General features: G+C 42.1%; 1 protein-coding gene across 5 annotated transcripts; it reads right to left on the bottom strand.

Moving 5' to 3' along the window:
* Positions 1-13,940: 13,940 nt before the first annotated feature.
* Positions 13,941-35,484, bottom strand: b3galt2 (UDP-Gal:betaGlcNAc beta 1,3-galactosyltransferase, polypeptide 2). 5 transcript variants are annotated; one of them, XM_080291278.1, is made up of 2 exons: positions 35,334-35,484; positions 13,941-16,241 (listed from the first exon to the last, which is right to left on the bottom strand). In XM_080291278.1, exon 2 carries the CDS (start codon positions 16,042-16,044, stop codon positions 14,713-14,715), a length of 1,332 nt encoding a protein of 443 aa, XP_080147404.1. In that variant the 5' UTR covers positions 16,045-16,241; positions 35,334-35,484; the 3' UTR covers positions 13,941-14,712. The 5 variants fall into 5 exon arrangements, with proteins under 5 accessions (XP_080147404.1, XP_026003246.1, XP_026003243.1 ...); XM_026147461.2 differs by lacking the exon at positions 35,334-35,484 and adding an exon at positions 27,091-27,230; XM_026147458.2 differs by lacking the exon at positions 35,334-35,484 and adding an exon at positions 26,402-27,229.
* Between the last annotated feature and the right edge of the window lie 36,605 nt (positions 35,485-72,089).

Below are 72,089 nucleotides of genomic sequence, written 5' to 3'. Positions count from 1 at the left end.
ATGCTTAACGTTATTATATATTAAAATAAATGCCTGCATCTTCGAAGACGAAGATGAAAAAAATATTTTTCCCTCTCAAAGTTGGGAAGTTGTCATGTTACAGTAACCAAAAAAGTGAAAAAAAGAAAGCGAATTCAGCTCATTAAAATCTAAATATTACACAATAAGGACCTCACAACAAATATAGGTATTATGGTAGAAATTTGGTAGAAATGTATACGTAACATAACATCTATAGCTGTTAGTGAAAGTGTTTAGCTGCATGCCTGTTATGTGGTGAGGACAGTGGTCAGGATCCATTCATTGTCTACAGAGGTCACAGCACAGTCATTCGGATGGCCTGTGTCAGCTGATGGACGGATCCAAACAGTGTGTTGAACTCAAATGTCAACTGCATGATGAATTCTATCGACAAGGATTATGGACACATTCCACCAGCTAGCAGTTCGATATTCAGTTCACAGAAACACCTCTTTGCTGTGGAATATATGACTTTTCAGTCAGAAGTAAGTCAACTCCTTTCCGCTCATTTCCTGTTAACCCATAAAATTCTTGGAGCCAGGTATGGTCGCGCTGTGGCCCAGGAAGTGCAAATGTGAGACTTCTTGCTGCAGTGCTGCATAAAGTGGGTCAAAGTACACTCACTGTGTTCCCTCTGAGTCTTAATCAGCTCTCTGGGTTTATCCATACTATTGTCCAAACACCCCACATTCGGAGTGATGACTGATTGAACAGCACCAGCGCTAAAATTCCATTGTTCCCTTTGTAGCTCATTCGGGATTACAGACGTCGCTTCTGGCAGTAGAACTGCCACCATGATCAGCTGGTGAAGATTTGTCATGGTATTATGAAGAAACAGCACTATTGGAATTGCAAAACTAGATTTTACGAGAGCTTTGAAACAAAAAGTAATCCTTTAACCTTTGCTTGAACCCCCCCTCACTTTATCAGGTGAAACAAAAGAAACAGAAAAAAAAAACCATAACAAAATAATAAATTAATAATAAAATAATAATAAATTGTGAACAAATACATGTTCCTGTAAAAATTACTTTCTGGTTACGGTACAGACCATAGGAAGAAAAGCTGGTTAGCCCTAGTTTTAGACACATTTTGCATACATGCTATATTTCCTACACAGACTGCTGCTTGGGTATAGCACTGGCCAAGACAAGGATGCCATGGATTTACTGCTTGCATCTTCTGCCGAAGTTAAAGCTTTTATTGATTTCTAGAGTTGTTTAGTTTACCTGCTAGGAAGTCAGGGGTCAGATTGAAATGATCCATGGAGCAGTTCCCAGCCCAAGACTTATTTTTCAAACGCTCTATAAGGACCTTTTTTTTTTATATAAAGAATTAGAACTGGAAAAGAAAGCTTAACAAACCAAACCAAGAAAGACAAATGCCCCAAATTTCACCAGTAACATCTAAGTTTCAGAAACAAATTTGTTATACATTATAGTAAAAAAAAAGCTACAGCTGGTACTGGTAATTAAGTTTCTATTTACTATGGTGTCATGTCCTGCTGCAAAGGATATGACACCATTTTGTTCTTTCTCTGGCAATGTTTTGTTTGCGTGATTTTAGATATTTAGATACCTAAAAATACACGATCTTATGCATTAAAATAAGGGAAGTAATCTGGCAAATCAGGACACTTCTATTGTTTAAACTCTGGGAAAAAAAACCCTCTATTCCCTCTTCAGCATTTTCATGCTGCTCTGCTGCATTGTCCTAAAAAAAGGTCAGAAATCTGTAAATTTGAGCGTCAGCACTTTAACAACATACAGCAAGCATGTGCAGAGGCACAAGATTCAAAGTAAAGGAAAAGTGTCTTAGGATATATGTACTGAAAATAAAGTCCATAACAGCTTTGAAAAGGCTTTTTTAGATTTTAAAGTTTATTGTAATATGTGTATGACCACTTATGACTGGAAGAATTATACCTTACCATATTACATTGCATTAACTGTTCTGCTGCTAGTGATCCTTTCATCCAGTGTGTCCATTATATAACAAGGTGTATACAAAGGCCATACAACAAAAGCTCACATCTACAGAGGGCTCTTCAAAGTGCTAACAGGATTGGATTTGTTTATCTAGGCCCTGGCAGGTTGGATATCCAGCAGTTCTCCTGCTTTGTGGTGTGTCACTGTCAAATTACATTTATAAATAGATTTTGGCTCAATGCTGGCACCACCCCATCATCCTTGAGTTCTGGCTGGAATCTGCGATCTGTCTAAAACTATTAGGGAGAAATAATACAAGTGAATTGTATTGAGATTAATGAAACTAGCTGGCTCTTTGAAATCAGAAGAAGAGTTGTGGGGGTGCGACGCGTGTGTAAACCATGTAGACTACATAAAGTTAATTGTATTATTAGTCAAGCTAAGATAATCAAGCCTCAAGTTATGTGTTATAAAATATCATTTATTTTTTCTTTAATAGAGTTACTATTAAAACATAATACATTGATATACAGTTTTAAAATAGCAGGGGTGTGTAGTGACTTTTTCTGAAAGGCAAAGATGATAATGAATTGATTTTGCGCTAACTAGAACATGCTGGTGGAGCCTGCACCTGCTCACCCTGCCTGTTTTATTAAACCAGACATAGCAGAAGTTAACCTCTCGAGGTTTTGCTTGCTAAAGAGCTAAAGGAGATTTTAAAAATAATCTTCACACTACTCCAATTTCTCTGTATCACACATGTTGGTTGCTGATCACATGGGGGTGAAAGCAGAGCCACTGGCACTTTGTCTGGCACACTAGTCTTACATCACCAAAGATTTAAGACCAGGTGACACAGACAGCTCAGCGTTCAACAGCACAATACCAGACAGCCTCACCACCAAACTGGACCACCTTCAGACCCCCCCTGCCACCTGTTCCTGGATGAAAGACTTCATCATAAACCGGCTTCAATCAGTCCTAATCAGGCCCCACTGTCACTCAGCACCAGATCCCCATGGAGCTGCTTTCTCAGCCCCCTACTTTACACCCTGTACACATATGACTGTACACCAACCCACCCAATCAATGTCATTTCCAAGTATGTCAATGACACCATTGTGGTTGGGCTCATCTATGATGGAGATGAGACAGAGGTAGACAACTTGTTCTGCTGGTGCTCAGAAAACAACCTGATGCAGAATATCTTTAAAACAAAAAGACAGTCTCTACTGTCCCTGTCAAATAAAGCTGACAGAAGAGCCAAAGGTCAGGTTTGAACCCAGGCTACCTGCTAATCTCACTGAGCTGAACCAGTGACCACACTTTCTATTGCCTTTCTATCGTTTTGTACATATTCCTCTAGTTTGCACATATTCTATTTAAACTGTATATATCTCTTTCGTTAGTTTTTTATTTCTGATGTCTTTATTATTTATATCTGTTTTTTTTTTTTTACTTCAGCACAGTTGGTGCGGAGCACCCATAATTTTGTTGTACATGTACAATGACAATATAGAATATTCTATTCTATACTATTCTGCACAATCAACCAGACACATGGGCTGGCCTCAAAGCTTGCCCTTCTGCTGCTGTTAATGTTATGCAGACACAAACATCAAATCCCTGACCCCATACAGATTCCAATGACTCTGAGACAAGCAGACCTAATCCTGCTTCCAGAGATAATACCCAAACTGTGATTATAAAATAAGAGTGGATGGATGGATGTAAATATGTAAAAAGGTTTATAACAGAACTCTGTTTGAGAAGAAAGGAGAGTGATTGCCCTTTGAGAAATTTCAATTGATGTCCATTTTTAGGTTTTGGGAGACAAAAAAAAAATCTAGTGGATGAAAGTTTTGTGATTAAAATGAGCAGAAAATTTTTTTTGTCTTATTTTTGCATTTTTGTTTTGCAAGGCAGTAGTCATCAAAAGACACTGACATTTATTATTTCCTTTGCCAGATTTACATATTGTTCACCCAAAACCTCCATTAGTAGTTATCAGTCATGCCCACAAAGAAGCATTAGTCAGGTTCTGGGCCCGGCTGTCATGGAAAGGTCAGGAGATTTGTCTCTTCCTCGAGTGTATTTTCTCTTCTATGGTTTCAGAGGAACAGTGAGCAGTGATGTTAAAGCCAGGCTCCAGCCTCCACTCCATCATGACAGACATCTCAATCTGTTCCCACTGTTAGTCTTTTTTACCGCGTTTACAGCAGCACAGGTTTTCAATACTGATCAGTCACTGCTCCTTTCGCCTTCATTCATCACTACCTACTTCCTGCTATTTTTCTCTTTCCTCCTCATCCTTTTCTCTTTCACCTGTACTGTCACCTGGCTTCACTCCATGTTTTCCTACTTCATCTTGCAATGCCTCTTCCTCTCTCCAAAAGCAAAGAAGTCTATCTATCTCTGCCTCAGATTTTCTATTACCTCCTTTAGCCTTCTTCTTTTTCTTTTTCCCCACTCCCCTTTCTTTCCCCGCCTTCCACCATTTTCATCATTTGTAGAAGGGCTGAGTGCCGCCGGATGCTGGTAATCTGGTGCTGTGATTGCATAGGGCATGCATGAATGATACCCAACCTTACTCCCAATATCCTCTTGCTTTGAGTCATGAGTTTAATCATTCCTAATGGAGGGTGATGAATACCTGAGACCAGCTGAGTATTTCATGATTTGCTCTATGATGGAATAACAAGGGCTTCCAAGAGGACTTCTCCTGCTCCTTGTTTTTGTTGTTGATGACCACAGCACTGCGTTTAATGCGCAATCTAAATGCTGGTTGTCGTACTGTTTCTGGCACATGGCTGCTTTCCTTTACAAGTAATAAAACATCTTTTTACAGCTCTGTTATAGTGTGGTATAAACCTTTATTACTGCTCATAAAGTAGGGCATCATGTTGAGGATGTGGAAATGAGACAGGAGGTTTGCTGTGAAAGAGCTGCCTATTTGAGTATTCTGAATCTGCACCGCTGTCCTTTTCTAAAATGTATTAGTGTGGACTGGCAAACGTAAGCAAACATTTGTGTTTACGACTTCTCCAAAAGCAGCTAGAAAGAAGTGTTCTAGTTAAGTAGAAGTGAAACCCCCCTATGATGTCTTGGAGTCCAGCAAATTTGTACATGTGCTGTACAAAAAGAAAGAAAGAAAAAACCCCATTATCATTAAAATGGTGTTAAGGAAAGCACTGCCCTACAAAAAATACTGTGGCATGTGTCACGTTTGAAACTAGGAACAGCGCCTCAGAGGGAACACATCGGATTGGGTACCAATCTGTTGTGGTAAAGTGAGAACAGAGCATAAAAGAAGAAAATGTTCCTACTCTCAACTATGGTCACCAGCTCTGGGTAGAGACCAAAAGAATGACAATACTAGTTACAGAAATTAGTTTCCTTCTAAGGGTCGCTGCTGAGATAGCACGAGCAGGTCGGTCCTTTGAGAGGAGAGTTGGAGTAGAGCCACTGCTCCTCCACATCCAAAGGAGCCAGTTGAGGTAGTTCTTTGTATCTGAAGGCTCCTGGACACCTTCTGAATGAGGTATTCTGGGTATATCCTATCGTGAGAAGGCCCTGAGACAGACCCAGCACTTGCCAGAGAGAATACATCTCTCAGCTGGCCTGGGAACAACTTGGTGTCACTCGAGGTGAGCTGAAAGAGGTGAGGGAAATTTAGGCTTTTCTGCTCGGACTGCTTCTCCAGTGGCCCAAACTCAGATAAGCTGTAGAAAATGGATAGATGGGTGAGACTTTGACCAAATCTTACAATCAGCTACAGCCAGCATCTGACAGAGGTTCCCTTTTTATCCAATTGGACTGTGAATTATTTCGAATGATTCAATGAAATATTAAAAGCACAAGTCTGCTGGATAAGGATTAGACGGAAACCAACTTTGACACGGGGATATGTGGCTCACCTCACTTTGCTGTTTCATGAAAGAAATCAACTATGACAGAGAGGTGTACGGTCATACTATCACTTCTGTACACTGATGTCCTTACACTCGCACATTTCCACAAAACAGAGGTTTTAAACTTACATGCAGAGCAGGAAACTTGTTAGATTTACATTTAACCCAGTACTACAAGAGGCAGCCCTAATTATTATATATACATCAGTACCGTAATTGTCGGGCTATAAGCCACTACTTTTTGCACAAGCTTTGAACCCTGCGGCTTTTAGTCAGGTGCGGCTTTTCTATGGATTGTCCATGATTTTTGTGATATCGTAAGAGGATTTGTTTTGTTTGTTCCGCTGTTGTACGGCACTACGTTGCCTGGCGGAAGGATCGGGGTTCAAGAGTGGTATGTTGGTCACATGTCCATCCGCCAGGCAACATAGTGCCGTACAAGTAGCGCGAAAAACAAACTTCAAAGTAGCGCTACGCGTTCAGCGGGAGTCGTGGATATGACCAGCGGCGATAAACTTGCGAAAAGCAAGTTATGCTCAACACCACCAGTGGATTCTGACAGCGTGGAAAAGTGTGAAAACATCCACGATCACCAACGGATTTTGAAGGGCTGGACTGCTGCATGATGGACAGGAGGACACCGCCACGGCCCTTCTGAGGGTGTTCGACTCTGACACTGACAATGAGGATTTCTTTGGTTTCGAAAGTGACAACGAAGGAAAGAAGCTGAGAGTGGATGACGAAGCCATCCTGAGCCTGTTCGTTTCCGACACTGGAGAAGAGGACTTTGGTGGTTTTAGTGCGCAGGAAGATGGTGGTGAATGACTGACTTTTCTTCTTGTTAAAGCCGTGTCACTGCACCTGAGCCTAAAAGGTAGTCCGAATCTATTTTTCTGGTGTGCTGTAGGTTACTGTTATGCAGAGGTGTGGACTCGAGTCACATGACTTGGACTCGAGTCAGACTCGAGTCATTAATTTTATGACTTTAGACTTGACTTGAAAAAATGTTCTAAGACTTGTGACTTGACTTGGACTTTTACACCAATGACTTGGGACTTGAATTGGACTTGAACCGGTTTACTTGAAAAGACTTGATATTTTACCCCAAATATAAAATTTAACATGCATATTATATAGAGATTGAAAATGTGACGTCATTCACGGGTAGAACCGCAAAGGATTCTGGGAACTCGTGGCAAGCGGTACTAACGCACGCAGGCTTTCAATTGAAATCAGTCACAAAGCGATAAAAAGAAACACAAAAATGTCAAGAAGCTGTTGTATTATTAACTGCAATAGCCGGTCGCATGACAGCCACGGGAAGCCGACGGGTAAAGAGATCGGTTGGTCGTTGAAGAGAAATTGTTCGAGCCATGTTTCCAAAGTAACAAAGACGCGACGGATGGCCTGGATTGCAGCCATTCAAAGATCAAATATAACGTCCCAGAACCCTCCAGCTCACAGGTTAGTCTGCTCCAAGCATTTACACAAAGGTCAGTGTCTTTTAGTAGTTAATACGTCATTTTCATAACATAATTGGTGATATAGGTTACAAGCAAGTCTGGCACTGAACAGAAATTGTCGCGCTATGCTCCTTTATTTATTGTGCATAAATAGTGAATTGTCCTGACACAATATTGCGTTTCGCTTCTGTTATTATGGTACATTGACAAAAACATATACTTTTATTCACAGGATAAAACAGGTTTTTTGTATCACTAATTGCCCAGTACGATTACAGCATACAATATTATTGTCACTGCTACATTTCTGTGATGCTACCAGAAATTATTTCCACTACTAATTAATTACCGTTGAGCTCAAAGGTCCTATTAATAAACGGTTAACGAATGTGTATTTATGACGACGATTTGTGAGACTGGTAAACTTATGATACGTACGATGGTCTTTCGTTCTACACGGTGCATTTCAAGGTCCTGTACCCATCCGTCGGTAAACTGTACCTGGGCTTGTTGCAGTGACCTGAAGTTACTAAACTTCATGAGTGTATGCACTCACTCCAAGAACCGTATAATTATAAATATGCATATAAATATGCTACAATGAGATAGCTGACTTTATCTAACTAGCAAATGTTTTCCAGGCTACGTTGGTGATTCAGTTTTTTTTAATGTGTATGATATTTTTGTCATGCGATTTTAAAGTCGGTCCTACAAGCGCATCCAAGAATAACATGCAGCTTATCTCAGAACTGTCGGTGAAAATTATTCTTGGAGCTAAGTTTAATTGAGCTGCATTTTATAGAGGTGCAATTTCACAATTTGTGTATATTTTCTAAGTTCACTATTTTGTCATGTGTTGAGAAAAACACAGATTTTAAAATTACATGGTCTAATATTTACATTTAGCATAACTGCAACATTATTTTTTCGTTTTTTTTTTTTTAAAGACTCGAAAGGACTTGAAATTCAAAGTTTCAGACTTGTGACTTGACTCGGACTTTTACACCAGTGACTTGAGACTCGACTCTGACTTGCCTGACATTACTTGAGACTTGACTTGAGACTTGAGGATAAAGACTTGAGACTTACTTGAGACTTGCAAAACAATGACTTGGTCCCACCTCTGCTGTTATGTACTACATGTGCAAATATGTACCCATAACTTGTTTTTCAAAATATTAATAAAAGGGGTGTGTCTCCAAACAGCCATCTCTTTCCTGACAATTCGCTTTGTGCATATTCTCTTACATATGATAAGTCAACATTGAAACACCTGCGGCTTTTGGTCAGGTGCGGCTAATGTATGTACAAAACAGGATTTTCCCCTGATTTTAGCTTGTGCGGCTAATATTCAGGTGCGCTTTGTAGTCCGGGAAATACGGTACTTTTAAACCGCCTGATTTTAACCACATCTTTGCTTCAGGCTCTGCAGACTAACAAAGGAGAAGCAGAAGGCGGAGGTCTGTGTCCTGAGCAATGTGTTTTCAATATTTTGATCATTGTGAAATAAATGTTGATCACTGTTGCTATTTCGACTGGTTGTGTGTGTGTCTAATTTTTGAGGTTTTACAAGAACAGGCAAAGTTTAGTGAATTTACTTTGGAAAATTAGGTTTGGTGCTCAGAGATTTCAGAACGAAAGGGCAGAATATTTAAAAAAAAGTGTCTGAACAACTGTAAGTAACTTACCGCATCACACACTGGGGCATTTTGAGCAGCTGGCTTTGAGTGCAGAATCTCTTCAACACATTCCCATTTGTGTTTTACTCTTTCAAGTAAGATCATGCTTTAAAACAAGCTGCACATGGCGATGTGTTTCCTATTTTTAGTTCCAAAGATACATGAGCAATACTTCCCGAGCCCTGACTTGCCCATCCACTCCAAAATCATTAGAGTAGATGTCAATCTCCATCAGCTGCTCAGCCCCAATGGGGTCAGTGTCCTCCTCAGTTATGCTAATTACCTCTAACACCGCACTTAGCTTCTGTGAGCGGAATCATTAGCCACTGCCATTGTGGGTGTTTAATTCTTTCATTACTGAGCTGTATGACATAATTTTACATATAATTGTAATGGTATGTCAATGGAATTCAACTGAGGGGGCACGTTTTGGGATAGATTAAGAACACCGAGGCCCACTTACAAGCTGAAGTCTATCCCAGCTGTTATAGGTCAGGATGTGGGGTATTCTCTGAGCAGAGCTAACACAACAATGGACAACCATTCACACTCACATGCAGTCAATTTAGAATCACTAATTAAACCTACTCATGTTTTGAAATGTGGAAGCTGGAGTACTTGTAGTGAATCCACACACATGGGGAGAACATTATATAACCAAAGTAGGTATTAGTGATCAGCTAGGTATAAATCTGAATGCATGTGCAGGGACTATCAGCCCCACTATGAATGACTGAGAAGGTATAGGATCTGAGTCTGTGACCCCCCTGGAGCAACTGACCTACAACTGTAACAATGTTTTCACCTATCTGGCTGTTGCAAGTATGGATGAGGTGATCCAGGGTTTAAGTTCTTCCCTCAAAATTAAGTTTTCAAACAGTTGTGTGTGTGTGTGTGTGTGTGTCAGTGTGTCTGTGTGCTTCTGTACAGGATTATCATTAAAATGGCAGGATGCCACAAAGATTGTGTCTTGCAGCGCAGAAACCCACGAAAAAAGTGACGTGGAGCACATAAAAACTGCCTTAGACAGCTAGCCCTCACCGAGAGCGTGCATATTTGTACCTCAGATTTTACATGCGAAATTATCTAATAGTTGCTACGGTCATTTTCTTTAAGTTACTCCCTTTAGAGATCGGCACAGTCACCCAATCTCTACCATGCTCCTCTGTCTCGTAGACCCTCTGCATGTATTTCACTACATCCATGAACCTCCTCTTAGGTCTTAATCTCAGCATTCCTGGCAGTTTCAGTTTTAGGAAAGAAATCCAAGATTTCTTTACTTTAAAAAAATCTTTATGAATAAAAACAAATGTAGATTACTCACTTACCACTCACTGAGAGGTAAAGCTGACGGAGAAAAAACAACTGCTGTTTGCATGATTTGCATATATATCTCCGATGTCATATTTGCATTGTGGAGCAGACTGTTGAAATGCAGCCTTAACAGACTCACTCTGTGTAACTGCTGTGATAACTGTTAAACCAAAGTTGATACGATGGCATAACCCTTTACACGAATGTGTATAGAGCAACAAATAGAGCTGTTGTGTCTTTGCCTGCGGCTCCAGCATCAAATAATTCCTCACTGCTGTGCAGTTTATCTGAGATGAACATCTTGATATTCTCTCCCTCTGCCGTCTTCACCCATTTCAGTTTCCTCCTCCCTAAAGACACTTCAGCTCAGTGATTAGCGGCTTAAAAATATACCATTGTGTGATCTTTCCTCCTTTTTTTTCTTTTACATCACTCTAAACAGAGTCACTCAAATGTGCAGGTGATTAAAACGAGACTGACAGGCGTGCAGAGCAGTCTGTGGAAAGAGAGCAGGAGCTCCAGCTCTCCATTAGTTTAATTAAATTACCTTAATCTGATATAGGCTATTTCAAGTCATCACCCAATTATATATGCTCTTTTTGTTGGTGGCCCTGAGCACTGAAGTGTGTATTTATTTATTGCCTCCCTCCAGCCCAACACACACACACACCCATAAACACACTCATTTGTGCAAGTCGAAAAGTTCAGTTACATATGGAGTAGCTCTGACAGCCTTCCACTATCATATGCATTCATTTTTAATTAAAATCTACACTTAGGTGTTTCGCTGCAGAATATTTTATGCTCCCCGGAGACACTGAGTATTTCAGGGCTTAATTCATTTCTCCTCGTCACTCAGCCTCGATATTGGATGATGTTTCTACCTTTGCCGAACTTCTGTGAATGTTTTACTTTTCTATTTGGGAGTTAATGCATTTCTCCAAGGTCCACCAAATACAGTATTACCTTTAATGATCATTGATTTTGTGAGTTAAAAAAAAGAAGAAAGGAAGAAAGGAAAGGAGAAAAAAAGCACCCTTTTTGTGTGGTTTAGGATTAGGTTTGTGGATGTGGGATTTTTACGTAACTGTGCAAACACTGGTGGCCATAGATGAGAGCCGGAGCTCCTAAAGTAATAGACATGCAAAAGTGACAGCAAGCACTACTTAGCAGTCATGTTAATGACACAACAGTTAAATATTAAAGTTCATTCTAATGTCTATATAAGAGGAGCTTTCATTTATTCTACCTGCAAGCTTGTTTCAGAAGATGCCAGTTTGATACTTTTATGATGTATGTAAGAGTCTGCTCAGGTACGAGTGATGCAAATTTATGTAAATAGAAAGCTAGCTGCTGGATTACAAGGACACAAACTATGCATTTGTCCTTAACCGGAATAGAAAACACACTGCTCTGAAATGGTATCATGCCACTAGCAGTAATGAGCAAAAAGCAAAACTAGAGAGAAGCCAAGCGTGAGGGGAAAAGGAAGAGCTACCATCTATGGCCAACACCTACAACAACAAAAAAAACCACTTCCTTTTTGTGGGTTGCTTTTCTGCTTCGTCTCCTGTGCAGCTGTTGTCATTGGCATCAAAGCAGGTGAAATGGATTCACAATACTTTTTGCTTCCGAGCTGAGCAAATTGTCCCTGAACTTTAATTGGAATTGTGTTATACTGTGATGACCGAGTGCTCCCTTAATTCTTTTGATCGGTGCAGTATAGGAAAAATTGTCTGTCCGTTTGTGCATCCGCTTGGAAGTACTAACCCAACTTTAACCCAAAGTTAGTTCATTTTACTTTTCTCCAAAAATCTAACAGGGCTAGCACCTACAGCCTATGCCTCAGAGGGTTAACACCATCTTTGAATGTGAATGTGTGCGTGAATGGGTGGATGACTGGATGTGTAAAGCGCTTTGGGGTCCTTAGGGACTAGTAAAGCGCTATACAAATACAGGCCATTTACCATTTACCATTTCTTTGTACATTTTCACGTAAAATGTTTAAGTGAATACTGCACCCATAAATTCACTCATATATTTTGAACATGTCTTAAAGGAAGCATTTTCTAAGAAGTGAGACTGAAGTTAACATCATCACACGGTCATCAAAAAGTTAATATTAATAGTGTTTTAGTTCTAGAAATCGCAGTTAAGATTTTCATTAGGAGTGACCAGGATCGACAAGATTAGGTTTGGACACAGGGAGGAGGGGGCAGAGGATATATTGGAAAAAAGCTGTTGACGATGAAGCTGGCAGCTAGAGATGGATGCAGATAATCCACTGTGGTGACCTCTAATGGGAGCAGCTGAAAGAAGTTCGAGCAGTTGCATTTACCCTCAGAAAATTTTGTGAATTGTGTATATTTGTGAAGATTACCTTGCTCCACAAAACATGAAACTACTGTGAACTTTTTTTTATCCCTTTCGTGATTCCTGCAGCAGTCTATTAGCAAGTTCATCATCATCTCCTGTTGTTTTCAGCTAATTAGTTAGCTGTTCTCTATAGCAATTTGTTTATTGCGGTGACAAACCGGTGACAATGCCTATGTTTTAACACTTCCATATTAGTGTTAATAACTATACTCTTTGGCTGCTAGCTAGCTGTTGTAGCTAGCTCCTGGTTTCAAAATGATATCAGTCAGATCAGCAAAACAGTTATTAATGTATGCATTACATCGTATATTGATCCTTGTGATTGATTTAACACTGAAATGCAACCAGTCCACTTTTAATACTTAATATTTTCTAAATGAAAATTCAGATGAGCTGAATAGCAGTAAACTGTAATGCTAAATGATTTCTCTACATATCATTTGCTTCTAAGAGCAGGCATAAACAGATGGTGACAACCTGAATCATTGTTCCCTATGACATATGATGCAATATTTCTATTCTGATGAAATCTGAAAATACCCCCCCATCCAGAAGTGTGGTGGCTGTGAAAGATCAAATGCACTGCAGCTTAAGAAAGCATTTTTGGGAAGACATTAATGGGATGGAACGGCTGCAGTAGTAACTGTGCACTGAGACTCTTCAAAAAAAATAAAGGATTCATTGCTGTGAGGAAGAAAAAGATGCAACCTAATGTACATTTTAATCTCAAGATTCACACATACATGTTTGCTATTAGCCATTTACTGTCGCTTGTGATTTCCAAAACAGTTTCATCACGTTATTGTCTCCCCAGAAACACGTTCCTTGGGTTTGGTGAAGTTTTTTTTCTCGTAAGCTTTTGTGGCATTTCATTAATTTCGCTTGTGTGTTTTTTTCCATATGGTTTTCTTTGCTTTTAACTATTTTTCATGTGGTGTTTTGAGTTGCTGTGCATTTGAACAACTTTCACCGCCACTGTACATAAGGTACAGGGCTTATTGCATGGTTTGTGTGGACAAAGTGTGAAGCACAGGACATTGCAGTGAATAGATGTCCGCCCGATTGGATACATATGAGGGAAATTTAGTTATTTCTATTAGCAGAAATGTGTTCCATCCATTCGGTACTCTTTTTGATGCCAAGGCTCAGTGTAGCTTCTCTGCTAACGTCCGGTGGTCCACACCACTTTACGTTCGACAGCTTAGGAAGAACCCCCGACAAAACAGACACACACTGCTGCACACAAAGTGATTTTGGAACGTTTATTCGTTAACAGATTCATTGCACATTTGCTGAAGTGCAGAGTCATAGTCAATGTAAAGCTTTAAAAAATACAATCTCAGTCATCTCTGATGTGATTCTGGGTGCGTTCATGTCGATCGTTTTAAATAAAATACAGTATATGACAGATAAACCTTCTCTTTAGGGTGGTAGTCATCGATAGATCTGGAAAGTAAACACTGAGAAACAGGGCAGCATAACTGGTCAACGTCAAAGGTTCATATCATTCATTCATATTTAGGTAGTATAACTTTTTGACATAGTACATGTACATTTCCCTTTGTCTTTGTAAACACACTTGTGTCTTAATGTTTTTCTTTTTTTTCCTTTTGTTTTTTTTGTGTATTCGTAGAATGTGACATACAGTACTACCCTTTAGAGAAGAGCATAAATTACCACCTTTCTGTTGGCACCTGAATTATCATAAACACCGCTCTTGAGCTGCAGCTTTTTTTTCTTTTTCTTTTGTTTTAGCACGCTCCATTTCACACAGAAATGTCCCCCATTCTCCCTTTTGGAAATAGCTCAATAGATTTACAATACATATTTTTTTCATTTTTTGATTAAAAAAATAGTTTGAATCAACTGTACACAATACCAAAAACAATGTGCTTATCCCCATAAGGTATAGTGCTGAGAGTTCAACATGCCCTTCACCATCTGTAGTTACACTGAACTCTTCTATCCTTCCCACCTTTCTTCTTTTTTTTTTTAAGATGGGGTGTAATCGCAGGATCCATCACGGAGGCCTCTCTCCGTGGAACTTCCGGTGTCTGTGCCTGCCGCTCTTTTCCTTGGCCATGTTGATACAGGCGTTGTGCTTGTTGCTTTGCAAGTGGTTCCAATACTTGATGAGTTCATTGGGTTGGAACTGATGGGATGTGATGAGGTGGCTGTATTTACAACTGGAGTAAGACACACGCCAGTGGTTGAAAAGGAACTCGTTGGGAGGGGGTGCTGGTTCAATGCGCAGCTTCGCCAGGCAGATTCCCACGTAAACATCCTCCAGGTGCAGCCTGCGTATGCTGAGCGAGGCCTGGTAGATCAGCTCGGCCATGTCCCCTGAGAACACGTACCCCGTGCCTGAGCAGAATATCGGGTAGCGCTCGCTTGGATACACCTCTGGTGGCATGTACCACTTGCTGTCTTTGTTTCGGTTTGGTGCATAGCCCCTCATCAGGTAGCCAGTGAAATACCTCTGCCTCGGAGGCATCTCAGGTTTCAGCAGCTTCTGGATGAGATATTCTGTATTGACAAACATGTCACTATCTGTCTTCATCACGTAGGAAGCATGTGGGCAATAGGTAGCTACCCAGTTCATGCCCATCAGAGTTTTGATGGTCAGGTTGTAGTAAGTGTCCTGATAGTCCTGTTGAATGATATCGTGGTAAACACGGCTCTCTTCCTCGATTCTGCTCTGAAGGAGGGTGTCCGAACTCTTTCCTGTGCCGAGCAGGAAAAGACAGACAAACCCCAGGCCCATCGCCACGCTCTCGTTTCCCCATGTCTGGCGGATTGCATTGCGGGCATTGGCCTGTCCTGGCTCAGCAGCTATGAGCAGGATGAGAAAGGGTGTGCTGTCTCTGCACTTGAAGGGCTCGTTCAGGATGTATCGATAGGGCTGGGCGCTAAGCCTCCCGCCAACACCCATCTCCTTCTCTAGCGTGTTGTTAGTACTCATCGAGTCCCCGAGCCCCATTACACCCATTCTGGCTCCTCCACCTCCTCCTCCCCCCACGACTGCTGCCTCTCCTGCTGCCCCCTCACCCTGCTGAGAGCTGAGGTTGAGGAGAGGTTTTGGTGCAACATTCCCTGTTTCCCTCCAAAGGCCCCTCAGGGAGTTGCTCTGGTTCGCCTCTCCCTTGGGGCTTCGAAGGCCCCTGACAGTGTAGGCAAGCGGGTTTTCGCGAGGCCCGCTGTGCCCTGGCAGCCAGTCTTGGTGGCTGAAAAATAAGAAAACGGCGAAGAGCAGGGCCAGTGAGACGAGCCCGGCCACGTGGGTCCGAAAGAGGGAGCGCTTGACGGTCCAGGTCATCTTGATGGGACAGCAGTGCCGCCGTCTCCACTGCATGATGCAGGTCGGGGTCGCAGGAGGCTGTTGCTGCTGCTCGAGAATGGGCGGCGGCGGTCACATACAGTCACCGTAAACATGTGGTTGTCAACAATCAGAGGGTTATCTGAGCTGACAGACAGGTTGGAGTTAGCCTCCTGGTGGAGTCAGGGGAATGTCTGAACCCCCTCCGATGCAGCTTAGAGCAGGGTTAAAATCTGAAAAGAGAAAAAAAGGAGACTGAGAAAACAGCTTTGGAAGCAGCCCAAAAGCACCTCCTATTCACTGGCACAGAGCCACATGTTAGTTGTCTGAATTGCAGGTGTGGTTTTTATTGTGGGAAAGAACTGAACCTAATTATTAATTGTGCTTTGTTTTTCTCATGGCTTGTTTTGACACGCTCGAGTGACTTTGACTAAAAAACCCTCAGTTAGAGCTTTCTGTGGATGGAGGGTCCAATATGGCAAATGGCTCTCTCGGTAAGCTGACTTAACAGTTCAAAAGGAAGTAGCTGATTCACCGTGAGCACTGTTGTATCTTTGATTGGACAGGGACGAACAACACGGCAGGGCCTGGATGCTGCTCTGAAAATTATGCATACAGTGCATCTGTATGGTTGAAAAACAAGCACTCCCAGTTGTGTCTAGTTGCTGATATACAGAACACATCCCGAATAATTCTATCTCATGGTTTACACAACTGACGGCCATAAATTTGCACAGTGACAGAAAATAAAGGGAATCAGGAATTCATCTCATGGTTAAACCCAGTTAAAATAGTCAAGACTGGTGGAAGCTACATTTTGGGCTGGCAGATTGGTGGTAGGCATGGTGAGATGGTGGTTTCTTTTTTTCTTTGCATGTCATTACTCAGTTTAATGCCTGGGGCAAACTATAAATTGCAGGTTTGGCCCAACGCGGTGCCAGCAAACGCTACCCTGAGCCGCATGGGCAAGCAAGTGTCATCAGCCCCCCGCAGCGCGTCAACAGCTAGGGAGGAGATGCATCTGTCAAAGTGAGTTTTCAGGGTCCAGCAGGCAGCGGTGCCTAAGCCTGAGCCAGCCTCTGGTGATAACAGCCATCACCAGCCATTCACCTTCTACCTCCAGCTTATCAATGCTGCCTACTGTCTAGCTGCGATCACCCAGGCTGCTTGAGGTTGGAACATGGAGACGTACAGTATAAGGAGAGGACAGATAAGGAAACAGGCAAACAGTGTGGACAAAAATCTACGTGATTATGTGTGCTGTCCAACAGGACGTTGTGCACAAAGAGAGACATAATGGTGAATGCGCAGAATGCAACTGACAGACAAGCCACTTAGAAAACTCTATGCCAGGGGTGACAAATTCAAGGTCCGCTGGCCAGAATCGGCCTGGGAAAGCCTCAAATCTGACTGTTTTGTTAATCCTGTGAATTAACAAAAAGTTTAAAGTATTTGTAATTACAGGAAAGTCTAGGCAAGGACAACCCAGAACTACTTCTGTTATTTTTACACATTTATTTCCAATACTGACATATTGTTCATTTACTACAGCAGCCTTTCTTTGTCATATACAAAAAACCAAGACATAAAGTTGAAAATGTCCATCTTTTTTCCCTATATTAAGATATTTCACAGATTAAATGTGTAATTAAAGGGCTTTACACTGACTGACACTTAAGATCAGAGTACGCTGTATGTGGTTCATGATCTAAAATGAGCCTGGCTCTGTAAACGCACTGTTCTGAAGCAGGATTTACCTAAAAAGATTGTGGTATACACGCACCAGCTCAGCGAGTCACCAAGGCAAACAGTCATCTTGCACAAAAAAAGCATTTACTATGCAATATAGTCAATCACATGGATAGCAAACAGCACACATGCAATCATTTTTGTTGGGATCACTGACAGACAAACCCAGAATATAATGCCGACAAGATTTAATGATACACACAGCAAATACGCTACACACATAATCAGATCTGTGTACACACACAGACAAAAGATGCATGTGCACATCACACATAATTATATTCACACTTGACGCAAACATCATCACTGCTGTCCACGTTGACTAACACACACACACACACTCATGCTGGCAGTACACATCACTAGAGAAAACAGAATATGCCAGCAGAAACTTGGAGGTTGTACTAGACTCTGGCGAATATTAATGTAGCAGCAGTGTAGCAGTCTAGAATCCCCTTTTGCTTCCTGTGTGTGTTAATTTACTGCCTGCCTGCATTGCCTTTCTTGCTTGTTTGCTTGCTTTTTAATAATTTGAGATACGAAACAATGGAGCAATAATTTTTGCAAATGCAACATGCCAGCTTGCTATGAGAGAGTGTTTTTTTTCTAAATCTAAACTTGCAATTTTCAGTTTCCTGCTATGTTTGCTCATTCATCATGACAACTGACAAGGAACACGATAACCTTTTCAGGCGAGTGTGCTTACCCAGCGCAAGCAATTACAGGAGAATGAGAGAGGCCAGGGCCGGCTTTGTTTTAAAGGTTAACGTACTTTACATCGAAGCACATCCAGCGCTTGAGAGATTTCTGCTGTCAGCTAAATGAGCATGTAGTTCCATGAGCTCTGATGAAGAGTCCACACACAGAGGCGCATACACATAAATATAAACATGTACGCACGGGTACACACGCGAAATCTGACATCTATCCCACCCACGCGCTTACAACCCTCAATGGATTTCTGACGTTGTTTTGGATCTAAATGCCAATTTCACCAGGAGATCAGGCATCCATTTTTAATTTTTACCAGTGCAATTTAATCTGCCAATGCCTTTCCTCATTAATTCATTTTCTTCGCTCCCATCAATGTCCCTTCTATATAAGCCAATTAGTTACACTAGTGCTAATTAAAGCCCCAGCGTTTCAGCAGCGGTCAATAGTCAGAATGACGCCTCGGGGAGTGGCACTTTGGTAACATACTAAGCATACATTGTAGTGCCTTTTCTCTCAGCCTTAAAATCAGCAGGAAGAAACTCCCAATATTCACACACCAATCACCACGGTTTGCTTTCTTTCTTTCTATGCCTGCATAAGCAGCCTAGACTGCTTTTGCCTGAACATGTTGTGAGACGCATGCAAAACAAGCTTTGCCGATGTCAATGAAGATATGACCTTCATTTGATGAAAAAAAATGCACTTTGTGATAGTGACACATTTTCTTGAGGAAAACGGCTCACAGAGCGGCTGCTCACTGAAGTTAGAGGTTAAATTCTGCTTCACTGGAACCGGTCCGACTGATTATGTGGTTCATTTGACATTCCTGTTTCCTCCAATAACACCAGCCTTGAAGCAACCACTACATTTATGATTTATTTTAATGCTAAACTAGTGTTACGCCATACTGCCTTCATTGGAGTAACGAAAGCTCAGGCATCTCTAAAAAGAACCATCAAAGGCTAAACAACATCGACAAACAAATCCTGAGTGTTGTGGTTGAATGAGATATAACTTGTATGGAAAAACTAGTCTTGTGAAACAATGTTCTTTGGACAGAGAAGACCAAACTAGAGATGTCTGGGCATAATGCACAGGGCTGCGTTTGGCAAAAACCAAAAACAACAAATCGGCACAAACACCTCATTCCAACTTGCAAGCACAGTGGTGGAGGGGTGACATGGCTTATTTTGAAGGCACGGGAACTGGGCACCTTACATTCAATGAATCTAACACGAACTAGTCTGTAGACGAAAGTAGATCAGCTACAGCTTGACTGAAACTGGTTCATGCAACAAGACAGTGGTCCCAAGCATACCAGCAAGCCTATAACAGAATGGCTGAAAAATAGCCCCCCCTCCGAGTTGCAATACCCAGAAAAAGTCCACAAATGATATGGCAAGAGCTTAGGTCACCTGTGCATTTAGAATGCCTGTAAACATAAGTGAACTGAACCTAAATTGTAAAGAAGAACGGGTTGTACAGAAAATGACAACTTCAAGTTATTGCTAGTAAAGGTGCTTCTAAAAGCTACTGAATCATGAGGTGTACTTAGTTTTCACAGGGCTGCAGAGTCCAGTGAAAACGTTTTTCACAACACTATATATACATCATAAAGCTGTGAAATTTATGGTTTTCAGGGTCTTTATCATTAACTCGGTTTCCCTGGGTCTTTTCCCGTGTTGTAGTTGTGTGTCTTATTTTGAAAGAAATATTTGCACGTTATTCTATATATTCTCCTTCCTTCCTTGTCTTTCCCCTCCTTCCCCAATCAGTCGAAGCAGGTTACTAAAACCCCTCACTTAACCTTTTTCTACCAGAAGTCTTTTCCTGTTAACTTCCTCTCAACTGTGACCAAGAGTTATCATTCTCACATTCTTTGTTCTGTTTAATACCATAGGGTGATGACTGCGACTGTACAAATGAGTGCTACTGTATACACATAAACTGAGGGTAACTGCAACTGAGTAACTTATTCTAAAACATTTGAAAATTGAAGTGGCAAAAATGTTGAAATACTTTTGTCTTACTTAGTTTCAGTAATGCTCAATTGTACCTGAATGGCAAAAGACACTCAAAATAATTAATCCTCAAATTACTTCCATTTCCTGTCCTGTAACTGAATTGCCTCATCGCTTAAGCTTTAACTCCATAAAGTCAGTACTATTTTAACTGCAGTTCTTTTTGACTGAACTAAATTAGACGAATCAAACGTCAGGTAGATATGCAAATTACATAGATGTTTTTTCACAGCTCTTACCTTATTGCTGAAGTAACAGCTGTTAGAAAAAATTTGAAATCATAAAAAATATGTTGAGGAAATAACGTGTCCGGCAGCTATGACTTCTGTTTTCAATTTTCGTGGAGAACGGTCTATTAATGTCTATTGTCTATTCAACATCCAATCCAGGCTCATTTTGGTCTATTTAACCTAAGTTATGTAGAACAGCTTAGAGCAATGCACTCCATGGAAACATAACTAAATATAGCCAGGTTGACAGTGACTACCTATTTTGTATATCTGAGGTGGAGTCAAAAACCATACCTGCTCAACAAACAAGGAATGCAGCTTTGCAACGCTCACTGTGTTTTAGCTGTCGGGCAAACTGACTACTCATGGATGTTCTTCATAACAACTGAGTCACACATGGCAAATCCACCTCAGCTTTTAATACTTTTTTCTCCTTTTTAAATTTATTTTCTAATGAAGTCACCATTTAAAATGCTGACACGTAATATGATCTCCTCAATCATGGACCTTCATCTATAAAGCCCTCCTTTTGGCATCAAGTTTGAAAATACCTTCAGTAAAGTATCCAGCACATTCAGGTCTCCTTTGCATAACTGGTTTTCCCTGCGTCAGTAGCACGCACTGGGCTCTCCAAATCACAGACAAACAGTATCCCACAGTTGTTTATGTTTTTGAACCCATTTTGCACAGAGAGGCATTTTTTGAAAATTGTATTGATAGCAATGTTGAATATTATTACACAGGAAACAAACAACTACACGTAAAATAATTACACCGTGGCGCCTCTGCCTTTCTAAATGGAGGGACGGTAGCTGTGTGTGTGTATGTAAGTGTGTAAAAGTTTGGGAACCACTGTGACATAATCCATTCCTCACTTCTGTTCAGCAGCACTCCACTTCAAGAACCTGTCATTTCATTCTCAGCCTTTTGTTTACCATCTGATTGCAGTGAATAGTTCAACATGTAAATCCAAGAATACTAGTAACTTGAGATCAGGGGTGGTGGTCATCCCTATTCTAATTTCCACACTGTTGTTCTATTTCTGAATGGCCAGCTGGCAGCTTTACTTTGGTTATATTTACTAAAGTGAAAAGCAGGGTTTTCACAATCTTAAGAAAACTGCATTTCTTTAAATAAAAATTATTAAAATAAATTGCGTCTTAACTAGTGATGAACCAAAAACTAGTTTCAAGCTCAAACTTTTCTTTACAAAAAAACCCTGACGGCCAAGATCTTTTTGTTGTTGTCTTTTTTCACATTTTTGCCAAGAAAACAAATTAATCTATCCATCTAGTAGATTTTAGGTTGCTTTGATCAACTTCAAATTATTTTAATTCATCCTTTACTTTATACTATGGCAGGCATTGATCTATCCCTTTGTTAAATCTGATGTCATTAGCCATTTCCCAGTCCAATGCTGCTTCAGTTTTCCAAATCAATCAAACTCTGAGCCACCACTCAGAGAGAAAGATCTTTTCAGCCATAATAAAATGATCACTGCGGCTGTTCTCCCAGATATTACAGTTAAGTTTACATTCAAGGGTTCAGCCGAGTTGGACGTTAACAGGAAGCTATCTCACTGGTTTCTAACTAAAGATGAGATACCAGGTTCTGACCAAAGTATGTCTAAAATACTAAACAGAAAACACATTAGCTGTGACATTTAAAGGGTTAGTCAAGCTGGGCCAACTTACATACAATGATGTGCCACATGGTGGCTAGCTACATAGCTATGTTTAGGCTAATATAAATACATTAGCACAGGGATGATAAGAAGTTTTTTCCCAAAAGCTTATATCAGCTGTCTCTAATGGGCCATCATGTGGAAAACTTCAGCCAAGAGATGAACCAACCTCAACACCAGGCTGATCACTAATATGTTTCTATGGTGGGCTGTGCAGCAAATGAAAAGCAAGTGAATAAAAAACCTGAAGAGACTAAGAATTCAATCCAGTTCAGTTAAGGTTTATTTAGGTAGCACGAAATCAGAATAGCACTCCCGTCAAGGTACGTTCTACTGTGAGGTAAAAACCCTGCAGTTCTGGAGAAAAATGGCAACAATCAATGTCTCTCCTATGAGCAAGCACTTTGCAATAGTGGTGAGGAAAAACTCCCTTTTAACAAGAAGACACGTCCTGTAGAAGCAGGCTCTGAGAGGGGAAGCCACCTGCCACCATCAGTTGGTGGTTAGGGGAAGGAGAAAAGAAATAAAGAGAAGAGAAAAATGACAGAATAGCAAAACCTCGAAAAATAGACTTAACCTCCTAAGACCCGAACTCTTCCACGGCATGCATTTTTAATTATTCTTTGATATTTGGGCTGATTGGGACCTGATGAATGTAAAAACAAACAATTACCAGATTTTTTTTAACCTAATTTTTGTTTCTAATCAAAATAAGAGCCACAAATGAGGATATTCGTTTAAAATTTTGATAGAACAGTAGCAGTATAATGTCCTCGTAAGTGGATATCAGGCCCTTGTAGAGCAAAATTTAGTATTTTGGTCTAAATAACCCAAAATGCGATGTCCACATATGTGGACGCCAGGTCCTAGGAGGTTAAGAAGCAAAAAGACACTTTCACTTACTCTGCAGTAACAGCTGTTACGTGGAATATCTGGAAAGGAAGAATCTCCACCAACTGACTTGTTGCGCCAGTGGCATCCTGTTACAGTAACACACTCAAATTCAGTGAGTACTTTAGAACAACAATTTATTTGTAGAAGGCAAGAGTGCATGTTGTAGAACTGAATCTAGATGTGCAAATACATTTATGAATTCTATTCAAATTCCATTTGTTTGACAGTCTACCAAAAAATCTTTCCAAGGACTATCAGTCAACTGCACATCTACAGTAACCTTGGATGGAAATCACAGTGTCACCAAAATAAAGGTCAGAGAAAGATTAAAAACAGACACACACACACAGAGAGAGAGAGAGACACACACACACACACACACACACACACACAATAAAATAAACTAAAACAGAATAAAATAAAAGTGCTATATGGACTATCCTTCAGCTATAGAACAAAGTTTAATATACTGAAACAGACACTGAAATAAAAAATAGTTTGAGTTTTAAATGAAACCATCTTCAGGTTACTGCTTTTCATATCCCCTTTAATATGCTGCTTCTTCTCAACACATCTGTCTGAGTCTAATCTGCTAGTATACTAATAAAAAAATAATAATAATAATTTGTAAAATTCATGTAATTCATGTGATACAATTTTTTAATTTCGACACTGGATTAAAGAGCCGGCACACAGTGTATGCTGCTCCTTGATTTCACTGTTTTCTTTTGTCTCTGTCTATAAATCCAAGTGTCCTCTGTCAGTAACGCTTTACTCAAAAACAAACGTTCCTGTGATATATTTAGTTACGTGGACGAGTCGTTTTATCTGTAGAATATTGATAAGGTCAAAACCCAAATACAAAAGAAGGAAATTTGGCATTTGTTGTACTTTTACAGGTTTAAAAATAAAACCGCCTTGTATCTTTACCCCCGCCAAAAGTAAAAGATTGTCATGATGTTTTAAATAATCCACAGACTTGCCGTCCAAGAACTAAAGAAAAAGGATAATTTTCAGACCCTTTGAAAACGTTGTTTGCTGTCTGACTCAGCCTGGAAAGGGCCGGCAGGATAGGGAGGGTTGAGTTCTTGCTAAGTGTTGAACAGACGAGACACTCTGGATGGCCAGCTGCGTTTTATTTTTTTTAATATCCTTCATGACTAGAGCCTGGTCAAATGTGGGCCAGGCCACTTGAGCCCTTCCAACACACGACATAGCCATATCTGATCCTTATCAGGTCAGCTGACCCAAATTACAAACTTTTCTGGTATCTAATCAAGAAGTGTTATTCATATTCTGGTTTTAAGATAGCCATTTCTTTAAACTGACTTTGATTAATCAAATAACTGATAAATACTGTAATATAAATGTTTTTTGTTGCAAAAAAATGTTTCATAACAAGATAAATTGTTAATGTTTACAACTTCCCCCAAACTGCTGGTAGTTCTCTCAGGCAAACAACTGAAAATAAAACACTGTGCTGTTAGGAAGTGGTGCAAATAATTCACTGAAAATGACTCGCTAGCACACGAATCTTTACCTGACATATTTTACCATGCAAACAAAAGTAGGGGCAACAAACAAATATCAGATGTTACTTACGTCATTTTCTAGTAAATGTATAAATTCAGCAGAAAGCAGGACCTCAGACTCTGCTCTCTCTTTCAATCATCTCCATCATTTTCCCCATAACTGCCTTGATCCTTTGCTCATACCGAGGCTGCTGGTTTGTGGTTGGCTCTGAGCTCTGGGTTTGCTTTAGTCATTTTTCCTTTGTTAGCTTTTTTTTAAAACAACCATGTTTAAGCGTCTGTTTGTTGCTACAGACGGTTTACTTTTATGAATCTTTGTCTTTTGCTCACAGTGAGGAACTTCCACACTAACGTAACCTCAGCTTGTGGCTGCGAGTGTGGAAATCGGCCGATTCTGACCAATGCATCACATTAAACAGATTCTCTTTAGATGTTTCAAAGCTGATTGGATTAAAAAAAAAAGTGATTTAAAAAAATGGATTATTTTCAAACATACATCAGCGTTCTGAACTCCACAGATGTAATCCAATTTCGTGTAAACTGAACCTTTACCACATACACTGTAGACAGTAAACATTTAGACTCGCTTGGTCTTTAAATAGCTTTAGGTCTGAGTAATGGCAGTGACAACAGAAAGTGTTGAGCAGCCTTTGGACTTTGACTTGGACTCCCGACCTTTTAGGAAATCAAGCTTTGGCATCCAGGACCCACCGCAGCTGTAAATATTATGCTACAGCATCGCACTTCTCTAAGCGAGTGACAGACACAGAAAGTGTTATCCACTTCCGTTAATTGTGCTATCTGAAAACTATTACTGCTGTATTTACCTCTCACAGTCCTAACACCCTGCACATGTTCTCTTCCCTTGGACTCTTTTTGAGGACTCGGTTCAGACGCCACTGTAATAAATTATAAGGGGGTTTGAAAATTAGACCCTATTAAAGTTTCATAGTCTGGTGGTCAGAGTGAACACCCTGACGGGGGAGGTTAGCCTTTTTTTCCCTCTCCGTCGCAGCATTTAGCAGATATCCCCCAACTATGCACGGTCTTTAGTGCCCAAAAACACTCAGGCAGCTCGACATGATGAAGTGGATAAAAAAACCCCTGTTAATTGAACTGGATCGATGGAAAGTCCCTGGCCTTGCATCTTGGCAGGTTTACAGAGGGATTTCCTAAACTTGATTTTTATGGAGACTAATACAGCATGCACTACTGACCCCTTTTGCTGACACTGTGCCTCCAGGAATGTCACACAAAAACCAGGCAAGTGGACAACATTCATTTTTAGGGGAAGAAATAATAGTGGAATTTAAATAAGTGGTCCTCTAGTACACCTTCCCCGTGGTATTGGGGGGGGGAGAGGGGAAGAGGGGCTTCTGGAAAGTATCTGAGACAAGATGCATGATGTTGGGACAAAGGTGTGTGGAGAAATTGATTGATGGCTAGATTGGTACTCGTCAAGGCTGCTGGGGAAGAAAGGTGGATGTAATGGAGGGGAGAGGAGGGCGGGGAAGGCTAAATGAATAATGAGGATGTGGGGGGACCGATGAGACGTGCAGGGCTGCCTACCTCCTCCTCCTCATGCTGCTGCCGCTGCGGTAGCTGATGGGGCTGCGGTCGGCTGAGGGAGAGCAGGGACCCCGGTGCCTGCACTCGCCATCACCGTCTCTCAGGACTGGAAACAATCTGGGCTTTAGTTCCCTTCCCCCTGTTTTTCTAATCGCACTGACACCTTCAATGCGTAAGGTCCCTCCTCCTCGTTCTCATCCCCACAAGCTCAACAAACCTGCGGGTTTTGGTTCTCCTCCTGCTGCGACTCCCCCTCTCCTTCCTCTCCTGTCTTGCGCCTTGTGCCCGCTCTACACTGCTGCCCTCTACTTCATTTACGCATCCCCTCACCTTTCTGTTTCTGCGTTGTTTTCTGATTTTATCCAAGTTTGGCCCGCTGCTCAGATGTGTTATTTCATGTCAGAATGAAAGCAAGAACACCACAGCATCCCCGCCCCGCAAGGCTATCGGGGAGCCCGCTGAAAAGCGACAGAGCAGCAGGAGTACGGCTGGTACTTCACGATGCTCGGAAAGCTGGTGTTAGGCAGAAGGGGAGTAATAAAAATGAGCAGAATAGGAAAAAATATATATATAATCTTCCATATATAAGTCCAATCACAGCCAAAACATGTTCCCCGAGTCCTGGAGTGGGAAACGGAAACAACAACTCATCTACCTTCACCTCCCTGCTTCGGGTTTTCAGTCCGCACCTTCTTGTTTTTTCCTTCTCCTGTGCTCCGTCTCAGAGCGACCCCGGTCGGATTCCTCAGCCGGGCGAGGTACCTACTGGCCCGGGGAAGCTGGCTGTCAGACACCGCTACACTGACAGAACTCTCCCACGTCACCGCATTCTTAGCGGAGCATCTCACGTGACCCACTTCAGTCACTCATGCTACCTTCAAGGATCGTGGGTGAAAAAATGTCCTCCCTGTATTCTCCCTCTCCCTCTCTCTCTCTCTCTCTCTCTCTTTTTCTCTCACACACACACACACACACACACACACACACACACACACACACACACACACACACACACACACACACACACTCTGCGTTCCAGCAAACACTCTTACAATTAAAACTTAATCAAGCCATGCTGCATTCATATTGTTATTTGACAATTTAGGGGACAGTTTTCTTCATCTTTCAGTTTGAGGGTATAATCAAACTGATAACTGAAGATTTTAGAAACTTTATTTTCATCTTGCCACACAGTGGAAATGCTGTAGACATGTTATGGCAATAATGTTTTATCTTTTAATGAGGCAGGTGTTTTGGCTGTAATTAAATGGCTGAACTAAGCCATTGTTTGCTGAAGCCCCAATCGTGATGCCTCAAGGCCATTATTATGGCCTTTGTTATCTTTGTGTTTTGAAATAGATTGTGATAAGTGATATGGGTTGAAGAATGATTGTAACAGATGTGCTATGGAGCCGATGGTCCTAAACTCATAAACTGATGATCATAAAATATAGAGGTAGACAAATTAACCCCATTGGTTGGTGAAGTCCATTGTTGAGCGTAAAGAGGAGCATTTTCGCTTGTCCTTTGAAACTGGACATGCTGATGACTGATAATCCAAGAGACAGAGCAGACTTGGTGTGTTGTGATGTACTTGGTAGGATCTTTCTAAAAGCATGCCTTCCTTTTTTGACCTTTTAACTCAAATATTTTATACAAAAAGACTTAAGAGTAGGGAAAGAGTGAATAAAATCTGTTTACAGAGGCCACAGATTAATGGAGCTTAGGCCCACTTTAGTTTGATTTAGAAAATAAATTTACAACACGCAAGACATAACCAGCAATGCCTTTTAATCCTACGCTGCAGCCTTCCAAGGCATTCAGCCATAGCTGACTGCATCGACCTGCCATAGTTACATTTCTTGGGGGATGCACATCAGATTACATGAAAGGATAGGGCACAGAGTTTTAAAAAAAAAAAAGGATTTCCTGTTATGTCATAAATTATGACAGATTTCCTACAGAAGTCTAACTCGGGCCTTTCTCATAGCCTTCTAGTTAGCCAGACTGGCTTTTAGGTTTACAACAGAGAAGAAGCGAAAAGAGACTACAACATCTCAATTGTGCCTCAGACCTACATTCTCAGCAAAAAACTAAAAAGAAAAAAGAAAAAAAAGAAACCAATGCAGAAGGGTCTTAACCCTGCATTTTATTTGGCTGCCAGAAGACTCTGGTCCTATAGAAATCTGTGGAAAAATGGTTTTCTGACTTGACCTCTGTAAACATTTTCTTGACAAGTTTATGGGCTCAGACACTTATGCTGTGTCATAAAAAATTGAAAAATTAAGTTTATTTTGTAAGCCTCGGTCATATGTTTCACAATGGATATTTATCCATAGTATCCTAATTAATTAATTACCTCTGGTTTTTCTGGTTTCAAAAGGAATGCAGTTGTACAGTCTTCAGGAAAACACCCCTCTGCTCCTTTTCATTTTGACATCAGTAAACTCTTTATTGATGAGTAATGTGTCTCAATCTCTAGTTTGAAGTCTTATTTCAGGACATTCATTTCATTGAGTAGGATTTAGGGTATGCCTGCCTTGGTGTCTTGGGAAGTCACCACAATATGAAGATGCAATATTTCTCAGCAAAACACCAAAGAAAACTTTCTACTGGACCCTGAACAATGAGACTTTAGCAACCAATGAGTGATGTCACTTTGACCACATCCATCTTTTACTATCATTTTATGACATTAACATTAAATACGATTATTTTTGTGGAATGGCATGTAATGGGAAATCATTTATATTTGGACTAAATTCTCAAGGAGTCTGTATATATTTTTTTCTACCTGTAGTGCAGCAGTTATGCATTTCATTAAAGCTGCAATCCAATTACAAAAACAATACCTCATGTAAAAAGTGGAAGTCACATAAAGAAATCTGACAAAGAACAGGAAATCAAATACGATGTATCTGAGACGGGAATGTGCAGTTGTTGGGTTTTTTTTTTTCCGCAAGTTTTCTCTTTGTTTAGATCCATCTGGGTGACAAGGTGCACATTTGATTATCAAGGCAAAGAAAATCATGGTTTCTTCTTGCTTTATTCTGATCCATTTATCATCCTTACAATGTTTGAGAAATCAAGAATGATTCCAAGAATCCAGTGAATTGGTGACAGATGTAGTTTAAAAACCAAAAAAGACCTCTCAACAACCCAAAGCTTAGTTCTTCCATTTTTCCCACATCCGCTTGAATGCAACATCACTCCCTTCTCTCATTTCGCTCCCCCTCCTTCACAACCCACCACCCTGCTCCCGCTCTGTGGGCGGAAAAAAGGGGGATTTAACTCGGTAAGAGCATGGTGGCCAGCGGTTGTCTGGTAACAGCTGGATTTGCCTCCATTGTGCTCTTTGTTTGACTCTGCCTGCAATGGTCCTCCCTGGACAGCGCCCTTCTCATTCCAACTGTAAATTAAAAAGGCATCTTTTGCCCCGTCTGCTACATTAGTAATGCATTATGCACACATGATTACCAACTAAATTTAGCATGCTTTTCACATCTAGACTAAGAACAAAACACACATACACATTCGCACGAAAACAAAACAACATGTGCTCCCCTGCAGATTACAGCACAGACTTCCTGCCTCCACTTCATGAGTCTGAAACCCTACCTGCCTCATTAATGACCTAAAGACAATGCAAGACCCTTCATCAACCCTCAGTCCTGTTTACACTCATCCACCTCAAAGGACCAGTGTGTTTCCTGATAAGGGATGAAAGCAAGCTCGCCTCTCTCCCTCTCTCAGTGGAAGTGGACCAGATGGAATTATAGCTCGTGCGAAAAGCAGCTCACCACCGCTCACCAGAGGGAGAGCGGCCTCTCGCAAGCACTGTAAATATTGTAAGGTACACTGCAGCACAGGAGCACCGGTGACTGAATAATTAATAGGAGCTGTGTCTTTGACAGAAATATTTTGGAGGCCGTTAGCTCTGCTACCTGGCCAGTGAGAACATATTTGTCAAACGAAAGCAATGTCGAGGTGGTGATTGATTTCCGGTGGCTGCCAGGTTAGAGGCAGCGTGCCTTCGTACATTAATATCATGTGGCATCTATCACAGGTCACTTCCTCAACTCATCTAGTCTTGGCTGCCCTGCAGAGACTAGCGTTTCAAAATGTAAATTGTCGTCATTAATTGCCAGGTACCCCCGGGGCGTCTTGGAATGCCTGCTCGGGTGTGTTACACGCAGATATACACTCACCCAAATGCATGCTTTTATGGTGTTTCTACATTTCTTAGAAATGTCTCGTAGTCATTTCTTTATAAACCATTCATATCCGTCCCATTCACTATATATATATATATATATATATATATATATATATATATATATATATATATATATATAACCTGTGCACTGCCTGGATTGATTACAAGAAGGCCTATGACTCAATGCCCCACAGCTGGATACTGGAATGCCTAGAATTGTACAAGATCAATGGGACCCTAAGAGCCTTCATCAGGAACTCAATGGGGATGTGGCGTACAACACTAGAGGCCAACTCCAAGCCCATAGCACAAGTTACCATCAAGTGCGGGATCTACCAAGGAGATGCTCTGTCCCCACTGCTGTTCTGCATAGGCCTGAACCCCCTCAGTGAGATCATTAACAAGACTGGCTACGGATACCGACTACGGAACGGAGCAGTTGTCAGCCACCTCCTGTACATGGATGACATCAAGCTGTATGCCAAGAGTGAACGAGACATCGATTCACTGATCCACACTACCAGGCTATACAGCAATGACATTGGAATGTCGTTCGGACTGGAGAAGTGTAGTCGGATGGTAACAAAGAGAGGGAAGGTAGTCAGAACTGAGGGGATTGAACTACCAGAAGGCAACATTGCAGACATAGAGGACAGTTACAAGTACCTGGGGATCCCGCAGGCAAATGGGAACCATGAAGAGGCCGCTAGAAAGGCTGCAACCACCAAGTACCTGCAGAGGGTCAGGCAAGTCCTGAGGAGTCAGCTGAATGGTAAGAACAAGATCCGGGCCATCAACACATACGCCCTGCCCGTGATCAGGTACCCTGCTGGGGTAATAAGCTGGCCAAAGGAGGAGATAGAAGCCACTGACATAAAGACAAGAAAGCTCCTGACCATGCATGGAGGGTTTCACCCCAAGTCCAGCACCCTGAGGCTGTACGCTAAGCGGAAGGAAGGGGGCCGGGGACTGGTGAGTGTCAGCACCACAGTCCAGGATGAGACAACGAACATCCAAGAATACATTGGGAAGATGGCCCCAACTGACCGAGTGCTCAGTGAATACCTCAGGCAGCAGAAACCCAAGAAAGAGGAGGGAGACGAGGAACCATCATGGAAGGACAGGCCCCTGCACGGTATGTACCACCGGCAGATAGAGGAGGTGGCTGATATCCAGAAATCCTACCAGTGGCTGGACAAAGCTGGACTGAAAGACAGCACAGAGGCACTAATCATGGCAGCACAAGAACAAGCTCTGAGTACAAGATCCATAGAGGCTGGGGTCTATCACACCAGGCAAGACCCCAGGTGCAGGCTGTGTAAAGATGCCCCAGAAACAATCCAGCACATAACAGCAGGGTGCAAGATGCTAGCAGGCAAGGCATACATGGAACGCCATAACCAAGTGGCCGGCATAGTGTACAGGAACATCTGTGCCGAGTATAACCTGGAAGTCCCGAGGTCAAAATGGGAGATGCCCCCAAGGGTGGTGGAGAATGACCAAGCTAAGATCCTGTGGGACTTCCAGATACAGACGGACAAAATGGTGGTGGCTAACCAACCGGACATAGTGGTGGTAGACAAACAGAAGAAGACGGCCGTAGTGATCGATGTAGCGGTTCCGAATGACAGCAATATCAGGAAGAAGGAACACGAGAAGCTGGAGAAATACCAAGGGCTCAGAGAAGAGCTCGAGAGGATGTGGAGGGTGAAGGTAACGGTGGTCCCCGTGGTAATCGGAGCACTAGGTGCGGTGACTCCCAAGCTAGGCGAGTGGCTCCAGCAGATCCCGGGAACAACATCGGAGATCTCTGTCCAGAAGAGCGCAGTCCTGGGAACAGCTAAGATACTGCGCAGGACCCTCAAGCTCCCAGGCCTCTGGTAGAGGACCCGAGCTTGAAGGATAAACCGCCCGCAGGGGCGTGCTGGGTGTTTTTTTTTATATATATATATATATATATATATATATATATATATATATATATATATATATATATTTATATATATATATATATTAAAAAGCAGATAACGAGACAAACCATTTTTAACTTATCAATTAATTAATTACACACACAAAAAAAACCCCACTGCTATAAAACAACAACAACAACAAAAGTGAAGCCAACTTTCTTTTCTGTGCAAAAACCCCAAGTTCAAACACAAACGACCAAACATTTTACTAGCGGCCTGGGAACCCTTTCACATTTGAATAATTTCTCATTTCTATGCTTTGAGTCATGGTCAGTTCGCCATAATGGCTAGTTCTGGAAGGAAATGCTAAATGACATGGAAAATAATGCAGCTATATCTACCTTTTCCCTCTGCGAGTTTACTCATTTGATGAATCAATTGGTTTTTTTTTTTTCTTTGTTCTAAAGCGTTTTTAAGTGCGTTTGCCTCGTGCTGCCCCGTACTTTACATTCTGTCTCTCTTTTTTCCCCCTTTTCTGTCTGACACTGCTGGGAGAAGAACGGGTTGGTTATCTTGAAGCGACGCCTTTGACGAAATGCAGTCTCAGATGAAATGCGAGCTGTTATTGCTTCTCTTAAAGAGTGCAGTCGCAATATCCTGTGGCAGAGCCTCAAGTACAGGCAGGGCTGTCAGGGAATATTTTCGCCTTGAGTCAGACTCAAGTCTCTTGTTCACAGTACAGATCCTGGGGGTCAGCTCTGTTACAGAAGAGGGCACATTACAAAGACTGAATTGCTTCGATTTCATATTATCTCAGAAAGTTTGAAATTACACTATTAAAATGTGACTTTTTTCATTTAAATCATTAGGACAAAGTGACTAAAATATCTGCTTCCATTGCACATGAAATCCATAAATGTTAATTTTAGTTTAAATCGAGTAAATTCTTTATACAAATCCCACATATGGCACAAAGAGGAGGAAAAAGGGGGAAAAAGAATTCCTGAAATGTCGCAACAGATGCATTTGGCCACATTGATGACAAAGGCAAAATGTGTAATGTCTATCACATCCATATGAAAATTCACAGAGTGAATTAGAAATGCATGGGAGGCACACAGCTGGCATGCAGTCTGAATAGTAGCATGCCTGTCAGACTGGATTGTCTGGATTCTTGCAGGCTGGCGACAAAAGAGCAGTGCTTACTGCCAATATAGAGAAATAAATTAATGAGAGCCAGCGTGCATGGCTATCAATGACAAATCTTTTATCAGTTTGTGTACAGGTAATTTATTTTAATTCAGTGTATAAATCCACTGCCTGCACAAATGTGCACATAAGATGCTTGGCTTCTTGGCTCAAGAAACCCAGGGCTGTCTGACCGTCAGAGCCAGATATAGATGCGGTCAGACAGTCTGAGATCCAGCCAAAGTGTACAAATAAACCATCTACGCAAGAGGAGCTGGAGGCAAGAGCAGGAAGCCATGAATAGACAGTTACAAGGCAAACATGACATTTATTTTATGGCGGGAGAATATTATGAAGGGATCTCATAATTACCAGCCTTTACAGTGAAATATAACAACCACAGAAAAATGACAAATGGATGTGGAAGGCTAGAATTTTTAATATATGTGTTTGCTAAACTTGGTTACACAATACAATACAAAAATAACACTATAATTGTACTCACAAAAACTGGACCACTGACATCTTGGATGGATTGTAGTATAGATATTACACAGGAAGATGGCAAGTACTGTGCAAAAGGCTGAGGTGTGCCAAATTATCCAGGCAACACACAAATCAGTGGCAGCGGGAGTGATGAATGCAAATTTAAAAGATCGGTCCAGCAGCGAGTGCCTATTTGTTAAACACGGCAGAGGCTCTGTCATGTTGTGGGGCTGCATTTTAGTGTGTGGTGATGGGGATTTTGTCAAAATGGAAGTATGCACTGTCAAATTTTGGTCCAGCTGAGCTTGTGGGTAAAACCTTGTCGTGAATGGGCTGCCTATAGGATTAGCCTACATTCTTATTAGCTGTTCAAATATTATTATTTTTATTTTTATCTAATTCTTTCCTGCTATTTAGTCTTTCTATAAGCAATTTTTACATAGTTTATTTTGATTTTTTTTTAAATTCTCATTAATATATATATATATATATATATATATATATATATATATATATATATATATATATATATATATGGATGCTGATAAGATGTGTTTGGTTTCCTCCAAACGTAGCACTGTGCATTATGACCAAACATCTCTATCCAAATGATATTGATCCAGAAGTCATGTAATTTATTTAGATGCAACATTGCAAACCTGAGCTGTGATGCTTTGTTCTCTTTAGACAGAAGAGGCTTTCTCTTGGCAACCCTTCCAAACAAACCATACGTGTTCAGTCTTTTTTTAAAATCGTACTGTCATGAACTTTATGCTAACCGAGGCCTCCAGAATCTGAGATGTATGTCTTGGGTTTTTCACAAGTCCACTGAGCAAAAGAAACCAAATCCAGCTTGGATTTGCTGGGATGTCCACTCCTGCATTGTGTTAACATATAGCTGAATGTTCTCTATCAAAACAGTGCCACAACATGCTGTTGCCAATACCGTTAACACCAAACTGTATGCATACTACTTACTATCACTGAACTGAAACCACAACATGGAAGCAAAAATTAACCACTATTCAAATGAAACCAACAGAATTTGCAAGGTTGACAGATTTCAATATGAGAATGTTAAAATGTGAAGTCAGTGATGCAGAACAAAGGCTAGAACAAAGATTGTGATTACCGTTTCACTAGGTAGTCCTTGTTACGAAATCAGTTTCACCCCGGTTCTTTTTATTCCTCGAGGCATCAGAGACGGCACCGGAACTCAGTAGTCATTTTCACAAAACCTTTATTCATCTTCATTTAAGCATGCATCATCTAGAAGGGGAGACGTGCAAGGCCGGTGTCCCTCTGCAGATCTTCCACTCTTTTGTTTGTTACAGTTAGCTTTATAGAAGCGACCCCATCATAAAACCCCCATGGTGTACTGCAAACTCTGTGTTTGTGTGTGTATGCTCGAGCACGTGAGTGCCTATGTGTGCGCGTACCCATATGTCTATGTAAGTGCACGTAAGTGAATGTGTGCGCGTACCTGTGTGTATGTGCACGTGAGTGAGTGTGCATGTAGGTGTGGGTGTGTCATAACAGTCAAAGCACTGTGTGTGTGTCTCTGTGTACGTGACTTCCTGCCAGTCATAAAAGTAGTCTCCACTCAACATTAACTTCTCTTTGTCTTACTTTCACAGTTCAAAGTGGGGGAGGGCCTCCTAGAAATCTACTCCTAAATTCATGACGCACTCAGGCCTTTATTGCATCCAAGGCAGTGTCAGTGTCTCTACAATAACTCTACATCCTACCTAGCACATTTCTAAACTCTCAAATAAGCTACGCATATCTTCATCCTCCATGATTAAAAGAAAAAAAAAGATGATTAAATATTTCAAAAGGTGTGAGAGCTTTTCATCATACTCAGTATTATGCAAGAAAGCTATAGTGTATAACAAATCATTCAGTTTTTTCTGTAAGAAAACCTGGTTTGGCTTACAGATCTCAACACTATAGAAGCAGTGACAGAGAACAGAACAAACAGAACCAAAGATGATATCCAAAGAAGAGCTTTGGATACTGAAGCCTGGAGAACTGTTGCTGAAGACTGCTGAAAGAAATGACACAAAACCTTGCCTAAGAGAGTTCTGAATAGGTTGAATCCAGGGGCGATTTTAGGCCATTTTGGAAACACCCCCAAAGATTTCTTACTTTTTTGACAATATTTGCTGTTTGTGTGACACACTACTAAAAATATAAAAAGCATATGGTACTTGGTTGAGACGTAACATTTTCACAACAAAAGTATAGGTACCCCCCCATAATGGTTTGTTCCAGCTCCTCTCCCCTACTCTGGCTCTAGAGCCGTTGCTGCTTGAGCGATGGTGGCTCAGCGGAGCGGAGGTTTAAGTGCGTGGCTTAAAACAGGGCATATTAGCTGCATTTAACCTTGAGTTACTCTTTATATAGTTAGGTAGTTATCAGACCATGTTTCTTTTTAGCTGAAAAACATTACACCCAGGTAACCTGCAGTGTTAAAAATGTGTTTTCTGACGATGTTTGCTACCCTACAATCCATCCTGCTCTGTAGTAAAATCAGCGACATTTCACCGTCCTGTTGCTCCCATAGAAATGTATACAGCCTATTTAAAATCTAAAACTTAAAATTGTCCGTAGCCTACTGTTGTTACCACTGTCCTGTTTTAAATGGATACTAACTAACTAACTGACTGAATGCCCATTAACCTTATAACTCCTGTTGTGTGTGTTTGTGTACAGAGAGACAGCCAGGTTCATAATGGATATAAGGAAGTTTTTTCAAAAAAAGCAGCGACATTCAGGTAAAAGTGTAAAATCAAATGATCCGTGAATCAAGAATAATGTTGGATCAGTGTTTCAATGTGTATCTTTTATTAGATGTTCATGTGGTTTGGTTGTTTGCCTTTTGGTTGAAAGTAGACTGAGAGAGGACTTTTTGTTAGTGATCTTAATAGTATTTTTTTCATATTAATGTAATTTTTCATCTAATTGAATATAATCTATTTGTGTATGATTGTTAGTCCAAAGAGGCAGAGAGGAAAGAGGGAACGTGAGGAGAAAGTACAAGGTCAGGAAGAACCAGGTAAGAAAACAGACAGGGAATACAGAGAGCGCAGAATTATTAGGCAAGTTGTATTTTTGAGGAATAATTTTATTATTGAACAACAACCATGTTCTCAATGAATCCAAAAAACTCATTAATACCAAAGCTGAATGTTTTTGGAAGTAGTTTTTAGTTTGTTTTTAGTTTTAACTATTTTAGGGGGATATCTGTGTGTGCAGGTGACTATTACTGTGCATAATTATTAGGCAACTTAACAAAAAACAAATATATACCCATTTCAATTATTTATTTTTACCAGTGAAACCAATATAACATCTCCACATTCACAAATATACATTTCTGACATTCAAAAACAAAACAAAAACAAATCAGTGACCAATATAGCCACCTTTCTTTGCAAGGACACTCAAAAGCCTGCCATCCATGGATTCTGTCAGTGTTTTGATCTGTTCACCATCAACATTGTGTGCAGCAGCAACCACAGCCTCCCAGACACTGTTCAGAGAGGTGTACTGTTTTCCCTCCTTGTAAATCTCACATTTGATGATGGACCACAGGTTCTCAATGGGGTTCAGATCAGGTGAACAAGGTGGCCATGTCATTAGTTTTTCTTCTTTTATACCCTTTCTTGCCAGCCACGCTGTGGAGTACTTGGACGTGTGTGATGGAGCATTGTCCTGCATGAAAATCATGTTTTTCTTGAAGGATGCAGACTTCTTCCTGTACCACTGCTTGAAGAAGGTGTCTTCCAGAAACTGGCAGTAGGACTGGGAGTTGAGCTTGACTCCATCCTCAACCCAAAAAGGCCCCACAAGCTCATCTTTGATGATACCAGCCCAAACCAGTACTCCACCTCCACCTTGCTGGGCAGTTATTTTGCGCCTTGGTTTTTCCACACGCTTCTTGCGACCCTGTTGACTATTTTGAATGAAACGCTTGATTGTTCGATGATCACGCTTCAGAAGCTTTGCAATTTTGAGACTGCTGCATCCCTCTGCAAGATATCTCACTATTTTTGACTTTTCTGAGCCTGTCAAGTCCTTCTTTTGACCCATTTTGCCAAAGGAAAGGACGTTGCCTAATAATTATGCACACCTGATATAGGGTGTTGATGTCATTAGACCACACCCCTTCTCATTACAGAGATGCACATCACCTAATATGCTTAATTGGTAGTAGGCTTTCGAGCCTATACAGCTTGGAGTAAGACAACATGCATGAAGAGGATGATGTGGACAAAATACTAATTTGCCTAATAATTCTGCACTCCCTGTAGTGACAGGCAAAACAGAAAATATTAAACTGACAAAGAGAAAAAAACAAATTTTACTCACACAATCTGGAAGTTGTGTTCTCCCTATATTAAAGCTGCTATACAGAATCTGCAAAACGAACTGGGTTGAAACATTTTTGACCCTCTTTAACAACATTCCAACATAACATTATAATTGATTAGGGAGATTAAAATTAATGATATATTTTTGTGGTTCAGCCACAACTCTACTAAAACCTCAGCCAGTAATAGGTAGGCCAACTTTTGGACTGTCCAGTTGTCTGTATGACTGCCGCAGTACGTACATCACATCAGAAAGTGCCAAACAGCCCTGGTGGAGTGAGGAGCTGTAAAGAGAATCAGATGCTCTGTTTATATTCTAAAAATGTTTTAAGCTTGTTTCAAAATTCTATACTGCAGCTTTAAATGTTTTCCAAAAGCACACATATACTTATCATTGTTTCTCAAACTTTTTACAGTGTGTACCACCTGATAAAAATGTCAAGCTCTCCTAAGTACCACTATGAAAGCATGAAAGTCATAAATCTTACAACACAAAATTAGCATTATTAAATTAGTAAAATTAACATCTGCAGTAAAGATTTTTTCATGCATGGTATACATTCTACCACAGGCAAAGTTGCCTCCATTTTTTTATATATATATTTTTTATATTTTGTAATAATTTATTTGTTATAATTTATTCTGTTTTGGGAGTGTTTTTTTATGCATCTGTATTATATTATACATACACATTAAAAGTGAATCTCTGTCCAAAAAAATGCACTCAGTTTACTTTTCACTCACTATAAGCATCATTCATAATTCCCCCCCAGTAATTAAGGAACTATATGTATTTTTTAAAATTCCAATCCATTCTTCTTTTGCAGCATTTAAATAACCTTGATCAGATTTGATGGTTTTGTTACAGACTTTTCAAAAAAGTGTTTTGCTTTTCTTACACAAATGTGGGGGGTTAAATTGTTAAAATGCACAAAACAGTGATGTCATGTTTTGTGACGAGGGAACAGGGAGACTTGATGAATTTAAGAATCTTATGATTTAATAAAGAAATTTGCAGACTTGCACAGAGATGGTCAAATTATGATGACTGATAATGGAGACGAAGACAACAGACGACGAGGACAGGGAGGATGCAGTCTAAGCGGTTAGCAAGTTCTCTGAGTAACTCAGAAACGGACTTGTTTCCTGCAGCCATGCCCTTCACAAGAATTGATACACCTGTAACGTTATTCGCGCCCAGTGTTTTGCATTTGTCGGTGCCTTAAGTTTATTTTGAGCTGCATACTGCCGCCAGCTGCATAGGAGACGCATTGCACCATTAAACCTAAATCGACAATTCATGTGCTATTACTTATGTCTGAGTAAAGGAGCAACCAATCACACAACTGGCTCCGCCCTGTCTCTCTTGATTGACAGACAAAGTCATTCTGCTGAAAAGTCGCATTATGAAATAAATAGACCATTGGGAAAAACGGGATTTTGAAATAAAGACTGACTTTGAAAAAAAGACATTTTGGAATATAAACGGCTGGAAATAAATAAAATGCCTCAGGAATAATCTCTGTTATTGTGAAAAATAATGACCATGAAATAATATTTCACAATAATAAGTAAATTTATATAGCAGAATGCAATATATTTCACAATAATGAGCATTTTTTTCAAAATGTGTTCCATGATTTCACAATATCATTCTCACATTACATATCTGTGTCTTATTTATTCACATAGTTATTTATTTCATCTTGACCTATTTATTTATTTAATTTTGAACACTTTGGAGTTCCATACGCCTAGGCTACACTGTCGAGCGCAGATCCACTGAGCGCTCAACACAGACAGCATCGTCAGAAGGAAGAGCGCAGGGCAAGCTAGCGAGACAGAAGTTAAGCTCTCCTTGCAACATGGCAAATTGAACCTCCCCGACCCTCATTCAGATGTGGCGTTTGGAATTATTTTGGTTTTCATGTGATGTATGACCCTGAAGGTAAGCGCGTCATGGACTAAAGTAAAACAGTATGTTGGATGTGCCACGCAATGCTCAATTACATGGGTGGGAACTAGTGTGTTAGCGCAGTTAGCTCGTTAACGTGTTGGCCGTCTAGCCCCATGCACGGGGCGATCAGGGGTAGCTCGTTAACGGAGATTTGCCGTGTTGTGGCGTTAACGTCATTTCAACGAGATTAACCTGAAAGCACTAGTGGGAACACAACGAATATGACTGCACATTTACATCATTCTAGTGCAAAAACAACAAGCATGCATGCTACAAACTTTAGCCGAGTCATTTAGACAGCCGTTAGCACATGAGTCTCCTTATGGGGACCTGATATGTTTAATATGCTGCTGAGAATATAGCCCAGAAGAAGCGTATAGTATAGCTTTTATTTTGGAAAGAGCCATTTCTCTGTAATAAACTCTCTTTTCCAAAGATGAGTGATTCCTCAATCAGATACAGGGCTCGCAATATCGCTAGCCCGACGTCCAGGGGCTAGCGATTTTTCCAGTCAGGCTACCAAAATCTATCTCTGCCCTGCCCGTCGGGCTATTGTAGGAAGGAAAAATATATGTCAATGCTTTTGCATTCTTTCGGAAATGTAGCTGGGTAATTATGTTATTGGCATCGGTGAGCCACTGTCAATATGTGACATATTGAAATCGCGTTTGAATTTGTGCTTGTTTTTTGCTTTCACTTTGCAATCGCTCGGACAGCACTGATTGGTGCGTGATGATAATTTGCGCACCAATTCCTCTGACATCGTCTTATTAATCATTAGCTTACTACACAAACATGACAAGTGAAATCTCCCGCAGCAAGCTTAAACATGTGAGAGGTTGATCGCGCAGAGAATCGCTGAGCTTATGTGAGTGAGTGTGTAAAAGCAGCAGGATATATATTTCAGTTCTGCTGAGCCAAATAAGACAGGTCAGGGTGAAGAAGTGACAGCCAAAGAAAAGCTTACCACAAAACGGAGAAGTTATAACAAATCAGACTATAAGGCAAAAAGAAAGTGCAGCTTTATGGTTTCATGGACAAAATAATTTCTGTGGCTGCAATATGATGAGCTATATAACCAGGGCTGCACATAAGTGGTCCGCAGGTGCGCATTCGCTGTCAAAATAAAAAACACACACAAGGGTTAGGGTTAAATTTAAAAACTGTACTTTTGAGTTAAAATATATATTTACAATTTTAATAAATGACAAATTAAAAAGGCATGAACATTTTTTTGTATCGAAAAAATATCGAACCGTGACACCAAAGTATCGAACCGAACCGTGAATTTTGTGTATCGTTGCACCCCTAATAAACAGTTAACTATATATAAAGAGATGCTTGACTGGTCCCTATTAGTGAGTGATTATCTAATCCATCATTTTTTATTATGCAGTATACAATTATCTAATTAGTTTAATATTAACATACTTTAATGTGATATAGAGCGTAGGAGTTAGGCAGTGAGGTAGAGTGGTTAGAGTGGCTGTCCATCAACTGTACTGAAGGCTCTGTGTGGGCCTCCAGACATGCTGCATAAAATGGCCTGAGCCATGAGACTGAGTATAAACCAGCTGCTGTATAATGATCTCTAACACTGATGTAAAAAAACGTAATTGAGACTGTGAAAAAAAAGTCACATATCACCATCTGTATGCTCATTTTGAACAGCATTTGTTTCTGTAAATATTAGAAAATTTTTCAGTGTAGATTGGTGCTACAGTGTTAGTGGTTTGTCGATTTGGTTAAAAAAAAAAGTAATGAAAGAACATTAAAAATATCAAAAATGACTAAAAGATAAGTCAAAACTGAACACAGAGCTTGTGGTGCTGTGATAAATTAGACAAAAAACTATAAATGTACATTTTCACGAGGAAGTGAGAGGTTTTTCTATCTTAGCACCAATTCAGAAAGCTGGAGCAAAGAACCTATCCATCCATCCATCCATCCATCCATCCATCCATCCATCCATTCGCTTCCGCTTATCCTTTTCAGGGTTGCGAGGGGCGCTGGAGCCTATCCCAGCTGTCATAGGGCGAGAGGCAGGGTACAGCCTGGACAGGTCGCCAGTCTGTCGCAGGGCCAACTCACAGAGACAGACAACCATTCGCACTCACATTCACTCCTGCATTTACACAATTGAGATTGATAAATTAACCTATCCCCACTAGCAAACAACCTAGTTATGTCCAACAACTTAAATAGTTTTGTATACTGTTTTTCTTATTTAAAGTTTGGCAGAACAACACTTGACTGCAATTTCATTCACTGAAATTCAAAGAGACACGAGTCTAAAACTTGAAAACGAATCATAAGAAGGAGCAGTCCAAGAGCGTAAACCTCCGCCAAGGCAACTCACTCTCAGGGAAGAGTACTGCACATATGTACATGTATATAGTTATTTTGCTTTCTTTGTTCTTTTTAAATGTACTTCAAGTTTGCAGTGCAGGAAAACTCAAACAAGTGAAGCATGACAGATGTTTACTTTGATTCAACAAACATGTAGGAGTAGGCAATGAATAGCTATTGAATTGTAAATAACTGGATGTCTAAGGAGCTGGAAAGAAAAGCATCTGGACTTCTTTAAGTTTCCTTGAGGACGTTTCTCCTCTCATCTGAGAAGGTTCTTCGATTATAAGAGCAAATTGGTAGAGAGTCCCAAACCCTATTGGGAATGTCCCTAAAAGGGTCGTTGATGTGCTATTAATCATCTGCCTAATCTCATGAGCCAAGGTGTAAAAACCGGTGTGGGTTACTATCAGCCAAGGTTTTGGATGAGCCCATTGTGGGACCTTGCCCCGCTTCATCATGTGATTCACTGAGGTCAAATGGCCCAGGATGTGAGTGGGCATTAAGGCGTTGTATGATGCCAATACAAAAAGTATTAGAATTGTAAGCATCATTTTAAAAATATGTGATGGCCCTCTGCCTTGGCCAGGTGTTGCTATTTTTCTGTTTGTCCCTTTGTGTTGTCTTGCAGGTTCCTAGTAGGCGGGGCTAATCAGTGCAACTGATTAATCAGTTGTTTTCACCATACAACACTATGCATCCTTAGCATTCAATCACACATCCAACTACTGACACACTAATAACACTAATGAAGGTTTTTTAACTTGTTTTTTAATAAACTTGTAAATTTTGGTTTTAGTGGCATCTTCCCCATTGTTTTTCATGGCCCCCGAGCCGGACTTTGACAAACTAAAGAGATTTTATGAAGTTTGATCTCATTTGAAATTAAAGAAGAGGTCCAACGTACTGAGATATTTAGAATCCCCGTGTATTATTCTTGGTATGCCTATATGTTGTCAATACAAACGATGGCAGTAAGAAACATAGTTTTAAATAACTCTATATAGCATTATTTGACCCTCAGATCTATTGAGCTTGAAGGAGAGATCAGAGGTCAAATGTGACATGATATTTGAAATCTTTATACAGTACTTTGTATGTGTTGACAATACACACCACACTTGTAAAAATCATAGTTTTTAAGTAATAAGGCTTTTTGTTCATTTTTGACCAATAAATCATTAAGTCGATCTTGAGGCTAGTTCATATGATGACATTTTTTCACAATTCACAAAATGTATAAACTAAGGAGTGTGAAGTCCCAGTAGAAAATAGTTCTTTTAATGTGTCAATCATGAAGCCACTCAAGCAGATTGCAAGAATGAAAATGTGGTGTTGGAAAAAACATTCGTCCTTAAAAAATATTGTCATTAAAAAAGGAATACAAATTTACTTGTAATAAATCTTGCAGTAAAGATAATAGTATAACAAAAAGAAGGGGACATGCATTTGAGTGTTCTGCATGTGACAAGTTCTTGGTGTGCAGCTGTGTAGTGAATAAAATCTGCATTCAAACTTTAGCATATAGGAAAGTTCAATTAGGGGTCCAATGAAAGACAGCAAGGGAGTTAAAAACAGTCAGGGCCAATAAAAAAAGAAAAAACAAAAGCCTGGGTCAATCATGTATATGTGTATTGGCATTTAGCTCACCATGAAAAGTATTATCACTGGCTGTTTATCACAAAACTACCAACTTCATAATGATGTCAGAACTGTGGGAAGTCATGCTACCAGCTGTTCATAACATTAAAGGTTTTACGAGGGAGAGTGGGTGTGCTCTGATTAAAGCGCACCTGTTCTGCACAATACCCTCTTCTGCTACGGATTCCTGCTGTTTTATATACACGGATTTAAGATGGTGGATAAACTGCTGACAGGAAGTATATTTAAAGCGACTTGTCAACCAAGTTTAATGGAACTGCCAGCTAAACCAGACTCTAATATTTCCCGTAGCTGTAATATAACAGGGTATTGCTGTCAGACATACAGTAAGATAAAGAACATTTTAAACTGAAACTTCTGGGGCATGGTGCACACAAAATTGTGGCAGAATTCAGTTGAGATGCTAGGCAGGTAAGAGAACTATCTATTGCCATTTTATTGAGGTCACTACAACTTTACTCAAATGTTTATGTTACCAAAAGGCGCTCAGCTGACAGAGCTGGGCTGATGAGGGGAGATAGCCCTCATATAGATCTTCATGGATGGTAGCATCAAGCAAGATGGACTGAACACGTGTATATTTCTGATAGTGTAAGTGCAACTGGAGGTAACGCTTTGTGCTCTCACCTTTCTCATTTCAATCTACCTTTTCTAGAGGTATTCTAAAATTCCACTGTAAATTGTGAGCATATTTTAGGAGTGGAACCCAAAAAACAGAAGAATTAAATGAAAATTCTTATACAGTACACATAATTGGGGGGTGTCTTTGGTCTTTATGTGGCGATCGAGAAGTCTTTCCAGTGCCAGACTCCTGCTAAAGTAAAAAAACAGAAAAAACAGCCGAGGACACTGAAACAATAGTGTCCAAAGAGGAAGTCCGAAAAGGTGCACCACTGTCAGCCCTAAGATGAGAAACTTACTAGTATTACTGAAAAAAAATCTGTCACTTGCATAAATTGCATAAATTAGACTGTGATGCTCAGACAGGATGCAGGCAGATTTTAATGAATGTGGATATATTATGCTAACCCTTTAAATTGATCTATAATCACATTGTGCATAAATTGTCTGGCTGACTAATAAAATATGTTCCAGAACAAAGCCTATAGCTGTTCAAGTAATATTTTGTGTTATTTTTATAAGGACATAAGTTAAAATTCAAAGTCACTGGGTCAAGAGTTAAAAGTTTCTTTGTTTGCTAGGCAACCATGATTAAGACAAAAGGTGCCAAGGTCCGGGGGCCACAAAACAAGCCCATATCATTACGCTTCCACCACTGTGCTTGACAGATGCTATGAGGTGTGGATGCTGATAAGATGCGTTTGGTTTCCTCCAAACGTGGCACTGTGCATTTTGGTCAAACATCTCTATCCGAATTATATTGATCCAGAAGTCATGCAATTTATTTAGATGCAATATTGCAAACCTGAGCTGTGATGCTCTCTTTAGACAGAAGAGGCTTTCTCCTGGCAACCCTTCCAAACAAGCCATACGTGTTCAGTCTATTTTTAAATTGTACTGTCATGAACTTTATGCTAACCGAGGCCTTCAGAATCTGAGATGTATTTTTTCACTCTGATTTTCAGGGTGTCTCGTTGATCATATTCAATTCCAGCAAATGATGTGGCATCCTTTTATTCCTAACACATTACCCAGTCTATATCAGTATAGATGTCCAGCATGATTTTTTTCCCCCCATTGAAATCTGATGGGCTTTTAAAGTGGCCCTTAAATTTTTTTGAGCAGTGTATGTTACAATGACAGAAAATAAAGAAACGCATTAGTTGGTTTTCAGAGAGCTTTCTGAAAGCTGTTGATGACGCCGAATGTGATGACGTACAGTCTCCTGCCTGGCCTTGAAGTCGCCCTACTCATACAAGGCTGGATATATGGCTATGGCATGTGCCAGTCTGATTTACCACATATTGTTTTCAATATCAAGTACCAGACAGAGAATCTCATTTCACTAACAGGTTCACTTCACAACATGACTCTACAGCACCATGCGTTCGTCTATATGCAGCAGGATACTTATTGTTTCAGTTTAACTGCATCTCCGGGCTGATTGCGAAAGGCGATTGTATTTGCTTTGCTCATTGCTTGTTCTGTAAAATTAACATCCCTGGAGTTTGTTCAAAGGACACACGGGCTGTTCTTTTCTTGTGGAGGATACATGATAACTGTTAATCATAAGATGCAGCCACCAAACTGTTTGTGAGACTAGCCTGAGGTTAATTCATGCTATCACCTCAATGCTTTGTTTCTGATATCTTGTCCGGCACTTCCCCTTTCTCCCTGTTCCTCATCCTTCAGAGGAAACATGATAAAGTCTTCATTTGGTTAGTACTTCATCATGGCCTCCAAAGCAGCATAAGGAGACTCGGCTCTTTGCTGAGCCCAGTTGGAAGCCAATGACAGAAGTTTATGTGAGAGTTATTTGAGAGTCAGATTAACTTCTTCCCCAGAGCATTTATCAATAAACATCAGATTGCTTTACTCGGGTGACAAAGATCCCTTTGATATTTAATTGGCTGGGGTCCAGACATGGTGCACGCTGCTTGTTTTAAATACTTGCAAATAAAAATTTCCAGTAGTTGCCAAACTAAACTCACAAGGGGAGGACGATGAATTGATACAGTATGTGGGTTGTGTGGTCTGTTTTGAATATGCTGTGACACAGTCTGTGTGGCTCTCTTTCAACATTCTTCATTTGAATCTTTTTGCTAATGCGTGAGAGCAGGAGTTGGTGTGCCTGTGTTTGGCCTCAGAGTGTGCATCTGTGTGTGTGTGTTGGTGGTGGGATGGGTAAAACGCAGAGGTCAGCTATCACTTTGAAACATGCTGGTCCTTATCTCTGTCACAAGGCCTAATAGAGTAATGAATCAACATAAAGCCTGGGTCTCTCATGAATGGACCGCTGCTTCCTGCAGTAACACTCGTGCTTTACTTCAACTACACTTACTGCCTCTGTAAGCATCTTTTGCCCTCCTCCGTTGTTTATGGGCGGTTTTCAGAAGTGCCTGACTTGTGACTACAGAGGTGTATTCACACATGAGCAAGTCCTACCACCTCGTCCTACACTCAGCTGCTATGAAATAACCACAGCCATGGTATAAACGGGGTGGAGGGGCTTTGTGAAGGGAAGGAAATTGGGCACAAAAAGGAAAGCAGCATATCTGCGATCACCTTCTGATCTTGTCTCATGACCGGTGCCAAATCACTGACTGCATTCATTACGAGCTGTGGGAGCTATCAGGAGGGAGAAAGCATAATTCAAAGCATAAGGAGTAACAGAAGAAAAGCATTTTAAAAAATGAGGTGCCAGGTTTCTACAAAGAATGGATGAAGTTTGTTCGATGCGTTCAATTGGCAGAAAGAAAATGACTTGTGTGAGACTTATTAGGTGTTCAAAGCCTCCAATAGCTGCTATTTAGCAAGCAGCACAAAGAAATAGACATTTTTTTTTCACTGTCACTTTTAGTGAATATGTGTCTCACAGTTTCATTCATTAGCTCATTTATTATGATTGTTGACTCAAAGTAGGCAATTTCCTCCATTACTGAGAGCTGCAGCAAACCTAGCATTGATTATTCACAAAGCGTATAACGTTTTATACAAAGATCTGTAAAAGCTTGTTTGTCTAACACAATATTGGAAACTTCTAAAAACAGCTTGTTCCTATACCTATACATCAGACATGAATTTTACACCAGCACTGAATGTGTAGAGGCTTTTCTTCCATACCACTTTCACAATAAGGCTGCAGTGTTGGCAGGCTGTATTTGGAAAAATTCAATTTTTGAATTTGGGTATTTGCATTCCTTTTCCAGTCACGTTCAGTATTTAAAAAGCAAATGGACTGTAAAGAGAAACCAAAATCTGGGTTTCCCGAAATAGACTGTTTCCAAGCTGACACCATCATGTGTGCAGTTGTTTCAGGATACTACAGGTCATCCAAACCACTGACACACTCTGGCATGCTAGTGCTTGATCAGAACTGCAGGCTTGTCATCCCTTTTAATTTTCTGGGATAAAGGAAATCGCTCTTGAATAACTTTGCATCACAGTAAAGGGAAACAAGCAGCAGAAACCTGCAGATGGTAATGTTTGGCCTCTGTGTTCACACTCTGACTTTTTCTGAAAAAACAAAAACAAAACACACACATGAGCAAAATTGGCACAAATATAATGATAGTCCGCTACCCTAGCATCTAATCACTAGCATTACTGCCAAATGACCATACAAACTTAGGACAGTATTCACTACATTTCTTACCATTTTTATCTTAATACTAGTATATGATTGTGTTCAGTATAACAAACAGAGAAAATAGAAAGGAGCCTTTACAGAATCAGAATCAGAATCAGAAACTTTATTGTCATTGTCATGAGAACAACGAAATTAAGAATGGTCCCCGATCATTGCATCATCCCTAGCAATATCAAAATATAAATAAAACAATAAAATTCAATAAATAAAATAGATAGAATACTTAAAATACTAATAAGATATAACAGTAAAACATTCACATACATTCCCACACACATGCTTCAGACCGTGCATAGATTAACACAAGAGTGGCGTGATGGACATTTTTTTGTAGTATTCAGATGTGTTATTGCAGTTGGATAACAGCTGTGTTTGAGTCTATTAGTCCTTGCTCTGATTGCCCTGTACCGTCTGCCTGAGGGCAACAGTTCGAACAGGGAGTGGCCAGGATGTGAGGTGTCTTTTATGATGTTTTGGGCCTTTTTAAAACAGTGGGCGTTGTGTAGAACTTCCAGTGTGGGGAGAGGGCAGCCAGTGATCTTTTGGGCGGTGTTAATGATCCCTTGGAGTGCTTTCCTCTGAGCCCCTGTGCAGCTAGTGTACCAGATGCATATGCAGTAAGTTAGAACACTCTCAATGGTGGCTCTGTAGAAGGACACCAGCAGTCTCTGTGTGATGTTATTCCTCCTGAGAATTCTCAGGAAGTACAGTCTCTGTTGGGCCTTTTTCAGCAGCTCGGAGGTGTTCACACTCCAGGAAAGGTTCTCCTCTATATTGACTCCCAGGAAGCGGAAGCTTGCCACCCTTTCTACACAGTCCCCATTTATGAATAGTGGTTGGATCTCTGCCTTTTTCCTTCTGAAGTCTATTATGAGTTCTTTGGTTTTTGAAGTGTTGAGGAGGAGGTTATTGGCCTTACACCATGACGTCAGCTGCTCCACCTCGTCTCTGTACGTAGACTCGTCTCCCTTGGAAATGAGCCCCACCACTGTGGTGTCATCTGCAAATTTCACAAAGATGTTGCTGTGGTGGCGAGGAGTGCAGTCGTGTGTGTAGAGAGAGTAGAGCAGTGGACTGAGCACACAGCCCTGGGGTGAGCCAGTGCTGAGACTCAGGGCTGAGGATGTGTGATGGCCAACTCTGACTCTCTGTCTACGGCCCGAGAGGAAGCTATTGATCCACATGCAGGTGCTGTATGGAAGTCCCAGGTCTTGTAGCTTGGCCACCAGTTTGTGTGGAAGGATGGTGTTAAAAGCTGAGCAGTAATCCACGAAGAGCATCCGCACATAGCTACCATGCTCTTCCAGGTGAGTTAATGCAGCATGGAGTGCTGTGGCTACAGCGTCTTCCGTGGATCGGTTTGCTCTGTAGGCAAACTGGTGTGGATCCAGGCTGCGGGGCAGGGCTGCTGTGTGTGAAGCCGAGAGATGTCACCAGAAATCAAGAGAATAAGTCATTATATTATAAGTTGATTTTTATACAACAATTTTAAGTGACATTGTAAGTGCTGAAACTCATCTAAGCATAATATTCAACGGAGCCCTGACTGAACCTTCAACCTTAAGCTTGCTGCACATGTGGTCATATTGACTGCATGTTAAATAGCCCGTGTAATGAATGGACTTCAATCATGACCCATGGCCATGATGGCAGTGAAGACTTAAGATTGTGCCGTGTTCTTATTAGTCAAGATTAACTAGAGTGAAAAGGTAAATGTCTATAAGACACAAAGGAGGTCACTGGGGAACGTAGGTTTCATATATGATATGTTATTCATTCTTTAACCCTTTAAGACCTACCACAGAACCAAGTCTGCCAGAGCTTATATTATATTTTTACATGCTGTAGTGCCATTTTTGGGAGCATTTCAAGTTGCTATACATCAATACAACTGTTATAGCCCATATTTTAATAATATATATGCATTAAGTCCATAGTAACTACATTAATTGCAAAAAGGGCAATAAACAACAAAAAAATTGAAAATAGTTTTTGGTTTTTTTTACATATATTTCTACTTGAAGAAATTTAAGAGGCTTATCCCTCAAAACTTTAAATACAAAAAAGTTGGAAAAAATAGTTTACAACAACAGGAAATTTATTTTGAGTGTCTTCATAGTTTTATTTTTGAGATACAGCAATTTTTATATACAGCAGGAAAAACGAAAAACAATCGTATGATGCAAATTTGCAAAGAAAACAGCAGGTGCAACAAAATAAACTATTTTAAGCAGTGTAATTCGAGTTTTAAGCATCCCAGAAACTATTCAGGAATGTATAAAGTCAAACATGACTTATCAAAACACCAATATAGGCTTTTAAGGCCTACAAGTAAAAAACTACATTTTCCGCGAAAATGACGTCACTTCCGGTTTTGGGCAGGAAATGGCGGACATGTGATCGTTCGCGCTGACGTCTGTTTCAATGTGGGAAGAGTTATGAACAGCTGATTGGATCGGCAAAGCCTGTTTCTGGAATATTATGTTTTTGTTGCTGCAAGCGCTTTTTATGCAATTTTTGCAAAGCTATATGTGGAAGGAAACCGTGACCTAGGACAAGCTGATGGCATGAGATGTAAGGACAACTCGTCTGGTTTCATATGCAAAAAAAATTATTGCGCTAGCTTACGCAGTTCGGTTCTACAGGGATTTAAAAATATTTACGCAAAACGGAGCGTGCTGCTCTGACCGGCTTTAAAGGGTTAAATACTTCCCTTTCGTATGAATCTACTAAACCATAATCTAATTTCTATATCACATTCCATTACTACCTATACTGCTCCTTTCTTAGGAAGGTATTTTCAGCCTGCACGCATATGTTTCATTCTTGCACTCCCATCATATTAGATGTCATTGCATATGCTGAGCAAGTCCTTGCTCATTCAGTCTGCATGATGATGCTTTTATGATACAGGCTTGTAAACCTTGGCACAAATTGGCCATATACCAGCCTTCAAAGGGAATACATTAATCAATTTCCATTGGCTTTGAAATGCTGGTTCTACGTTTGAATTCTGTGGGTGCTCATAGACTGAACTTTTTTTCTTAAATATCAAAAGAAATGGTTGTCCTCAAAAAGAACATACACTCTAATGCCATTCTCTTTCTTCTTTCCCTTTTATCCCCATTGTGTATCTTTTATTTTACCGCAGTTGAATAAGGTCAGCATTTTTTACTAGTTCTGAACTGTACCGTAGATGTCATAATATATGAACATACTGTATCATCTTCAAATATATTGCAGTTTATTGCATGGAGGTTATTATACATAGTGTTTGCACAGACATGCTTGAGGCCCCAGGCCAGCAAGGGACCCTTGAGGGCTGGCAAACTTGACAGTGCGCAACGTTTAACAGTCCGAGAGGTTGACCTCTCTAATGTGGCCCCACCTGACCCAACACGCCCATCCATCCATCCATCCATCCATCTTCATCCGCTTTATCCAGGTCCGGGTCGCGGGGGCAGAAGCCTAAGCAGAGAAGCCCAGACCTCCCTCTCCCCAGCGAACTTCCTCCAGCTTATCCGGGGGAACACCAAGGCGTTCCCAGGCCAGCCGAGAGATATAATCTCTCCAGCGTGTCCTGGGTCTGCCCCGGGGCCTCCTCCAAGTGGGACATGCCCGGAACACCAACCCCAGGAGGCACCCAGGAGGCATCCTTGTCAGATGCCCGAACCACCTCAGCTGGCTCCTTTCGACAACACGCCCATTGAAAGTGTTTTTTAGTTTTGATGTTTTATTTACTCAAAATAAAGGGGCGTTATCCTTCTATGACTAAAAAAGGGACAAGATGAGAGGGAAAAAAGCAAGATAGTAGAGACTGGAGCAGATAAAAACAACCTCCAATGCTAAATAAAGTAACTTCCACAAGCATTACATTATTTTTTTTGTTCCACGTTGACCTTTAGCACTACCTAGCTAAGCTAGCAGAGCATCAAGGTATGTTCATCTCTGCTGGATGTCATGTGACTATATTGAATACAGGAGGTGCAGAATTATTAGGCAAGTTGTATTTTTGAGGAATAATTTTATTATTTGCTTAGACTGCTGCCCCCGCGACCCGGTCCCGGATAAAGCGGATGAAGATGGATGGATGGATGGATGGATGGAATTTTATTATTGAACAACAACCATGTTCTCAATGAACCCAAAAAACTCATTAATATCAAAGCTGAATGTTTTTGGAAGTAGTTTTTAGTTTGTTTTTAGTTTTAGCTATTTTAGGGGGATATCTGTCTGTGCAGGTGACTATTACTGTGCATAATTATTAGGCAACTAAACAAAAAACAAATATATACCCATTTCAATTATTTATTTTTACCAGTGAAACCAATATAATATCTCCACATTCACAAATATACATTTCTGACATTCAAAAACAAAACAAAAACAAATCAGCGACCAATATAGCCAACTTTCTTTGCAAGGACACTCAAAAGCCTGCCATCCATGGTGTTTTGATCTGTTCACCATCAACATTGCGTGCAGCAGCAACCACAGCCTCCCAGACACTGTTCAGAGAGGTGTACTGTTTTCCCTCCTTGTAAATCTCACATTTGATGATGGACCACAGGTTCTCAATGGGGTTCAGATCAGGTGAACAAGGTGGCCATGTCATTAGTTTTTCTTCTTTTATACCCTTTCTTGCCAGCCACGCTGTGGAGTACTTGGACGCGTGTGATGGAGCATTGTCCTGCATGAAAATCATGTTTTTCTTGAATGATGCAGACTTCTTCCTGTACCACTGCTTGAAGAAGGTGTCTTCCAGAAACTGGCAGTAGGACTGGGAGTTGAGCTTGACTCCATCCTCAACCCGAAAAGGCCCCACAAGCTCATCTTTGATGATACCAGCCCAAACCAGTACTCCACCTCCACCTTGCTGGCGTCTGAGTCGGACTGGAGCTCTCTGCCCTTTACCAATCCAGCCACGGGCCCATCCATCTGGCCCATCAAGACTCACTCTCATTTCATCAGTCCATAAAACCTTAGAAAAATCAGTCTTGAGATATTTCTTGGCCCAGTCTTGACGTTTCAGCTTGTGTGTCTTGTTCAGTGGTGGTCGTCTTTCAGCCTTTCTTACCTTGGCCATGTCTCTGAGTATTGCACACCTTGTGCTTTTGGGCACTCCAGTGATGTTGCAGCTCTGAAATATGGCCAAACTGGTGGCAAGTGGCATCTTGGCAGCTGCACGCTTGACTTTTCTCAGTTCATGGGCAGTTATTTTGCGCCTTGGTTTTTCCACACGCTTCTTGCGACCCTGTTGACTATTTTGAATGAAACGCTTGATTGTTCGATGATCACGCTTCAGAAGCTTTGCAATTTTGAGACTGCTGCATCCCTCTGCAAGATATCTCACTATTTTTGACTTTTCTGAGTCTGTCAAGTCCTTCTTTTGACCCATTTTGCCAAAGGAAAGGACGTTGCCTAATAATTATGCACACCTGATATAGGGTGTTGATGTCATTAGACCACACCCCTTCTCATTACAGAGATGCACATCACCTAATATGCTTAATTGGTAGTAGGCTTTCGAGCCTATACAGCTTGGAGTAAGACAACATGCATGAAGAGGATGATGTGGACAAAATACTCATTTGCCTAATAATTCTGCACTCCCTGTATGTGTGGCCAGGAGTCAGAAGACTTATTTGTGAATCTAACATAGTAAAAAGAACAAATAACCTAATTGTTCTGAATTCAGAGTTTTGGTATTTGTCACCTTTGGTATTCAAAAAGAAAGTGGGGTGTAAAGACAAATAGATAAAAACGGCATCCTCCCAAAAAACAAACTCTCAGGTGTGCAGCTGTTACAGGTCTTCTAAGCCACTGAAAAATTCTCGGTCCTGCCATGCTGGTGCTTAAAGGAATCTGCTTTAGAATACCTTTGCATCATCGTAAATGAAAGCAACCATCAGAAACCTGCAAAGCATAAAGTTTGAAGTGGGGTTCGGGGAAATAATCCCATGGGGTTTTATACTTTTACTTTTGATGCTGTATAGCCTTTCCCACTCCGTACTAAGTTGTGGAAATGTAGGTGGATCTGCCACTACTGGCCTGGCTCAAACATCTCAAGATGGTAGAGAGTGGAAAAGATAAAAAGGACGAGTACTTATTGTATGTTTTACACACATTTGACTTTTCTGCCAGTGCAGGCTCAAGCAGATAAGTTTAATCATATCTCCTGGAACTATTACAATACATATCAAATGAAAAACACTTTGTTCAATTAACTGACTCAAACTTAAAGATTTGTTACTAGAGTGACTTTTATATTCTGATGGTGGTCAAATTTCACTCGCTTTCATTCGGCTTGCTTGATAACAGTGTCAACAAAGAAGTTATACGAGGTGATTTTCATTATCCTCTCAAATGTTAGATAAAAAGACTAATAGCTGTCACATTATTATTCACTAGCACCTCCTGAGTATAGGACAAAGGCTAATGGCTGAATAGTTGATACTCTCTCAGAGCATGACAACATAATTTACTTCTTGACTGCAATGTCTCTAAAATAAAGTCTTAAGATTTCTTAATAAAATATTTGTGCTTGCAGCCTCAAACTTTAGTCCATTTGTTAGGGCAAACAAGGCGATTGGTGTGTGTCTAGAGTTGGCAATTGTCTCTGAAAGCAGGATTACCTCTGATGACAGAACCACTGATGGGGTGGGTGCTCTCATGGGCATGTCCACGTCACATTTCTAATAGCTTTAGCTCATCAAACAGAAAGGCAAGCAGTTCTTTCTGGTTGTTTGCACATAATCAGCTATTCTTTGATTAGAGGCTAGTATATTAGACAAGTTGCTGGTGGGTCTGCATTAGGGATGGGAATCAAGAACTGGTTCCTAGTAGTCCAATTCCTCGGAATCATTAGTCTGTCTGCCTATCGATCCCAATTATCAGCTCTTGGACTCTTGTTACGATCAGCTGTTTTCAGTTTGCTGAGGCTGCAACCTCTATTTCTACCTGTTCATGTTTCTACAGAAGAATCACTGTGATGATTGCTTAAAGTGTCTTTGTGCTGGTTTTAATCTGTGATTTGTGCTCAACCTAAATACTAAGGGAAAGATGACAAGGATAGGGATTTGTGTTGGTGTGTGGGGCTGTAGCCTATAGGTTTATATTGTCAGTTGGTAATTATGAGATTTTACAGAGTAACATGAAAGTAATGTAACAAGTAATGTAACAAGTAATATAGCAAATGTCTTTCTCCTCTGTGTAATTAAGTAATTTACTACATTACTTTTAAGGAAAGTGTTCTGTGTAATATGGTAATAACTTTTAGACTTTTTATGAGTAACGACCATAACAATGATTAAAACAAAGAGGGGAAATACCTCCAACATCCACAAACATTTGACCATTTACTGTGCATGAATGTAATGTCTTTGATATGCTGCTGACCAGAGATGGGCATTGCAAGAAATGAATTTTCTCTCACAAACCACAATGTGACCATGAGCGACTTAAGAGCCTTTTAATAACTCATTTAGCATTATATAGATGAAAAGTTTGATGATGTAGAATTAATTAAAACAGGCAAGTTGAACAGCTGAAGGCTTTTAAATTAGCATCTAAGAAATCTCTTGTCTTTGATCAAATATACTATGTTTAACAAGCTTTTTCCTAGGACATCATCTTAATTTTTTGATAAAGTTTGATGCCCCACTGTTGATATTCAGTTGACCACATCCGAAAGTGCTTAATTCTTTTTTTTATTTATCTGCAATTTTAGAAAATAAACATGTTTTTTATATTAAGTTGTAGACCTATATCCCTTTGGTGCCACGGTGGCACAGTGGTTAGAGCTGTTATCAGGCCAGTGTAGCCCAGATGGAAAAAATCATATTTATTCTCTTTATATTAACTGTCCACATCAACAATACGTCATATTTCCTATGACCATTGAATGCACCTCTCAGTTCACCCCACGTGAGGGCACCTAGCTCAGCGACCAATCAGAGCCTACCCAGGCCGCATTGACCCTGTCAGCCAGGAAGTGAGGTGAAGGTGCATGGTGCTCCCGGGTTTTTTTTTTCTCATCTCAGCAAGAGGAGTGGAGGCATCTGCTAGTCAAACCGAGAAATCCACAGACAAAAGAGAGGAAAAACTCAGGATTGAGATGAAGGAAAGCCAGCCTACTTACCTGCTGGAAGTCCGGAGTCGAGTGGCTGGATGAAGGAGAGAAGCAACGTCGGCTAACCACTCACCTTTCATCCGGAGAGCTGCTGCAATTCCAACGCCAGTGTGTGTTGGGCTTTTGTGAAACAGAGCAATGGTCAGGTTTTTTGGAGAGGACGGAAAAGTCCAAGGACCAGGACGATATTCTGCTTGTGATAGATGGCGAGCCAACCACTTTGAGGACGATCTACCCCAAAGAAGATACACACCACACACTCATACATTCCAGTTACACTCACAAGGACCTTTGAAGTTGGCTATCGCCAGCTTAACTCTGAATTCTTAAAGGGCCCGAATGAGTACTTTTATTTTGTTTGAGTGTGCACACTATTTATTTTATTTTATACTTTATCTGTACAAATTGGACAAATACCTGTTATACCTTGTAACAATACAAGAGTGGCTACTCAAAAGTTAACATTGTGTTCAGGTCATTATTGCTGCTCAATACTTTAGCTCCATACGAATTTGGTGTCTTCTGATTCTGGCCAGGGTCTTATTACGAGCCCAAGTAATTATTGCGCTGTAATTCACCTTTATACCTTAAAGTTGGTTACAGAAGTGGCGAGCCAGCCAGGAGCCATTTGATTTGAGCATCAATATTGAGGCAATGACCAGCATGGATTTCATACAAAAGTCTGGTGTCAAAATACCTAATGCGGTTGTTGTCACTGGGATAACACAGGTATCTGAGAAAGATGAACAGGTCACTGACTTTCTGAAACAGTATGTTAAAATCACAAGAGTCCTTTTTGTTGATGATTCACTGTCCAACTTCTACCAAAACCTGATCGTAGAATACTCTAGCAGTTCAGCCTTAGAAGGTTTAGAACCTCGTTTGCCATACACATACACAGCACAAGCTGATCCCAGCGTTGTCTATGAAATTAAAACACTCAGTAGCATGTACACTACCACGGTTGGGAGTAATGTTACAAAGACCTACTTGGCTGAACTCAAGGAACTAGCCAAGCTGAGTGGCAAAGACTACGGTGAGGTGCTGAAGGAGATGATGTGTCAGATTGGGGAGGATGTTGAAGCCATGCGACCTACCACTGAAGAACCTTCTCCCACGTATGTCGAGACCACTGTTGTATCTCCGCCCGCTCCTAAAGAGCGACAGTGTCACACCTCACATTCAGATGTTACACCAAGTGATACTGGTGCCACTGATGATGTTCCCCTCACTAATGGAAGGAGAGCAGCGTCCCTTTCAGTAAGTGACTTGAACCCACCTGACATTCAGAAGGTTGTGGTAGAGCATATCGTACGAAGGCAAGATGTTGTTCCACACATCCAGTCCCAGGTGAGACTCCGTTCCTTCTCCGGTAAGGTTCCCAGACCTAACAACGAAACTGATTATGACACATGGCGCACACAAATTGAACTGCTCCAAAATGATCCCAGCATGTCCCCCCTGCAAATATCCAGAAAGATCCATGAGAGCCTGCTCCCAACAGCAGCTGATATAGTTAAGAGTTTGCGGGCTGAGTCACCACCTGTTACTTATTTGCAGCTTCTAGATTCAGCCTTTGGCACTGTAGAAGATGGCGAGGAACTTTTCGCTCAATTCCTGAACACCCTTCAAGATCCAGGTGAGAAGTCATCCACTTACCTTCACCGGCTACAGCTAGCATTAAACAGAGCCACGAAGAGGGGGGGGAGTCGCATGTGAAGAAGTGGAGAAACATCTACTTAAACAGTTCTGCAGGGGATGTTGAGACAACGACCTACTCAGCACCTCGCACCCCAGCCCACCCCAATTCTAAGACCTGTTTTTAATGATTCGCTCTGAGGAAAATCGACAGCAAGCAAAAACTAGTCGTATGAGAAAACACATTAGCACCACAAAGCAGAGAACTCAGTTACAGTTCCAGAGTGCACATGTTTGTGAACCAGAGGAGAAACATGAGAGTAGCATTGCTGCTATTGAGGATCTGCGAAAGCAGGTGGCGAGTCTGCAAAGTAAACTAACTACATTCATGTCACAGAAAAAGACAAAGTTTGCAAACAGTAAGGGATCTACAACGAAGCCGCATAGTAAGATGTCAAAGCCACACGATGTAGATGGACGTATGCAAAGACAGACTTCAAAGAGGCAAAGGGGCAGACCCAAGCCCTGGTATTGTTTCAACTGTGGTGATGATGGACATATCGCTCCATGCTGTGTTGACCCTGCTAACCCCAACCTAGTAGCAGAAAAAAAGAAGCAGTTGGAGGAGAAACAACGCCAGTGGGAAGCGCGAGATTGTACAGATTCACCTTTAAACATCTAACAGTTCCTGTTGTGGGACAAACAGGAGCTGAGGAGAGTCAACAACGTCCCTCAGACGTAAACAATGGCAACAAAATCACAGCTGAGGTTAACAAAGTAAGTACCGGAGCAAAGACTGTCAAAGCACAAACATGTTCTGGCTTAAACCATTCAGAGCAGAACCAATCTTTCCAACTCCCTAAACACTTGATTGGTGCCAGAAGTACAGCTCAAGTGACTGTGAGAGGTGAAGAAGTCAACTGTCTTCTTGACTCAGGCTCCCAAGTTACCACTGTTCCTGAGTCATTCTACCAGCAGCACCTTTCAGAGCAAAAGATCAAGCCACTACATGACCTCTTAGAAGTGGAAGGTGCTAATGGACAGCTAGTGCCTTACTTTGGCTATATAGAAATGACCATAACTTTTCCAAAGGACCTTACAGGTGTTCCAGTAGATGTAAACACACTTGCTTTAATCGTCCCTGACACTTCGCAATCCCTTATGCTCATAGGCACAAACACCCTAGATGTACTGTTCGACATCTACTCAAAGACTGACTTAGCCAATCGTCAACCCCTCCCACATGGCTACAAAGTAGTCTTCAAAATCATTGAGTTGAGACGGAAGCAGACAAGTGACACCCATCAGGGGGTAGTGAAGCTACTTGGCAAGATGTCTCAAGTCATTCCAGCTGGTTCAACTGTTGTGGTGGAGGGAGTCGCCCTTGGCAAGGGCCTTCAGGATGAAAAATCAGTTGTCATTGAGTACCCGTCATCGTCCCCCTTGCCCGGTGGCCTGCTACTTAAAGCCGGTCTGGTTGACTTTCCCCAGCGGCGGCCCCACAAGTTGCCAGTTGTTATAAGCAACGAGTCTGACCACGACATTGTCATCCCTGCCAAGTGTACTATTGCAGAGGTTAGTGCTTATCAGACCATCCTATTAAAGGAACACAACAAGACCAAACAGTCAGAACCACCCCAGAGAACTCCAGAGACTCCGTCTTTCCAAGAGCCCACCATAACCTTCAATTTTGGTGACTCCCCAGTTCCATTGGAATGGAAACAGCGCATCACTCAGCAGCTCAGCGGCATGCCTGAGGTGTTTGCACAGCACGACCTAGATTTTGGCCGGACGGACCAGGTGCGACATCATATAAAACTTTCGGATGACACGCCTTTCAAACTACGTGCCCGGCCAATCCACCCACGGGACATTGAGGCTGTCCGGAAGCACATTCAGGAACTCCTTGATGCAGGAGATATTAGAGAGTCAGAGTCCCCATTTGCGTCACCCATAGTGGCAGTCCGGAAAAAGAACGGCCAAGTCCGGTTGTGCATCGATTATAGGCGTCTAAACCTCCAGACTATAAAAGATGCGTACAGCCTTCCGAAGCTAGAGGACACGTTCTCAGCCCTCAATGGTTCACAGTGGTTCTCTGTTCTTGATCTAAAATCAGGGTACTACCAGATCGAGGTCGAAGAAGCAGACAAACCGAAGACGGCCTTTGTGTGCCCTCTCGGCTTCTGGGAGTTCAACAGAATGCCTCAGGGTGTAACGAACGCCTCCAGCACGTTCCAGCGGTTAATGGAGCGGTGCATGGGGGATACAGTGGGGCAAAAAAGTATTTAGTCAGCCACCGATTGTGCAAGTTCCCCCACTTAAAATGATGACAGAGGTCAGTAATTTGCACCAGAGGTACACTTCAACTGTGAGAGACAGAATGTGAAAAAAAAATCCATGAATTCACATGGTAGGATTTGTAAAGAATTTATTCGTAAAGTAGGGTGGAAAATAAGTATTTGGTCACCTCAAACAAGGAAAATCTCTGGCTCTCACAGACCTGTAACGTCTTCTGTAAGAAGCTTTTCTGTCCCCCACTCGTTACCTGTATGAATGGCACCTGTTTGAACTCATCATCTGTATAAAAGACACCTGTCCACAGCCTCAAACAGACTCCAAACTCCGCCATGGCCAAGACCAAAGAGCTTTCGAAGGACACCAGAAAAAGTATTGTAGACCTGCACCAGACTGGGAAGAGTGAATCTACAATAGGCAAGCAGCTTGGTGTGAAAAAATCAACTGTGGGAGCAATCATCAGAAAATGGAAGACATACAAGACCACTGATAATCTCCCTCGATCTGGGGCTCCATGCAAGATCTCATCCCGTGGGGTCAAAATGATCATGAGAACGGTGAGCAAAGATCCCAGAACCACACAGGGGGACCTGGTGAATGACCTGCAGAGAGCTGGGACCAAAGTAACAAAGGTCACCATCAGTAACACACTACAACGGCAGGGATTCAAATCCCGCAGTGCCAGACGTGTTCCGCTGCTGAAGCCAGTGCATGTCCAGGCCCGTCTGAAGTTTGCCAGAGAGCACATGGATGATACAGCAGAGGATTGGGAGAATGTCATGTGGTCAGATGAAACCAAAGTAGAACTTTTTGGTATAAACTCAACTCGTCGTGTTTGGAGGAAGAAGAATACTGAGTTGCATCCCAAGAACACCATACCTACTGTGAAGCATGGGGGTGGAAACATCATGCTATGGGGCTGTTTTTCTGCCAAGGGGACAGGACGACTGATCCGTGTTAAGGACAGAATGAATGGGGCCATGTATCGTGAGATTTTGAGCCAAAACCTCCTTCCATCAGTGAGAACTTTGAAGATGAAACGAGGCTGGGTCTTCCAACATGACAATGATCCACAACACACCGCCCGGGCAACAAAGGAGTGGCTCCGTAAGAAGCATTTGAAAGTCCTGGAGTGGCCTAGCCAGTCTCCAGACCTCAACCCCATAGAAAATCTGTGGCGGGAGTCCGTGTTGCTCGGCGACAGCCCCAAAACATCACTGCTTTCGAGAAGATCTGCATGGAGGAATGGGCCAAAATACCAGCTACTGTGTGTGCAAACCTGGTAAAGACCTATAGTAAACGTTTGACCTCTGTTATTGCCAACAAAGGTTATGTTACAAAGTATTGAGTTGTAGTTTTGTTATTGACCAAATACTTATTTTCCACCCTGATTTACGAATAAATTCTTTACAAATCCTACCATGTGGATTCATGGATTTTTTTTTCACATTCTGTCTCTCACAGTTGAAGTGTACCTCTGGTGCAAATTACTGACCTCTGTCATCATTTTAGGTGGGGGAACTTGCACAATCGGTGGCTAACTAAATACTTTTTTGCCCCACTGTATGCATTTGAAGGATGCATTGGTCTTTCTTGATGACGTGATAGTATTCTCCCGAACCCTTGAGGAACACGAAGAAAGACTCATGAAAGTGCTCACTCGTCTAAAAGAGTTTGGGTTAAAGCTGTCACCAGAGAAATGCGTCTTCTTCCAGACTTCAGTCCGTTACCTGGGACATGTGGTCTCCAGAAATGGAGTTCGGACTGACCCTGAGAAGATTTCGGCTCTTAAAACATGGCCTGTCCCACAGACTCTGCGAGAGTTAAAGTCATTTCTTGGTTTTGCTGGGTATTATAGAAGGTTCGTTAAGGGGTATTCCAGCATTGTGAAACCTCTCCACAACTTAACTTCGGGGTACCCACCTAGCCACAAGAAATCAAAAGTAAACGCAAGACAAAGTGCACATCAGTACCATGACCCAAAAGACCCTTTCGGAGGTCGCTGGACGCCAGCTTGCCAGGAAGCCTTCGAGTCAGTCATCCAAAGTCTCACCACTGCCCCTCTACTTGCCTTCGCTGACCCCCAGAAACCCTATATACTGCACACCGATGCCAGTACCACCGGGCTTGGTGCTGTATTGTATCAGGAGCAAGAGGGACAACTTAGAGTCATAGGCTATGCAAGTAGAGGGCTGTCACGGAGCGAAAATCGCCATCCAGCGCACAAGTTGGAGTTTCTGGCGCTCAAGTGGTCAGTTACAGAAAAGTTCAGCGACTATCTCTACGGCAACCACTTCACCGTTGTAACGGATAGTAATCCGCTGACTTACATTTTGACTTCAGCAAAACTTGACGCAACTAGCTATAGGTGGCTAGCAGCACTGTCCACATTCTCTTTCAAACTCTATCGTCCAGGGAAGCAGAATGGAGATGCGGATGGATTATCACGCAGACCACACGGAGGGCTAGCGGACGATCTGAAATCACAAAAAGAGATTGAACGCATACAACAGTTCACTCAAGATCACCTTTTTGATCCAGATAACATCAATGCCGTAAATCAGTCTGTGGTGAAAGCAATCTGTGAGAGGCAGTTCACCTGCAGCGTCAGTCCTGACAATGAAAGAGAGGCAGATGCAGATTGTGTTGCCTTGGTGGAGGTGCTTGCTATGTCTCCTAGTGCTGTACCTGATAGCTATGGGCAAGAGGAACAGTTTGGAGGTCTGCCAACCATTCCCCATCTAACTGAGACAGAGCTGGCAGATGAGCAAAGAGCAGATCAGTGTATAAAGCATGTTATTTCTCAGATCGAATATGGGGACACACCACCTCCAACCATGCGCACACACCTCCCTGAGCTTCCACTGCTCCTCCGAGAGCTTAACCGTCTTGAGCTCCGCAACAATGTCTTGTACCGGCGATGCCAAGAGGGGTCCCAGAAAACCTACCAGCTTATACTTCCAGCTGAGCTTCACAACACAGTTCTCACCAGCCTGCATGACCATATGGGTCACATGGGAGTCGATCGTACACTGGACCTTGTAAGGACAAGATTTTATTGGCCAAGGATGGCTTTGGACGTGGAAAGGAAAGTGAAGACGTGTGGCAGGTGCGTGCAGAGGAAGGCACAGCCTGAAAGAGCGGCCCCCTTGGTTAACATTAATACGACACGACCTCTTGAACTCTTGTACATGGACTTCTTGTCTCTGGAAGCTGACAAGAGTGGAACCAAGGATATATTGGTGATCACGGACCACTTCACTAAGTTTGCAGTTGCTATCCCAACACCTAATCAAAAGGCCCACACAGTGGCAAGGTGTCTGTGGGAGAACTTTATGGTACACTATGGCATCCCAGAAAAATTGCATAGTGACCAGGGTCCAGATTTCGAGTCCCGCACAATCAAGGAACTCTGTCAGGTGGCTGGTATCCACAAGGTGAGGACAACCCCATACCATCCTAGGGGCAATCCTGTGGAACGATTTAATCGTACCTTGCTTGATATGTTGGGAACTCTCCGTGATCAAGATAAGTCCTGTTGGCGTGACCATGTAAGACCCCTGGTTCACGCTTATAACTGCACCAGGAATGAAGTGACTGGTTTTGTCATGGTCCTGGGCCATGTGGGCCCAGTATTCTTAGTTCCTTGTATGTTTGTATTTCGTTCCTTATTTAGGCCATGTTTCCTGAGTTGCCCTGTTGTGTTGTTCCCTAAGTGTTTTCCCTTCGTGACTCTTACCCCCTGTGTGCCCCTCTGTGTATTTATGAGCCCTCGTCTCTCTTTGTGTTTTATTCTATGTTTTCCCCAGCCCGTTATGTCTGTGTTCTCCCCGTGCTCTCTCTCCTCCTGTCTGAACCTCTGTACTTCCTGTTTTACTTTGCCCGTCTCCCGTTAGTGTTGCGTTCACTCCTGCCGTGTCTTGTTATGATTATCAGTGTCACCTGTGTTCCCCGTGTGCTCCCACTTCCCTCGTTAACCCTCTGTGTATTTATGTCTGCGTCTTCCTCAGTTCTGTGTCGCGTTCTCCCTCATGCTGCGTGGATTTCCCTGTGTCTCTCTCCGAGTATTAGTTTATTGTTCCCAGTTTAAGTTTTGTATTTTCCTGTCATCTTGTCAGCAATAAAGCTGCCTTTTGAGTTCATCCCTTGAGTCCGTGAGTTTTGCGATTGGGTCCTCATCCTGCCTGCCACGCAGCGAGCCATGACAGAAGAACGCGACCACGACATGGACCCAGCGACTCACAACCCCTCTGCTGAGCTCCGGGAGGATTTGATCTATACGGTGGAGTACCACTGTCAGGAGTGGGAGGCGCTGCCAGGAGACGAACACCGGGAGGTCGTAGCCGTCCGTCTACAGCGGATGGTGTCCGGACCCCCGTGGCTGTTCGGCGCGCTGCGCCCCCATATCCGGGACTTTCTCGTTTCCACCGTAGGCGTCCGCCCGGAGCTGCCTCTCCAGTGTGAGGGGTCGGAGGACGTTCAGCCCGGTCCGCTGGAGGATTCGCGGCCCGGCTCATCTCCTCCCCCCTCTCGGCGAAAACGGCGTTCACGCCGCCGTTGCGCCAGTACTGCTGAGCGGGCTGCACCTGTGGGAGAGAGTGACTGTGCGTCACACACTCCGCCCAAGTTTTCGGGACCCGAACTTCATGACCTATGCACTACTGTGAGTGGCTCCGTTTTCCCCGCCGTTGTGTTACCTGACTCGGATAATTCCGCCGCTTTTTGTTTGGACTCCAGAGACGCTGTACAGCGAGGCACCTCAGTGTCAGATTATTCAGCCGTAGCTCTCACCAGTGATCTTTGTGTTTCTGAGCCGTCAGATTCTTGTAATGCTCGCAGTATTTCCTTTGTTTCAGCCGGTATGAATGCTTCCCCTGTTGAGTTAGCTGAACCTAAGACTGTTATTTCACACCAGACTCCCCTACATACTGCTACCAGCATTGTAGCCCCGCAGAACTGTTTTGCTCAGCCTTTGGATTCTGAAGTTTTCCAGTCTGAGCCCAGCCACACACCATCAGTATCATCAGCTCTACATGTAACAGTGCATGCTGAGAAACTCATACACCCTGAAACCGTATGTTCTATAGCTAATGCTCCTCCTAGTGACTGTTTCATGTTCCAGCCTAGTTTGTCTTTAGACATTCCTGATATTTCTCAGCCAACTCCTCAACCAGCCACTGCTTTCGCAGCTCTTCAGAGAGTTACTGAGAACAAGACCTGTGTTGCTGAGCCAGCCAACTTAACATCTACGCTTAGCGTTCTGCCTGAGCCAGGTGACACAGAGACTAGTAGCCATTCCTCTGCTATGAACAGTTTAATCTTTAAACCAGCTCTTGTATCTGTGACTCCCAGTGTTGCTCCTTCAGTTTCTCAGGCTGTGGTTTTTCCTGTGCCACAACTTGAAAGTGCTAACTCGGACGCTACCTGTGTAAACTCACCTCCTCTCGTGCCTGCTAAGCAGGAAACTGCTTCTGTTTTTCCTCGTGGACTCCTCGAGACTGTGTATTCAATGCCTGCTAAGGTTAAGAGCCGCAAGGTTTCATCTGCCATACAGAGACTGGCAAAAGATCTTAGTTTGAGCACTGCAGAACTGTTTGCACAGGTTAAATTTTCTGTTCCACACTCATGTCAGTTTAACTCTTTGCGCCATGCTTTTTGGCCAGGTTTCATGGACTCTGTGTGCACTACGTCTCGGACTACATCCTGTACGTCTGTATGTAGTGTTGTCTCACATCCAGATTATCCTGACGCTGCTTGTGTGAATTCTCCTGTACCTGTGGCTGTACCTAAACTCACTCTTTCCAAAACTGCTAATTATGACACGGACAACTTAAGTACAGCAGAGTTGCTAGAACCAGCCCACCATAAGTCTCTGTTTACTGAAACTGTGTTTGGCTCCACCAACTTGGTTCACCCAGTGACTGTTACTGTTCCTGTGCTTCGCTCTCCGCCTCCAGTTCCTGTAACCAGGGCAGCGCGGGCCCGGCTTTCCCTTGCTCCCGTATCAGTTCCTCGGGAGAGGGTGGCTGAGGTCCAGCTGGTCCCTGCTTCTGTCCCCAGCTTGGCAGAGGCGCTGTTCATCCCGGCACCCGTACCTGCCCCTCGGGTGGGGTTGATGGACGCCCAGCCTATGCCTGCGCCAGTTCCGGTTCCCTGGGTGAGGTCTACTGTGACCCTGCCGACTCCTGCACCCGTCTCAGTCCCTCGGGTGGGAGCAGCAGAGGCCCAGCTAGCTCCTGCACCTACACTGGCCCCCAGGGTAAAGGGGGCCGCTGGGGGTTCAGGAGAACCTCTCCAGCCGCTCCTCGTCTCCGCTGGGGGTTCAGGGGAACCTCTCCAGCCGCTCCTCGTCTCTGCTGGCGGCTCAGGTCAGCCCGGCCAGCACCTCCTCGTCTCCGCTGGAGGGCCCGGGGAGCCCGTCCAGCCACCATCTACTTCTGCGTCGCCTGGTCCGGCCCCGTCGTCGCCTGGTCCGGCCCCGTCGTCGCCTGGTCCGGCCCCGTCGTCGCCTGGTCTGGCCCCGGCTTCGCCTGGTCCAGCTCCAGCATCTGCTTCTGCTCCGCCTGGTCCTGCTTCAGCCTGTGCTTCGCCCAGTCCGGCCTCAGCCTCAGCTCCTGCTTCGCCGTCGCCTGGTCCAGCCTCAGCCTCTGCAGCGACGCCTGGTCCGGCCCCCGCATCGCCACAGTCTGGTCCTGCCTCGTCTGGTCCTGCCTCATCTGGTCCTGTGCCCACCGGGCCATGGCCAGCACGTCTCTCTTTGTGTTTTATTCTATGTTTTCCCCAGCCCGTTATGTCTGTGTTCTCCCCATGCTCTCTCTCCTCCTGTCTGAACCTCTGTACTTCCTGTTTTACTTTGCCCGTCTCCCGTTAGTGTTGCGTTCACTCCTGCCGTGTCTTGTTATGATTATCAGTGTCACCTGTGTTCCCCGTGTGCTCCCACTTCCCTCGTTAACCCTCTGTGTATTTATGTCTGCGTCTTCCTCAGTTCTGTGTCGCGTTCTCCCTCATGCTGCGTGGATTTCCCTGTGTCTCTCTCCAAGTATTAGTTTATTGTTCCCAGTTTAAGTTTTGTATTTTCCTGTCATCTTGTCAGCAATAAAGCTGCCTTTTGAGTTCATCCCTTGAGTCCGTGAGTTTTGCGATTGGGTCCTCATCCTGCCTGCCACGCAGCGAGCCATGACAGGTTTCACCCTGTACGAACTGATGTTCGGACGCCAACCTCAGTTGCCAGTTGACCTTGCATTCAACCTGCCAGTGCAAGAGGAACAACACTCATCTCACTCTGAATATGTGCAAAAACTCAAGTCACGTCTCAAAGAAAGCTACAAGTTAGCTATGGACAAGGCTGCAAAGATAGCTCACAAGAACAAAATGAGGTTTGACAGACATGTAACTGCCTCAGACTTGGAAGCTGGAGATCGGGTATTGGTCAGGAATGTCCGTATCCGGGGCAAACATAAGATTTCAGACAAGTGGGAACACACTGTGCATGTAGTGGTGAGAAGGGCAGGCAACCTCCCAGTATATACGGTTAAGCCTGAAAACAAAGATGGTCCCCTAAGGACACTACACCGGGATCTGTTGCTACCATGTGGCTACCTACCTGTGGAGGAAAGCAGTGAGCATGTACAGAAGCCAGTGTCACGCAGGCCAAGAACCCGTGCAAATCCAGCGCTAGAGGAAGAGAACTCCTCAGACGAAGAAGATGATTTGCTCATTCCTGTTTGGTTGAGTTCCCCTGTCCACACAGTGAGTGAGAGTCCTGTCAATGTTCCTGATATTGACAACCCACCTGTTTTTGACAGCCAATCTGATTTTAGCAACATACCTGATATGCCTAACAGTACTACAGATGATACTGAGTACTTATCTGCCAATGGAGTCACACCGACCGAACAAGTGGATGAAATAACCTTAACTGAAAATGACTCACCTGTTGATGACCCAGACGTCCAAGAAAGGCAACTTCCATTTCAAGAGGCTGGCACCAGAGGTGCGAATCCTGAGGAGAGAATGGAGGAGATAGTCCCAGTGGATACAAGGGAAAACATGGATACAAATGATTCTGTAAGGAGATCTGAGAGAAACCGTCGTCCGCCACGACGGCTTGACTATACGGAGCTAGGCAATCCTCTGATCACTGCAGCAAAATCATTCTTGCAAGGACTGTCTTCAGCTTGGGCCAATGTCATCAGTGATGGTGAAGAGCCTGTTTCGCCCTCTTCCTTGACCCGTCAAATAATCATCATTTAACTGTCTACCATGCACAGGGACGTGCATGAGTTCAGGAGGGGAGGGTGTAGCCCAGATGGAAAAAATCATATTTATTCTCTTTATATTAACTGTCCACATCAACAAAACGTCATATTTCCTATGACCATTGAATGCACCTCTCAGTTCACCCCACGTGAGGGCACCTAGCTCAGCGACCAATCAGAGCCTACCCAGGCCACATTGACCCTGTCAGCCAGGAAGTGAGGTGAAGGTGCATGGTGCTCCCGGGTTTTTTTTTCTCATCTCAGCAAGAGGAGTGGAGGCATCTGCTAGTAAAACCGAGAAATCCACGGACAAAAGAGAGGAAAAACTCAGGATTGAGATGAAGGAAAGCCAGCCTACTTACCTGCTGGAAGTCCGGAGTCGAGTGGCTGGATGAAGGAGAGAAGCAACGTCGGCTAACCACTCACCTTTCATCCGGAGAGCTGCTGCAATTCCAACGCCAGTGTGTGTTGGGCCTTTGTGAAACAGAGCAATGGTCAGGTTTTTTGGAGAGGACGGAAAAGTCCAAGGACCAGGACGATATTCTGCTTGTGATAGATGGCGAGCCAACCACTTTCAGGACGATCTACCCCAAAGAAGATACACACCACACACTCATACATTCCAGTTACACTCACAAGGACCTTTGAAGTTGGCTATCGCCAGCTTAACTCTGAATTCTTAAAGGGCCCGAACAAGTACTTTTATTTTGTTTGAGTGTGCACACTATTTATTTTATTTTATACTTTATCTGTACAAATTGGACAAATACCTGTTATACCTTGTAACAATACAAGAGTGGCTACTCAAAAGTTAACACTGTGTTCAGGTCATTATTGCTGCTCAATACTTTAGCTCCATACGAATTTGGTGTCTTCTGATTCTGGCCAGGGTCTTATTACGAGCCCAAGTAATTATTGCGCTGTAATTCACCTTTATACCTTAAAGTTGGTTACACCAGGGTCTGTTTTTGCATGGCTTATTTCTGGGTACTCTGGCTTCCTCCAATAGTCCAAAGACATGCAGTTAGTGGGGATAGGTTAATTGGAAACTCTAATTACCCATAGGTGTGAATGTGAGTGTGAATGTCTGTGTCTACATGTCAACCCTGCGACAGACTGGCAACCTGTCCAGGGTGTACCCTGCCTCTCGCCCTGCGACAGATGGGATAGGCGACAGCTGGCCCGGCGACCCTGAAAAGGATAAGCGGCAGATGATGGATGGATGTTCCTGAGCTGATTAAAATTATTTATTTCGAAGTATGGTAAATGTTTACATGATAACTATAGAAGTAATATGCTTTATAGTTCTTCAGAAGAGTGCAGAGAGTTGAAGGTGTCCAGGACGAGGCTGTCAGAACATTTTCTTTAATGTGTTCTAATTGTTTTGTTGAAGAGTGGAGGAAGACTAGATAACGACTGTAAAAAGAGCATATTTCATATTATATACCTATCATATTATATGTTATATTCCAGTGTCTTCCTATGGATGCGTTTTCAACAATGGATGTGGATGTACGAAATAGTTTTAACTGCAGAACTAAAATGTTGCTTTCACATCCCACAAATGAAATATTAACCAACTTTTGATCTAGTATGTTGTTTACTTTGGATTGCAGCTCTGATAACCAATCTCATATTTCCTGCTAGCTGACAAAAGAAGGTGATTAAAATCAAACATTATTTCTTTATGAAATTGCTATGTGTGACAAACGGTGTGTTTTCAGCCAAGCCATCACACATCACTCTTCACCATTTCTGGTCTATTTACATATTTTGGTTTTTGACACGCAGGATTTAACTAAATGGTTGATGTCCGCTAACCTCTTGATGCCAGAACTTACTTTCCTTCTGTGATGTGAGAATTATGACGATTCCTGAATTTGAGTATGTCTCTCTCCCTTTTTCTTTTCTTTTTTTTTGATTCGAACTCAGGCGAGGCATGCAGTTTGGCATGCACATGCGTTGGCATCTTTCTGTGGAGCAGACACGTATAAATCCTTTTATACGCAATGCTGCCAAACTACCCTGTAGGCAGGCTTTGCATTTGAAATGTACAATTAGTTATCCCTGTTTGGTTTGAATGCAACATTTCTGAAACAACAAGCCTGGGGGCAACACCAGGAGAATGGCAGCAGCGACCTCATACATTGCACCTTGTTGTTGTTGTTGTCCTTGTTTATCTCGTTCTTTGTCTTGCTCTCCACTTTCATTCTTATTTCTCTCTGTCTTGTGTCCTGAGGTGAACTGAATCGTCATCTAGAGTGCAGATGAGGTTAGGTCTTTATGTGGGCTTCATTCACCGCAATGTGTTTTGGCAGGAGCATAAAAATACTGCCTGAGTTTCTCGGTCAGGGTTGAGGAAGTAGATGGGATAAACTGAGGTGCTTCATCTAATCAGCAGTGCCAGCAGCGTGCAGTAAAGCCAGCTGCTGGCCACAGGCAGGTGGGGCCAGAAATCTGCTTGTACTACCTGCTTCTAGCACTGACCCCTAGTGTGCCCCCATGCTGTGCCTAATCTACAAAGGCATTAATACAGGCAGAGTTGGCTCACAACAAGGCTGTTAGTAAGATTAAAAAGCCTTCCCTAAGTGTTCTGTTGGCAAATGGAGAGCTTTTTTCGTGTATTCCCCACGAAGGATTAAAGTGAAGATCAACATGCTAAAAGACTATGTTTAAAGAAATGCAATTTTAGCCTCGTGTTTTTGTTCTATTTTTTTATTTCTGACTTTCCATTTCCTACATCCTCCTACAAGGCCTGAATGATTCTGGAACAGCTTAATAGCAGTGAATGATGCATGGAAAGTACCATGTTTGACAATATATTTCTGCCAAAAGACAGTATTTTACATCAAGGCTAAAAGAGGCTTGGTGGTAAGGTCTAACAGAGCCACCTACACATTTTTAAAAAGAAACACAAACACCATTGTTTGTGAGAAACTAAAGCTTAGCTGA

The sequence above is a fragment of the Astatotilapia calliptera genome, chromosome 17, assembly GCF_964374335.1.
Source record: "Astatotilapia calliptera chromosome 17, fAstCal68.1, whole genome shotgun sequence".
Classification (NCBI taxonomy): domain Eukaryota; kingdom Metazoa; phylum Chordata; class Actinopteri; order Cichliformes; family Cichlidae; genus Astatotilapia; species Astatotilapia calliptera.
This window is presented reverse-complemented; position numbering and strand designations above follow the sequence as displayed.

Bases quoted from the DNA above. Each gene is read 5' to 3' on its own strand.
- b3galt2 (XM_080291278.1), bottom strand. From the start codon at position 16,044: ATGCAGTGGAGACGGCGGCACTGCTGTCCCATCAAGATGACCTGGACC.